This window comes from Rhipicephalus microplus, chromosome 9 (genome assembly GCF_043290135.1).
Source record: "Rhipicephalus microplus isolate Deutch F79 chromosome 9, USDA_Rmic, whole genome shotgun sequence".
Lineage (NCBI taxonomy): Eukaryota > Metazoa > Arthropoda > Arachnida > Ixodida > Ixodidae > Rhipicephalus > Rhipicephalus microplus.
In genome coordinates this window covers 10680435-10752523 of record NC_134708.1, presented here as the reverse complement: position 1 = coordinate 10752523, position 72089 = coordinate 10680435, and the positions used below count along the sequence as shown (strand labels likewise).

Below are 72089 nucleotides of genomic sequence, written 5' to 3'. Positions count from 1 at the left end.
GCCCGGTAGGTTAGCAGCCGAGTACCTTAGCCACTAGACCACCGCGGCGGGAAAATTCTGGAGGCCATGTGCTCATAAAATTAGAGTCACGTTAAAGAACTCCAAGTGGTCTAAATTTCTAGAATCATCCCCTATGGCGCGTATCATAATCATATCGTGATTTTGGAACGTTAAACGCTGACAATTATTCTATAAAATTGAAAAGCTCCAACAGAAGCGCGTGCGCTGTATTTTAGTCAAAAGTATTAGAAAAGTAACAGGGGATATTGGAGTTACTCACTTGAAGTGATTACCAGGCCACGTGACGAGTTTATTACAACAGTCACCACTAGGAAATGTAATATAAACATTGTAACGTCATTAATTCCAATTCTGGCATGAAATGTGGTGTGTTGCACCGATTCAATACGTCCTTGCATTAATATAAGGCTTACATAAGGGGCCCCTGCATTGCTTTTACGTGCCAAGATCCGCAATATGGTTGTGAAGAACGCCGTAGAGAGAGACTCTGGATTAATTTGAACGATCTTTTCACGTACATATAGATGAGAATGCAGTTGCTTTTGTATTTAGCAAGCACCGAAATGCGGCCACTTTGGCCGCAAAGCGAAGCTGCTATCTTTCGAGGCGGCTCCCCCGAAAACGTTCGGGCTTGCAGAACTAACTCGTGCACTAACTGGCACACCGTACAGCAACTTATACATACTTCTTGAGGGGTCATTTGGAGACAGCATCTTCAAAAGAAAGGCGCGAATTAAGCAACCCCGAAAGTTTCCGTAAGGTGCTCGTGTTGTCTCACTTTCGTGGTCTTCAAATTTGGCGCCTTTCCTTTCAACATACTAACGCCAACTACCTGGTCCTTAAAAGGAGCGTTGCAACGCTGGGAGGCTCTTTTCACGGGAAAAGAACTCTCGTTTGTTGGCGCCCGCTTTCACGAAAGACAAGTTTTCTTTCGCGAAATGTGCGTAACATCTCCACGTGGTCACCAAAAAACATAGTCACGCCTATTCTTTGAAGCTCAGGGCGTTACCCGCACGAAAGAACTTGGCTTCTGTCGTAACCGCGTGAAGCAAGAGAAGAACGGGATAATTCTCGATGCCTCGCTGGCGTTAGGCCTCGACAAAAGGGGAATTCTGAATTCCTGTGGCATAGAGGAGCCGCGATTTACCTTTGTTTGCGTTGCGTCAGGCGCGTCGGCGCCCACTCGAAAAACAGACCCACCATCTAGCCAAGAATAGCGTCGCTTTTTCGCCCTCTCTGTTCGTTCGATAACCTTACTCGCACGGTGTGAAGCTTATCGAACGCCGTAGTGAAGTCTTCAAAAAGGCCGGATTCCGGCAAAGAAAAAAAAATATACCAGAAACGAAAACGTTGGCGAGAGAGAAAAACCTATTCAAAAACATTGTGGGGAGCATGCAGACAACGAACTACGGGCGGCGCGACAGACGCGGAGGGCGACGGTTGGCGACGGCCGCGGCGACGCGCATGCGCTGCGTGACGTCACTCCTCGCCTTCGTCCGCCGCGGCGCCATTTTTGTGCCTCGGCCGGCATTGTTTCTCAAGGGTCGCATTGTCCGTCCGCTCAGGCTTGCATGGAAGACGAAGCCGTCAGTAGGGTATAGCCGCTGCGGCGCGAGGTTGGGGACCGTTTCAGAGGGGAGTGTCGGTATTTTCTGAGCTGGGGAGATACGGGGGGTGGGCACAGATGGGGGCAGCGCTTTGGATCGGGGCTCCGACGAGGGGTCCGCGAAGAGGGGCTTGTAGTGCTTTCGTTTGTGCATGTGCCCATTTTTCGCGTTTTTTTCTCTCGCCTTGTTCGTCTTGTATGCGGGCTTCGATATGAGATAGAAAGCCCAGGGGAGACGAATTCTCGCTCGTCGCCCTCGCGGACACCTTTTGCTCGCTTCCGGAACTTTATTTCCGCCTTTCCTTCTTTCCGCTTACACCTCGCCCAATGTGCGGTGTTTAAACATGCTCTTATCTTTCTGTTCCTTTCTTTTGACCCGGAGAGAAGACACGAATGGCCAGCTTTGTTCGGTCATCCAGTGTTATAGTTCAGGGCGCATTGCCGGAACAGAGATTAGAGGGAGGCCAATATCGCCGAATTTCCGGGTAGTGCGGTGGGCGGTCATTGTTCACCGGCCACCGCTGGCCGCGGTAGTCCATCGTTGAAATACACGGTGAAAGCGTGCCGAGAGTCGAAAAAAAATCTTGGTGCAGGAGGCGTGAGTGGATATTGGGGAAAACGAAGGTGTTTGGATGGACGCGGAACGACAGCTTCTCATACCGTTACTTTGGGATCTGCCCTCTCTGTAGGGTATTCGTCTCTCCGAGGTCACCAACCTTGCCTCAATCGCGACCGCTGGCTGCAGTGGCAGCACGCCAAGGTTGATTGCTTGATTTGCATTTGTTTCACTAGTATATTTTAAAACGGTGAAGGCACGCCTTTAACAGCGCCTAAATGATTTTTAAAAAAGAGAGAAAAACAACTGTCAGTTGATTTCTAGTCAATAAAACACAAACCCTTGGTGCATGCGTTGCATTCTTTTTTTTTTCACACTACATCAACGTAATAAACAAACAGAAACGAAACGAGACGAAGAGAACGAGCGCTCATTCTAGTAGTTTCGTTTTACCCTTGTCTATTTGTTGCGCTTAAGTGGTCTATAATTATATACTGACATGCCCAACTCGGCACTTAAATTTTGTGAATTTCGGTCAATAAATGAAACAAATGCCGTTGCTGTCTGGTTTTTTTGATGTGCATTGTTCCAGCCCTCTAATATAACAAATAAAATCGAAGCGTTGCATTAGAATGAAAGAACATTTGAAGAGAATTTATTTTAATTGATTACATGAGATGGGGGAATACTGATGTAATCACGATTTTCGCTGACTACGCATGTGCTCTAGTGAGACAGAAGAAAAACATAAAAGAAAGGACACCTAGCGAAAACTGATGTGACATACGCTTTCGCGATGTCTACGTCGGGTTATTTTCGTACTTATTTTAATTGGACCTTGCTTCGCTATATGTTGGTCTATCAGAGGCACGAAAGATAAGCAGAAATAATGTTCTCTTTGACCGCCCTTCTTCCCTGGTTCCATTCATCCTGCTTATTTGCTTTGTCGGTTGCCTGCTGTTGTGATTTCCGGGCATAGCTAAAAAGATGCCTTAAATTTGTCCCCATCTACTTCGTTTTATTGATAATATTTTAGCTATGGGGAGCATAATATTTGCGCAATCATGAAAGTTCCAAATGTGCGGAAATAACTTTCAACTCGTATGAAGAAATCGACAAAAAGAAGCAAGAAGCTCAATATTTGCTCTCGTATTATGTGCCCTCAAATGGACACTTCTGGCAATCACCTGAAAAAAAAAGGGGGGGGGGGGTGAAGTGTACACTATAGCCGTGTGAAGCTTAAAAAAAAACAGCGAAGCTGATTTATATTAGGAGCTTCATCATGTAGCCTTGTTGGCTAAGGCAAGGTCTTTCCTTGGCGTGGACTAAGTAAGAGTCAAACACCAGCCTGTCACGGACCATGCGAGAGTGTCCAAACTCCAGAGCCAGAACTGACGCGCAAGGCTGGCTGTGGCACCTCCAGTAGAAGCGCCAAATGTCTGTGGACACTATTCCGTCAAGTGCCCGAGATAAGGCATTGCAACAGAAGGCCACAACAAGAACTGTTGAAATTCCTACGCGACACGGACTTGAACAAGCGGCTGTAACAGCAATGTCACACACCGCGAGAGACAAGACAGGACTATGACTGAGTGTGCGCGCGTGTGCTGCCTAATGTGCTGTGTTTATCTCTCTTTCCTCTCTCTGCTCTCTATCTTTCATCTCCCCATCCCATGTGCAGGGTAGAAAACCGGCTGTCCATAGGCTGGTTAACCTCCCTGCAGTTCTCTTCCTGCTATTTTTATTCCTTCCTTCCAGTAGAAGCGCGGGCCTTTCGTCGCTCTCACTCGGCTCGCGCCACGCCGTGAAATCTTACGTTAGTTATGCTCGTACGTGTGTTCCGTACTGAAAGGTTCCGTATGCGAGTTCAATAATTCCATATGTTTCCATAAAGAATACATATGTTTCCCATATATTTTCCATATATTTCCGTAAGATTCTTACGGAAACATACGGAATTATTGGACGTCGCAAACGGAACGTTTCAGTAGGGAATTTTTATATGGGCGTGTATATAGGCAAACAAATGGAATAATTTCGGAAAATTTTGAACCCCCAACGCTCCCCCCCTCCTCCTCCCCTGGCTATATCCCTGACCAAAGTGGCAATGCTTGTACGCAGTTGACTCACTAGAGCGATTAGACGACTCATTAGGCGGCTCAATAAAAGACTGCCAAAACAATACATTTTTAATAGGACACCAATGAAAAAAAACTATTTTTGGAGTATTAGTTAATGACTCCTTTCCAATACCGAAAATGCCCGTGTTGCCACGAGAGGACGCTTGGCAGCCGAAACAGCGCTCAAAAAAAAAAAAAGGGGTGGGTGGCGCTGCCCCATTAAAGTTCCCTCACAAGCCTTCGTGACGTCTTAGAGTTTGATGGGGTGTGCCATGGCCAGCGTAAATAATAATCGGTAAACAAGAAGTATACACTGTTTTATGATGGAGGCAACGCTTAGCCAACCAAGTTTCAGGATATTTAGATTAGCCAGCGTGGCCAAAATACGAATCAAACATTTAACAATGCATGACCGCTCGTGCGGAAGTTTCGGCGCGATATTTAAAAACAAAATTTACGTCTTGGGTTTTCTCTTCTGTTCAAGAGACTGTGGTGATAACATGACGACAGCAGAGTTTCAAGATTACCATTTGTCAGTCTAAAGTGAATCATTCTTTCACCTTACTGTTTTAATAATTGTTATGTAGTATCGCAGTAAAGCTGCTTGAATTTGACATATTTATACACTTTATCTTAATTCCTAGATGAAAGGGATACCACAAAGAAACTGTCGAAGTTTAGACAGAAGGGAAGTCTGTGACCAGTGGCACTAGCGGAAGACACATCGCCGAGATGGAGATGACGAAAGCGTCTCCCATCCATCGTGGAAACAAACGCTTCCACGTGCAACCGACGGTCGGAAGCAAGCAAACAGCCGAAGGTCAGAATTAGGCCGGAACTCGAGCCGCGCGACGAGGGGAGCGCCGGCGCAGGGTGCCGGAAGCCTCAGTCTCGAGACGCCAGGAAAAGAAAGACGGCGCCATTCCGCCGGCTTTCGAATGGAGTGGAACCACTCGTTTTATTCTTCTCGATTACTTAAAGGGCCACTGAATCTGTCAGCGCCATTGAATCTGCCGGCGTCATTAAATCGAAAAGTACAGAAACCACCGCGTACACTGCACTCCCACATAAGGGGCTGAGACATGGAAAGTAACAAAACAACTTGAGAAGAAGCTGGGGACCACGCAGCGTGCAGTGGAACGTAGAATGAAAGGAATAACACTAAGAGATATGATGACGGCAGAATGGGTAATGAAACACACAGGAGTTTCAGATATCTCAGTTGACGACAAGATAGCAATTGTCATTTGCTGGCCACATAATGCCCTAGATCGGACAACCAATGGACAGTAAGGGCAATAGAAAGGTCATCGAGGGATTGAAAGCGTAGTCGGGAAATGGAGAAGGTGAAAGGGAGTGGGGAGACTAAGAAGTTTACCTAGATGAAGTGGAATGAGCTCGCGCAGGAAAGAGCAAACTGAAGATCATTGGGAGAGCCACAGGCTGAGAATGATGACTGTAAGTAACTAACGCGTCTGTCATGGTGGTGTTATTCCCCGGAGCTATTAAGACTAAAGCCTTATGTGCTTCTTCAAACGTGAGGGCTCACCGGCGTTCTGCATCGACGTCCCACGTCGGCGACCTCAACACAAGGGACACACACAAAAAAAAATTCACGTGATGACGTCACGTAGTGTCTTCATGGCGTCACACATCGCCAAGTTCTGTGACTTCCTTAAAATGTCTCACAACGCGGCCTCGTATGACAAGTCACATAACATTGCGTCACATGACGAAAAATGGAGGCTAAGCAAATACATTCGGTGCTGGCAACCTCACATTTAAAGATGTGGAATGGGGTAGAGGATACCGAAATAACAGGTAAACTATAAAAGGCGAAAATTGAAAGGAACCAACAATTCATTCTTCAATGAAAGAGTGACTTGCCACTCTACAGATAGGAGGATTTCATATCTCCCATGCGATTCGGAGAACTTTCAATGGTCTAAAATTTGAAGTCTTAATTAGAAAGTGCAACTTAGTTTGCATGAAATGAATGTGAGTAGGGCTACGCAGGAGGCCGGTCTACTCAGTCTTGCATAGTGTGGCTACCAGACTTGTACAAGTTACAGAAGATAAGTAACCAATTTCGATTACTTTTGTTAAACCGTAACTAAATACAATCAGTCAATTACAGCCACAGAAAAGTATCTGAGTAATCACACAAATTAAATGAGGCAAACATGTTGATCAGATAACTTGTCAAGCTCTAAGGAAACTTGGTTACTTAAAGCGAAGATTGAAAAACTCGACAAAAGATTGTAAGTTAACTGCCTACAAGACACTAGTGAGACCGATGCTCGAGTACGCCTCTGTGGTTTGGTCGCCTCATCTTGAGCAAGATAAAAAACAGGTTAGAATCTGTGCAGTCTAAGGCTATACGATTCGTTTTTAACCGTTATGATCGGGACTTCTCCCCGTCTTCACATGCTCATTTGTTGTCACTTCATTCACTGGAACACCGCCGTACACGTGAGAGTATTATCTTGTTGCACAAGATTGTACACAAAATGACCCGCGTTCATGCGCTCTTATCTTTCGCTGATATACCAGCGCGTACAACACGTAGTACAGACGCTTTGAACCTTGTACCCTTCAGGTCTCGTTTGGATTGTTTCAAATTCTCTTTTTTTTTCCGCGTGTGGTGGAAGTTTGGAACAATCTTGGTGGTGCAATGCGTAGACTGAACACTGTAGAGTTCGGGAAAAATTTTATGTGTTAGTCACATAAATTTGTGCGCACTATTGTTTATTTCTGTGCTTTCGTTGATTTTTCTGTACCCGCTCCTGCAATGTCCCAGGCATGGGACAGCAGTACTTGTAAATAAGTAAATAAATAAATAAATAAATAAATAAATAAATAAATAAATTGATTATTTTGAGTTACTTTCCTTAAAAATTTTATTGCTGTAGCTCAATAAGATAATTTTGCACAAACTTTAACAAACAACTGTCGCTTACATGGTAGAGTAAGGCTGGAAGCTTCCTTGAAGGTTGGAGGGCTAACGGTGGCCCCTGTGATGCGCGTTATTAACTTTCAACAGTTGTATTCTAATGCCGTCGCCGCCGATTCTTCCATATTTTCTTGTTAAGAAAACAGCTGCTACGTTGAACACTCTGTCAATATGTGCGCGGGAGGCAATTGGCGATATTACGTAATTTAACGGTGGGAGAACTTGATCACTGTCCCGTACTTGCGCAATGCTTCGACGCTATAGTGTCCATGTCCTCTATGCAGTGTCGTGCTTCGCTCACTGTTGCTGGTGCCCGCGTGAAGAGTTGCACATGAGGCCAAGGAAAAGGTTAAGAAATAGGCACTGTTACCCCCCCCCCCCCCGCCCCCCCCGTTTTACAAGACGCGAGTCCCATATAAGGCGGTCGCATATTCTTTGGGTCAAGGACAGTCTAAGAAGACTGGTTACAGCTCGATTTTAGAGAAACAAAGCGTCTGATTACCGGCAATCAATTACGAAAAATGTGATTGAACTACTCTGGACACAACAGTTTTCGGGAAAGTAATCGATTGTATCACACAATTACAAGAAAAAGTGATTCATTACAACGTAATGGGTCAAGGACAGTTACAACTTGATTTCAGAGAAACAAAGCGACTGATTACCGGCAATCAATTCCGAAAAATGTGATTGAACTACTCTGGACACAACAGTTTTCGGGAAAGTAATCGATTATATCACACAACTACAAGAAAATCTGATTCATTACAACGTAATCTATTACTTATATCGCATTATGCACAACTGTGGATACGCTTAATTGATTACGCGAGTTATGCAAGCTAGCTTACTCCTTCCAGGCAGTTTGATTCAATCAACGTAATATAAGGAAGGATTTCTTCAGGGATGGAGCTGGGATTTTTTCACTGGCAGGATTGCTTGGCGGACGTCCAGTAAAAGCAAGTTCCTTCGGGGTTAAGCCAGAAACTTATCCGTAAACTTACGTTTTGACAATGCGTAGTTTTTTTTTTTTGGGTGGTGGTTGTGAAGACAAAGGGTAGACGGCAGGCGAAATTGCGAGGGATCGATTGATTGATTTGTGGGGTTTAACGTCCCAAAACCACCATATGATTATGAGAGACGCCGTAGTGGAGAACTCCGGAAATTTTGACCACCTGGGGTTCCTTAACGTGCGCCCAAATCTGAGCACACGGGCCTACAACATTTCCGCCTCCATCGGAAATGGAAATTGCGAGGGAAGTTGCGGCCTTCTATCGTTCACCTTTTTTTCCAAGCTGACGCTGCCTCTGGATTTTCTACGGGTAGAAGTGTTCAAACTTGATCGAGTTTGTCAAGTTACCCATTCACCATATAGAAGCACCGCAGCGCCGCTTCAGCACACAACTCCGAGTTGACTTCTCGAGGTAAGCAACATGTGATGACGGGGTGCATTCTTTTTGTTTTCATTCAACGACGTGTTTCCCGCCTTGAAGACTACAGAACCGGAGCTCGGCGTCTGCAGCCAAGCTGCGATTACGGTGAGCTTGCTCGTTTTTTTTTTTTTGGCAGCGTGACCCGTTTTGGCACGCTTTTGCAGTTCTCGGCGGGAACGCCAAGGCGCCGTCCCTCAACGTCTTGCATTCCGCGAGAGGGCGCGTCAAGTAGGTCAGTGTCTCTGCCTTCTTTCCTCCGTAGCCTCGGCATATGGTTTCTTAGTCCGTGCCAATCAGATGGACGTCGGAAATGGCAGCATTCCCATATAGTTACGGCCGTTTCTGTGACTGCGGCAGCGGCGTGCTGAAAAGTGGCACCTTCTAAGAACAAACAAACAAACAAACAAACAAACAAACAAACAAACAAACAAACAAACAAACAAACGAAAACGTGATCTCCACAACGGCGCCGTAGTTTGTACCACGCTGTCACAGTATGGATGCATTGGCGTGGCTTATGAGTTGATGCTTAGTCGTACTGAGACCCTATTTGGCAGCAATAATGCAGATCGCAGAAGAACGGGCCCTCATGTGTGGCTAAAAAGCAAGAACGGTCTTAGCGCCAGGAACACCTCACTTCATCTCACACTGTACTAGCCCCTTCGCAGGCAAGACAGAGAGATACGATTATGAAAGACGCCGTTGTGGAAGGCTCCAGAAATTTATGCAATCGGGGTTTTTTCAAAGTGGATCTAAATATAAGCAAACGGGCCTTGAGAATTTTCACTTCTATTGCCAATGCGGCCACCGCAGCCGAGATTCGATTATGGGTCAGCAGTCGAGCACAAGACCATCGTTAACCACTGGACCACCGTTGCGGGTTAGAGAGAGGTAGATGAAAGTCAGGAAGGTTAACCAGACTGTGATTTGCTACCCTGTAGTTGAGAAGGGAAAATGAGGTGTACGAAAATGAAACAGAGCATGTGACGACACTACAGCGTCATGACTATGGCACCGTCCAAGTATGGCACACTTACATTGTTTGTGAACAGTTCCAATGTACAGTGTCAATTTTAGGGAAGCTCCTTGAAGCGGCACCCGGTCGTCCCTCACCGTAGTCGTAGTGCGTAACCAGTCTTACGCTTTGACCTGCAAGGTGGTGCCGGTGGGAGATTTCTCCTGTGCGTTGTTGAACAATAGAAAATTCACAGCGTGCGCGTCAACTAAAAGCCGAATTTTCCTGTCTCTCATTCCCAATTAGCAGCCATTGGCATGTACATTGAGCACTACCTGACAAGAAAGGGTTGCTAGGTTATACTCGCTGGGCGTAAGCTCCTTGGTTTTAGAAAGGTTTAGCGAGCGTTGGGCCGCAGTGCCAATCAATACAGTGAACTAGTATATACCATGAACTCGAGGTGGTTATAGGTGGGAAGTATACACGATGCGCAAGCCGTAACAAAGTGTGCGTGTGCCACCTCTCGTTCAGTCTTTGGAATGTCCGCTGGATGGCGGTGCTTCTATAAGAGGAATATAGAATCACCTCGGTAATGAGGGAGATAGGTTAGATTTCAGATTCAGTAAGGAAAAATCAGCAGTCATGACTTTTAATGATAATAAAGGTAGTGAGCTTAGAATACAGGAGGTCACGCTAGAGATAAAAGATAAATACAAATATCTAGGCGTATGGATAAACAATGGGGCCGAGTACCTCAGGGAACACGAAATATACGTGTCGACTAAAGGTAACAGGAATGCAGTGGTAATGAAAAACAGGACACTGTGGAATTACAATAGGTATGATGTTGTGAGAGGAATATGGAAAGGGGTCATGGTTCCTGGTCTGACGTTTGGCAATGCGGTCTTGTGCATGAGATCACGAGTTCAAGCAAGATTAGAAATTAAGCAACGTGGAATAGGTATGCTTGCCTTAGGAGCTCACGGGAATACACCAAATCAGGGAGTACAAGGTGATATGGGATGGACATCAAGATTAGAAATTAAGCAACGTGGAATAGGTATGCTTGCCTTAGGAGCTCACGGGAATACACCAAATCAGGGAGTACAAGGTGATATGGGATGGACATCAAGATTAGAAATTAAGCAACGTGGAATAGGTATGCTTGCCTTAGGAGCTCACGGGAATACACCAAATCAGGGAGTACAAGGTGATATGGGATGGACATCATTTAAGGGCAGGGAAGCTAGCAGCAAGATAAAATTTGAGAAGCGATTGAGAGAAATGGGGGATGAGCGTTGGGCAAGGAAGGTATTCAGGTGCTTGTACATGAAGAATGTCGATGCAAAATGGCGGAAGCGAACCAGAAAATTGACTGGTAAGTACTTGGAAAACAGCAGATGACCAAACCAAAAAGAATAATTGGTTAAGAAGAAGGTTAAGGAAGCTGAGACCGATATGTGGAGCATTGGCATGATTAAGAAGTCCGCACTAGAGATCTATCGAACTTTTAAGCAGGAAATAGCCAAGGAAAGGATCTATGATAATACTCGAGGTAGTTCTCTATTGTTTGAGGCCAGGACGGGAGTATTGCGAACAAAGACATATCGGGCCAAATACGAAGGTGTAGACACAGTATGCAGTGCGTGTGGAGAGGAAGAAGAAACTGCCGAACACTTGATAATGTTCTGTAAAGAGCTTCACCCTGTAGTTCAGGTTGATGGCGCAGTGTTTTTCAAAGCACTGGGGTTTAGGGACAGTGAGGGCAAAACAGACTTTAAGCGGGTAGAATTAACTAGGAGGAGGTTATCTGATTGGTGGCTAAAGTCAAGGCACGACTGAAAATTGAACCCTTCGCTGCAAAGTACGAATCCTCAACCTCACTATTTAAGGGACAAAAATAAATCTAGTTTTTGGATCATTAGGTATTACGGCTTGGTGGCGCTAGCCACCGCCCGGTCTAAAGGGTACAGCCATATCCATCCATCCATCCATCCATCCATCCATCCATCCATCCATCCATCCATCCATCCATCCATCCATCCATCCATCCATCCATCCATCCATCCATCCATCCATCCATCCATCCATCCATCCATTCATTCATTCATTCATTCATTCATTCATTCATTCATTCATTTAATATATCATGAAAAGATGCGAGATGTTGGTACTTGGAGTGTTGACTAGATGGACGAACGGACACACAGACATATGCATGGACGGATGCACAGATGGCTGCACGGACGGATGGACGCATGGACGGACGCATGAATGGACGCAGGGACGGACGCACAGATGGACGTGTGGACGCACGAACAGACGCACGCACGAATGGACGCACATACAGTCACACAGACGGACGCATGGACGGACGGAAGTAAGAACGAATGGACGGACGGATGCTTCGCCCCACTCTCCATCATTCAACCCGTGGATATGCTGCCATTTTTTTTTAATGAAAGAGAACACGCGAACGCGTAGCCCACGAGCTCCGGCGGCTGCTTGTATAGCGCGCTCAAGCGGGAGCGATAGCGACCAAAGCCTCTCTTGCTGTCATCTAGTGGTGAGCACAACAACCAGTCCTTGGTGATATGGAACCGGCGGCAAGATTGCAGCCCTCTCCCCCATTCAAGGCGATTGCGCCCGGCCTCTCACGTATTAGGTGACCGGTAAAATGGGCAATCCTGCCCATTGGAACTGTTGGATGCGTCGGCTTCTGGTTCGACACTCCACACGGGTCAGCAAGTGGCACGAGTGCATTTGTACTGATCCGTTGAAAAAAGCACCTCTCCATGCAATGTCAATGCTTTAGAAGTTGTTTTTTTTTGCGTACCATGACTGTGACAATGACAAGCTATACGAAAGCCATGAACGGCCAGGAAACTCTTTCATCGTTCTAAAATAATCTGCGATGCTTTTATGCTGCTCGGGGATTCTGTCAGTTTGGCTAGCAGATCAGTCGATACAAAAAACAGTTTTCATTGTATGATACGTTACTGCAGATCACCATTTTAAATATCTCAGGGGATGGGGGTGACTGTATCAGCGTGCTAAGAGTTCATTTCGGGATCACTGCTTCAGCCGACATCGTCAGTCGATCGGCATGAAGCGCAGCACTTATTGAGCGCGTTGAGATATTTTTTTTAGCCTTCAGCACGCTATAAGATGCATTTTTTAGTCGAAGCCAGATGCTTATTTGAACGCTGATCTTCGTCAAACTGTGCGGCACGGTGGCACATAAACAATACAGTCAAACATAGACGGCGCCTAATAATCAAAACCCTGCGCTTGTTAAACGCACTTCTTCCTTTGATTGCCGTCCTGGCGCACAGTTTGGCGACGATAAATGCAAATGAATTCGTCCAGCGCTTCGTGTAAACTTACTCCTGAGAAAAGCTCTCGCGTTTTTTGTTATATATATGGGTGCAATGACCAGCGCTAATATCGTATGACAGGTAGATTTCACCCACTCGTTCCCATAGTTTCTTTGATAGGCGCACCAGCGCGACAATTTATTTCTCAATATAATATTCGCAGCAAACTCATGCGTATGCTTTTTTCAGTGTGGAATACACACGTACCTGTGATAAAATGGTTTTCGTACACTCTGGCTTCAAAGTTCCGTACTCAAAGACTACCTGTCGCTGTGGCTCTCTGCACAGTTGCAGCCCGGCTCATTTTTCTGTCTTTATTACATGGGAATTGATACCTCCGTCGGCCTTGCACGCTCGAGTTGTAGCAGCCAACGGCTGAACCACCGACCATGATTTATCAGGACGAAGATAAACGGGCGACCGCGCGCCCGAATCCTGAATAATCTGAGGCTTGCGATGAAGCGGTGGTTCACCGTCGTCTACTCTTCTCGAACCGGAAGCCGGTAGCAGACGGTTCATCCCACAATCCCTGACTCTTTTACTGGTCACCTCTTGCCTTAAAGGGGAGGTGGTTGCAATCTTATCGCTTGTTTCATATCACCATGATCGGTTGTTCTGCTCACCACTAGATGGCGGGAAGAGAGGCTGTGGTTGCTAACGCTCCCGCTTGAACGTGCTACAAGCAGCCGCCGGAGCTCGTGGGCTACGCGTTAGCGTGTTCCCTTTCATAAATGTTGACACTGTACATCTCCAATAAAAAATATACACATAGGCCGCTTGTGCTATGACGTGTATATAATCCTATTGTCGTTTTAACGAGAATGTGTGCTAGTAGACGTAAGAAGACGCCACGTTTTGTGATAAATATGGATGACTCATCTAAGTTTGACAATTGCAACTATGTAGAATCACTTGACCACGTGTCGTGTCACTGTACTGGCTTCGAGCAAGAACGCCGGGCTCTCCAGTGTCTCATGAGGAGATGGAATGATCGCCCATTTACTCGGGAAAATATCCTGGGCGCATGTCCTTCAAGCACATCAGCCCAGAAAGCCACAGGAGACCTTCTACGATTCTTGAAGGCAACATCACGAGTGACCGCCCGTGAAAACCTGCACTGCGCGTGTGGCACGCAATGTGCATCGCCTTTTCTTTTTCACTCTCTTCATCTTTACACCCTTATTCTCCTTTTCGCACGTGTATGGTAGCAAACTGGACGTCGTCTAGTTAACCTCCCTATTTTTCTTATATTCATTCTCTCTCTTCCTTCACCAATTTGTTAATTTTAGATGCGAAGCACCTTTGGAGCGAGCTCAATCCAGTGTGTGGCGTGACTACCCTTACTGCGGATTCGCGTCCACTCCCCCCTCTATTTTCTCCTACGCTCACCCCTCTGTTACCTCGCAATGCCTACGCTCGCTTCCCACTCTCCTTCCTGTAGCATTCCTTCCCGCGGTATTTACACCCTCACTGCGCAAGCAGGTCCCCTCACCCTCTATCTCTACTGCGCTCCTCCCTCTCTCGCCTTGCAACGCCGACGCAGGCAGCTTCTGCTAACGTGTTTCTTGATTAAAAAAAACGGCTGCTCGCGCTTTTTTCTTAATTGAATAACCGTTCACTGGCCACCCCGCATATATTGGCCCTGAATCTTGACCTGCGAGGTAATGACTGCGGGATACTTCTGTGGGTTGTTGAGCGATAAAGTTTCGCAGCGGAGGCGTTAACTAAAAGCGGACTGCGTGTATCTGTGTCCATCGACGTCTTTTGTCTCTTTTTGGCCGTGCGCTATAATCATGCTGCTATGGTATTCATTCTTATGAGTCACAGAAACAATCTCACACGATCATAAGATCATATAGCACCACATAGAAATTGTAAGCTAATATGAAATTTTCGGAAGTATCACCTTAGGCTTTACACGGAGATACTATTCTCTTGGATTAAACAAACACTATGTTGCACCTTAGAAACAATGTCAGCGATACAAATGTTTCACAAACTTGTGATCTTCGTTTATAATTTTTTCGTAAGGTCTCGCAAAATGCTGTGGTGGTCACGTAGCCGGGTACGGTGTCATCACTGTCAGTGCCGCTGTCGGAGCTGTAGCGCTTCCTGGAAGCAACACCCGTGGTCATTCCAGTGTCCGGTAGTCTTGCTTAGCGCTCTATCTCCATCGCACATCAGCAGGAGACCGCGCTTGACAGGCGAAATGAAAACCATTCACAAAAAGAACTATAGAACGACACACTTGAGCTTGTGGGAGACCACAAGGGAAAGAGACGATTTCTGAAAACGTCACCCGACTCGAGCGGCTCCCACCATGAGATCTTCGCGGAATACTGAGGTATTAACCATCCTCTTTATGCCAGTTCTCGCTAGTGACAACATAAGGCACCTTAACCGGCAAGCCGTGTCTGTACAGCTGGAAGCACTGGTGCCAAACGGAGTAAAAAAAAGTCAGAGTGAATAGCCGCAAGAACATCCTAGCGATCGATGTCAATCATGCGACTGTGCTTGACAGATTGCGTGAAGTTGCGGAACTTCATGGGATGAAAGTATGCTATCATATACCGCTGGGCAAAGAAGTGAGCACTGGGGTAATATATGGCGTTGCCGAAGCCATTACCAACTCGGACCTACCAGTCTTGATTAAGCCAACTTCAGAAGACCTTATCATTGCAAGTCTATATCGTATCGGAACATCAAGATGCGTCAGAATTACATTTAAGGGCGAATCACTTCCATCACACGTAAAAGTGGGCCAATTCCGACACGCAGTTCGCCCCCTTTTGTACCGAAGCCACTTCAGTGCTGGAAGTGCATTAAGTTAGGTCACGTAAGTGGTGTGTACACTAACTAACTCTACCGTCTGTTTCCGATCCACTGGCCACCGCAACAAGGACACGTGCCAGGCCACGACTCTTAAGCGCGCAATTAGCAATAAGCCACATGATGCCTCTTTGAAGGAAAGAAGGAAAATACGAGGAAAAGAACGGCAGGGAGGTTAACCAGCCTATAGGCAGCCGGTTTGCTACCCTGCGCATGGGAGGGGGATGAGGGAGATGAAAGATAGAGAGCAGACTGTCCTTTTATTCGAAGGGAGCTGACAATACTGAAGAAAAGGGCTAGAGATGACGTTTCACACCGAGAAGCAGCTGCATCCATTACGCGACTACGACCCCGTCGCCGGCGCTGCACCAAAGCCTCCAAAACCTCATCGCTTCGCGAAGCATGTCCAAAACCACCTCCACCTCTCTCTCCCACTAGGGCCCAGTGCGGTCGGTTCTAAGAACAAATGCGCTTCTGCTATAGCAGTGGAGCGGACGCTTCTACCCAGTCCGAACGCAGCCGTCTCAAAGGACAGTGGCGCCTGTACCAGCAATGCTGGTGACGCTTTGCCCGAACTCCCAAATATACATGCGCCTGATGAGAGGAATTAAACTTCGACAGTAAGGGACACTTCATCGGTACTTTATAACTTGACGTACGAAGGACAAGTTTTCGGCATCGTCAGCACCCTGGTCAGTGCTATGCGCATGCTGCTGAGCATGATGCAGATACCGACAGCTCGGAGCGTGTTGCAACTGCTTGACATCATCACTCCAGTTCTCACAAGCCTCCAGAAGTCTGCTGCTTGAGAACGCAAACGGAGCCATCATGGCTACAGCATTGGCAAGATTTTGAGTGCATGGGACCGCGCATACAAGTTAATGCAACGAATGTGCTCATTTAAGACACAGGTGTAACTCACCGTCTGTGGTGTTAAGCACATAACTGCCGTTTCGTTCACGGCAGGAGTGACATTCATTTCTCTCCTTCTTTGTCTCTTACTTTTATTCTCCTTACCTCCTTTTATTCTTCTTCTATTCTCCTCAGTGCAAGGTAGCCTAACAGGGCAACCATGGTTAACCTCCCTGCCTTTCTTTCATCCTTATTCTCTCGCTCTCTTGTGGTGGTCACCATGATTAGGATCACCATCCTAATCATTAAGGATGGTGACCACCACAAGAGAGCGAGAGAATAAGGATGAAAGAAAGGCAGGGAGGTTAACCATGGTTGAGCCTGTTAGGCTACCTTGCACTGAGGAGAATAAAAGAAGAATAAAAGTAATCACCATCCTCTTTGCGTTCTCTGTATATAAAAATAGAGCGATGTATTTTGCCTTCATTGTAAGTCGTAATAGTAATCGCAACTGTGGTTTGACGTCCCAAAACGATGGTGTGATTACGAGAGATGCCGTAGCGAAGGAAATTGGAAATTTTGGCCACATGGTGTTTTTTCAGCGTGCACTGACACGGCAGAGTACACGGACAAGACTTCGCGTCTATCGAAATGCGACCACGGAAGCGAGAATTGAACCAGCAACCTCCGGATAAGCAAACAAGGACCTTGAAATTCTGCACCGCCGCGACGGACTCGTTGTGAGCCGAATTCTAGCACGTTCCATCACTGTTTTTATCTTGCCATAAATGGGTTATTAGTGATATGAAATCTTTTGAACTTCGCCCCACCATGGTGGTCTAGTGGCTAAGGTACTCGTATGCTGGCCCTGAGGTCGCGGGATCGAAGCCCGGCTGCGGCGGCTTCGATGTAGGCGGAAATGCTCTAGGCTCGTGTGCTCAGATTTGGGTGCACGTTGAAGAACACCAGGTGTTCGAAATTCCTGGAGCCTTCCATTGCGGCGTCTCGCATAATCATATGGCGGTTTTGGGACAATAAACTCCACCTATCAATCTTTTGAACTTGGCCATTAACAGCACAGTTTAAAAAAACTTTTTATGGCAAAACGTGTTGTCCTTTAAGTTTCGTGACCACGTTTAAAAGAGATGGCCGCTAGAAATGACAACTGCTTGAAAAAGACCTCAACTTTTTCCAATAACAAAAAGACAATTGCTACGTTAGCGAATGTAGTAACACCATTGAGTTGGTGCAAGTATTTCATCATTTCAGAACTTCTCCCCCGTTAAGTTGATGTGCTAACTGGGCTGACTGAATGGGAGAGAAGAACATAGAGAGAAGGGTCAATTTCATAATATGGTCGCTCTCTGATTTAATGAATATATGATTCTGCTCTACTGCATTGATAGTTATAATCGCAGTGGCGGATCCAGAAGAAAGAAAGGAAGAGCAGCAAAAAAAAAAAAGACCAGGAGGTTAACCATGCTCATGCCCGGTTTGCTACCCTACGCTGGGGGATGGGAAAGGGTAGTATAAAGATGACACACAGAGAAACAATAACACCACAATAAATCACTAATAACCAGTTTATGAGTAGATAAAACGAATCCAGAAGGAGGAAGTGTGGTATGGGCAATCGCCCTCCCACCATAAAGCTTATGTCAGCCCCCCCCGCCCGCCTTTAAAGCCTAGATTCACCTCCAACCAGCGATTAGAACAAACGAATAGGAATACAAATAAACACTATTTATGCTGAGACGCGGTTCTTTTGGTGATATGGTGGCCACTAAAGCAAAAGCTAGGACCCTCTTCACCCTCTCCGATCTTACTTCAAGTGACCGCCTCCCTTCCCCCCTTCTTAAAATGAGTGACTGGTTACGCCTCTGGTACAGTGTTCCGTTTTCGCACGGTGTTCTTTGTTTCTTAGTTTTAAGTTTGAGTTTGAGTTTGAGTTTATTCAACCACGTGACAAGTACACGAAAATACAATGTATACGTGGTTTGGTGCGAAGGGAAAAAAGCTGCATTTCACAGCTTGGTTGGCGGCCCCTTCACCCAGAAAAAAAATCTAAACTACAAATTTACAAAAAATTACAAACATTACAGGCAGCGGAAAGCGACAATACAAAAAGAAGCACGCATGTGGCCCATGACAGCAAATAATAGAATCACAACTCTAAAATACATACAAAAATATTCATAACAAAGCAATTCATGAAAGAATAAAAACTGAATAACCATTACACAAATCACCCAACATTCATTTACAACACAATCAGCGCATCCGATTTAACATTTCAGTTTTAGACAATATACGCAGATTATCAGTTGTTACATTCCATTTGTTCATCACATTTTGAAGGCGGTAACGTAGTGTTTCAAATCCATAGTTTGTGCGAGGACAAGGTACGTGCCAAGTCTCCGTACAGCGAGTAACGCGACTGGCAGGATTTGGTTGCAAGGTGGCCAAGGTGCGTAAAAAGATACTTTCTCTGCGTATTTCTGATTTAAAAGCTGACAGAAGCTGGTATTCGTAATAACAGGTAATTCTTAAAATTCTATATATTGCAAATATTGAAGCAGTGTTTGCGTTATAGGATACACCTTAAATGCACCGCAAGGCATTTTTTTGTAACACGACCAGGTTCTTCAGAGATGCTTTAGAGCCTGTAGACCAGACCAGATGACAATAGTGTAAAAGTCCGTTCAGGATTTGTTATTCCCGTTCAAATAATCTGGCCGTGCACTGCAAGATTATATTTATTCTTACGTTAAGAATATAGCTGTTTATCGCTGGGCTTCCAAGTCCAGCAGCGAAAAACTTGTCACGATGAGGGCTGATATAACAATGCTGACATAACGGTGGCGTCTTAAGGAAACTCAGGTTCTCTTGCTGAAAAGTGGCAGTGGCTAGGCAAAAAGCTGAACACCACGAAAGAAGATGGCACAAAGAAGTAAACCCATATACGGTTAAAAGCTGTCGGCCTTGTGAGGCCACGTCACCGTTTGTCTGGTGGCAGCCTGCAGAATCGTCTGAAGGCCCCTGGAACAGACTGAAGAAAAAGCGACCACCCTGTCGAGACCTACGAAAAGCGCAGCTGTCAAGATGACGAAGCCATTTTTCAAAGTCACGCCACCGTGCAGCGTGTATAAGGGTGGGGACGTGCGTAAAGGTCTTTGAGGACCATGGTGAACCACGGCTGGTCATCTCGGAGTAGCGCGTCATTCTCAAGAACTGCCGTCAGGAAAATTTTGTGCTTTACATTTAGCATTATTTTTTATGTGCTTGTGTTCTCGTGTAATACGTCACTATGCAAAGCGCCGGCTTTCTCAAAACCCTGAGAGTCCGGTGCCCCGACCATGCGGGTACGATCCCTTGCCCCTTACACGTCGACCGACCACATTGACTTTTGACTTCCCGGACTTTACGGACGTTTCTCCGAGGTCATTCTTCCTTGTCATCTGCTCAACTATGACGTGAAGCGTTGTCGTCGTCCGCAACGCGAACCTCTGCCGCAGACTTCTAAAAGGTCCCTGCGCCCACCCCTCATACTTATTATTTATTTTTTATTTTTTCGCATCTTCAATGACTTTTGAGGAACGGCGTGATTGGAACAGAAAAGGGAGAGGCGGAGCGCGGCGTGGGGGAAGCGAGGACGGAGAGCAGAAAAAGGTCTCCGAAACGTCCAAGTTTCGTCGGCGCTTTATGATATACGATACGCGCTCGATGATGGATGACGTGGCCGGGTCAATGCGATATAAATGATGGTTATGCTTGCGCAATAGTTTGGCCGCAGAGGAAATCATTGTTCTCAAATGCTTTTCTGTCGTCTCTCTTTTTTTTATGTGTGTGTCCCTGTTTTTCGTTTCGGGAAACTTCAACGATGGCTTTCGTGAGAAAAACGCTCGTTTTGAACCACTAGACGGCGCTTTCTGTAGCCCAAAAATTGTTGTGGTGGCGCTTCCAGAATTTTTTACATCCGTTTCGTTAGTGATGCTTTTTTTTGAAGAATAACAAAACAAAATTTCAAAAATAAAGCGGGAATGATGCCACCCGCTGTTCGTGTAGCTGTCGCACTATACCTGCGTTTTTGACGCGCAGCTTTGGCTGGCTGACAGCGGGCACGTTTATGGCGTTAAACTTGGAACCTTTATTAGAGAGTAATTTTTTTTTGGCGCTCTTTATACCATTCACACCACAACCTCCCTTCTCTGCTTTGCCTCTCCCGGCTTTATTTGGTTTCTTTTTTTAGAAAGCTCGACTGCGGTGGGTCAGGACGTGGTGCGTTTTGACGCCAATCTGTTCTAAATTTTTGTTCCGTGGTTTGTTACCTTTTATACAAAAAAAAATCGTTGCTTTCTATCCATTCTGCTCTGGTGCATAGAAAATTAAAAAAAAAAGTTTGACTCTTGCCGATGGCTTCGCAGGTCGACTCGTCTTAGCTGTGCTAGTACGCCGTCCCGTTAAAACGATTGTCCCGTTACTGCGAAGTCAAACGAAACAAGAAAAGAATACAAGAGGGACCTTTCTGTATGTATGCAGGGTGAGGGTGACGGTATGTATTGATGCGGAAAACAGAATGGGCATACGTGAAGCTGTGTACGTACTATTCCATGAGACACGTCCGCTAGCCGGATGTTGTTTTGAATCGCAGTCACTGGTATACATCCTCCGCCCTTTGCGGTAATAGTGCCTCAAGGGGGGGGGGGTGATGGTGACGTGACCTAAGAAGTGGCATGGGCTGAAACTTTCGGCTTAGAACCCTGAACCAACATCGCGGAAGTAGCGCGTGATGGGCCTCTCGTATAATATCATAACTGTACATACTGTTGAGCAGATGTGCTTTGTGCGTAGCCCCAACGCCTCAACGCTACGCGTTGGCTAGGCCTAACAGACGCCGATGGTTTCGATGTTCGACGATCCGATGTCTCTTGAGCTGCGAGAGCTTGTTCTGCCCCGTTTACGCGAATGCGTCTAGCTGCGCTTGCTGATATGGCTTAATACATCCGTCTTTCTAGACAAAGACTACAGACTGCAAGAAACCACGCGGGACTAACTAGACTTCGAATGAGCTTTAATCGAGATTTCAGGGCGCGTCTATACATTTTGTCGCGCGCACGCAGGCGCCTCGTCACAGACAAAGGTTTACAAAATTGCGACAACGTTTACGTCTTCCACCCCCTCACTCGTAGTCTCTGTTCCACACCGAATGCACATGCGTGTCCTGCATTGCCGATTAGGTTATATTCTGCTGACCCGATACCGGTTGACTGCAGACAAGAGCGTAGGCAGGCATCTTTTTCGGGGGGTTGGGGGCACCACCTTGGTCTGTAGGAGCGGCCTGGCTGACAGATGCGGTCGAGTGTCAATTTAGGCTATATATGCCATGGCAAGCACTCTCAAATCATGACAGGTATATTAGCGCTATCCCTCAAGAGGCAGGCATATAACAGCTGCATCTTGCCAGTACTTAGCTATGGAGCAGAAATTTGGAGACTTACAAAGAAGATTAAGCTTAAATAGAGGATGACGCAGCGAGCAATAAAAAAAATGGTATGTGTAACCTTAAGAAATAAGAAGAGAGCAGAGTGGATTAGAGAACAAACGGGGGTTCAGGATGTCATAGTTGAAATCAAGAAGAGGAAATGGACATGGGCCGGGCATGTAGCGCATAGGCAGGATAACCGCTGGTCATTAAGGGTAACTGACTGGATTCCCAGAGAGGGCAAGCGGGTTAGGGGGAGACAGAAGGTTAGGTGGGCAGATGAGATTAAGAAGTTTGCGGGTATAAATTGGCAGCAAGCACAGGACCGAGTTGACTGGTGGAACATGGGTCTCTTGAGGTCATTGTCCTGCAGTGGACGTAGTCAGTCTGATGATGATGATGCCATGGCAGAAATACTTCCCGGGAGGGAGGGAGGGGAAGTACTGCCCCGGTGTGCCCCCCCCCCCTTGCTACACCACTGACCACGGGGAAACCTACCCGCACTGGTAGCTTAGCAATTAATGCGTCGTACGGTTTAAGCTCTGGGTGATGTATTCGATTCCAGTGAAGCAATAGCCACGGTGAAAGAACCCCAGGTCGTTGAAATTAAGCTAGGGTTTAATGCAGTGCTGTTTCTCGTAATCAGGTCGCGATTTTGACATGTAAAACGCCATGATTTGTTACGTTAATACTCACTGAAGGTAAAAATGTTGAGTCCAATTCATCGCGTGCAATAATCGCTGCTTCCCCTAGTTTGGCAGTGTTCCACTACATTGAATACCAACTGTTAATCATATATTTATATTGTGTACTGCCTCGGCCTAATTAGAATACTGGCAACTGGGGAACGATTCACTTTCACGAAAGCTTTCAAAAGAAAAGCATCCAGTTCCGATTATAATATGCAGACGAAAATGCATGCGTACGCACATGAGGTTCTAATATGTACATCTCATTGTGGGCAATTAATTAGCGCATTAAAGGGGTGCAATTGTAATGTCAATTCTAAAGTCTTAAGAAGTATATGTATAAATATATTCTTTTTTTCGTTTTATGAGGCATTCAAAGTTGCAACGCGCTGTAATAAGCAAATTTCTTCGTAGACTACCCGCAGACAGTCGGACTCATGCCTGTCTCGATACAAGCTTACTATTCAGGAAGCTTTTAGTTTATTGCGACCGCGGTTCCACTCGATGTGCCGGCATTCCGTTCAACGTCCTTGAGGGGCAACACCTGCCACTCCTGCCGTGTTCTGGGAATTGGGGCGCAGTTCGCTTCGCAACGGGGCAAGTGCTTGGCGCCCTCAAGATGTTCAGAACGCAGCCTCCCGAGGGACAACACTGCCGTGAAAGTGGCTACGTCCTTCCGTTTCGAGAACGTATAGCAAAACATATGCCCTCTACGGTAAAGCACGCCACGGTGTTCAGACGACAACAAAAAAAAAAAAAAGGCTAAGTAGGCAATGCTGAATACCTGCCTTATGCTGTGAGCGTGGTACGCTGTAAGACAACCCGCAGACTGCAGCGGACACTGGGTGATCCGCTTACCTGTTCGAGGTAGGGGGGGGGGGGGGTGTTCGAACACACCTGCTCGCCCTTCCCCCGTTTTTGGCTGCTTCTTTTCTGAAAAAGGTCGAGGGAGCGCATCCACTGCGCATACACATACACCACCGTTGTGTTCGCGCCCAGGGTCGCTCACGAAATCGCGCGCCGCGTATGGCCCCCGTGTTCCCATCAGAAATATCCCACGATCGCCGACCGAATGGCAGACGCTGCAGGTTTCGGGCTGCCGGTGTTTCGCCTCTCCGCTCCATACTATATATTTCTTTTTTTGTATGCATATTTGTTCCTTTTGCCCTAGATGCAACCTACGCGCATCGGGAGCTCGCTTCTGCTGTGGCCTCCTTGCCCGTTAAGGCGGCTGTCATCTTTGGTCCACATTTTGCGTCTCTGCCGACTTCTTTAGAATTTGTCGCTTTCTCCCTATGCGGAAGGTCACCGTTATAGGGAAGCGATAGAAAAGCTCGACTGCGGTGAAAACACGTTGGCGACCGTTCGGCAGGGACCGTTAATCTTACCCTCCCTCGTGCTGCCCTCTCCCACATCTCTACAGCCCGCCTCGCCTCAGCCGTATTTCTAGAGCTCGTGCGCCGTTGTACGCGCTCCTTCGCCGCCACACCGACGGAACGCGGAGGACGCGAATAAAAGAGCTAAACTGGAGGATTCGCCGCCTTTTCTTTGGAGGTTAGGGGAGGAAGAACAGCGCTCTTCCGTTTTCTTCGCTGACGCGGGGAAAGTCCCCTCCCCCTCCGTAGGTAGGGAGGTGGCGGCGGCTTTCACTGCATTTTATTTACGCTCAAGTCGTATTCTTTTCTTAAATATCGAAGAGCAGAAGAGGCCGTAATGCAGAAAGCAACCCTGGGTTGAGACCAACCAGGGGGAGGGGATGAGGGGGATGGTTCCCGGGTGTAGAAAGGAGGGGTTTGTATATGTCTGGCTTCACATTTTGACCCCCGTCCTCCAACTCTGTTTACTTCTTTTCGAATATATTTTCATGTTCAACGCTGTTCTTGTACTGCGCCATTTTACTTTAAAAAAAAAAGAAATGCTTCCATCATCTCCCGCCCGCTGGAGGAGGCCAAAGGTGATGGAAGGTAGGCTAGTTCCGTCAGGGGGGGGGGGGGGGGGCATGGCGGAAAGGTGAGGGGTGGTGCGAGACGGGGGTATTCTCAAAGGAGACACCACGGAAGCTTGAAATAAGACTTAACAAACAAGGCAGCTCGCAAGATGACACAAGCAAGCGCGAATCTGTGCTAACGGTTCTCCTTTTCTGAAGAACGAAGAAGACAAAGTTTGCGTCGTGGAGTCTGAGGAGGAGGACGAGGCGTCTATTGTGTTAGCCCAAGGCTCCGTTTCTGGTTCAAAACTCGAAGCCTTCGGCTTCTCTCACAGCCTTGAAGTTCTTTTTAAGTATTTTTTTTAGAATATTGTTTAACGTATCGAGCGCACCAAGACTTGACGCGAGGTCCCGCGCCTTTTTTGTCTCCGAAGAGACCGACCAGTGTGGAAGGAACGCCCCTGATTTGTATGGGGTGCGTTGGCTCGCTTGCCTGATGTGACCGTCATTGTGAGTTTTGAGAACCGCATACACAACTCAACCCGGAAGTATACAGAGCTTCCTGCATTAATGAACGGAGCGAAATCTGGCGTCAACATATACGCAAGTTTTTTGATCAGTCTCGGGTAAATTTTGAGCAGCATGAAAGCTAACTTCGAAACCGCGTTTAAGCCATTATGTGCGCTTCGAAATCCGACTCACTGATCTGAAGAAGGATTCTGTAAGCATTGGCATCATGCAGTGCTATTAACGCTTTTGTGCCAGGCAGCTGCGCTTAGCCACTCTTGCCACTGGAAGGTAGCCTTAGTGTCATCTTTTGTATATTGCTCACGACTGTACACTTTGGCAATATCGCAGTGCACGAAAGTGGGCATCAGAGCACCGGCTCACCACGCAAATGGCCTAGGTTTCATCACTTCGACCCGGAAATTTTTAATATTTATTTATTTACACCGTTCTCAATTTTTCGGTCATGATAATTTTTCGCTCATAACCAACTACGCCGGCACAGATAATGACACTGGAATTTCTGCGAAACGAGCTTCTTAACGCTATCGCGTTATTACTGAACGTGCGCTTTAATCTGTCATTATAGTTCCAGCAAGAAAAGCGCTAAATGCTTTGTTCACTTTTGGGCAACTATATAGAAAAACGCGTTTCAGGTGCGAAGCCCGTGCATGGTTCAAACGGGACGGTGAGGGGGGGGGGGCAGCCATGAATACCCTTTGAGTGAACCCCACATAACACTTCGCGTATAAATTTCGACGTTCCCAGGGTCTGGGCCCACCTTGACCCGTCTCCCTTTCTTATTCTACTCCGGCGCATCTGAACAACGTGGCAGGTTGGAAAAGCTTAACCTCGACCCAGATTCCACGCGGCAGGAGTGAAATTTGTTCTCGCGGGAACCGATCCACACGTAATCCGCGCCGCTCTTAAAAGGAAACGTGACAATGCGTTTTTTAACGGTTCCTGGCTGAAAAACCACGTATGAAAAAAACAACTATGTTGCGTCCAAAGCATTCCCGCTGATATAAGTGAATGGGTACATTTATGCAGGTACAAGTGATTAAATGAATATTCATTACATGTCACGATTTCTCGCCCAAATGCCATCGGCACAAGTATGCACTTACAGCAGAGGCCTGTGTACATTTATGAAAGTGACTGGTGCTTGATTAGTGAATTGTCTATTAAGCCTGTAGTGATTGACTTATTAATCGACCTTCTGCGTTTCGCTCAGCCTAATGGGCATTTTTCAGACTCGAACTGTGCTTCCAGCGGAGATGGCCAAAATGGAAACTGGGGGTCAGTGACCTCCGAAGTTGTCAAGAGAAAAATTTCGGCCCCCAGGTATTTTTCGTAATAATTTACAAATCTAGCCACCTAGTGACCCTTGAAAACATCGCGAGCGTGACGTAGCCTCCTTTGCGCATGCGCAGGCTAGTCTCTAGAAAAAATCCCTTTGTACCTCATCTTTTAATCCGTTCTTTTTCTACAATTGTGTCGTGACGCATCCATGGTAGCGGCATTTTTAAATTCTTAGTTCAATACATCAATTTTATACAACAACGAACACGAATAATGAGACGCAGAAGAAGGTCCGCTGCCATATTTCAGTGGGTACACGGTGATCAATCGCTGACACAAAGGTAGCGGGTTCGAGCCCAGCAGCGGTGGTCGCGTTTCCGGGTGGAAGCGAAACGGTCAAGAAATGGTACAGCGTGGTGCCAGTGCAAGTTTAAGAACACCAGATGGTCGAAATTTCCGGAGCCCTCCAAGACAGCGTTCTTCACAATCATATGGCGGTTTTGGGGCGAAAAGCACAGGTAATCAGATAACATTAGACGCAACAAACAAAATCGTCTTGAGTTTACTAGGCGCCACCATGCCTAAATAGTTTCAACACCGCGGAGTTGCGCAGGTCACAGAGTGATACTTTTAGACTTTGTGCGACTTCACACTACAATGCTTAAAGAGGTCGCAACGGCGGGTTGCAGTGTGAGGCTTGAAGCGGCACGACGACCTGCAGAAAACAAACTTACGATTGCCTATTTATACGTCCAGTAGACGTGTCTCTTCCAGAATGGCTTTACGTATGACTCTGCGCATGAGTCAACGTGTGAGTCGTTCGTATCGCTTCCTCGCTGACGCGCACTATGCCCGTGTCAGACTATAGCAGCTTGTACGCTACATTGGTGCCCTCGGCTCTTGAATTGAAAGCAGTTCCATCTTTTCATACAGAGAATGGGCTTAAGCGAGGCCTATAGCAAGACCTAAGCAAGTACGGGATCAGGTATGTACGTACAGTCTTTGTAGAGCCCGCGTTCAACCGGTTTTCGCTCTGCGGGGTGAAACCTTGAGGCAGTATCGGGCTCTCACGTGGTCATCGTGATTACTATAGTCACGCATACTCCTGATACACCACTTCAGAGCCCGAAACTGCCTCAAGGTTTCACCCCGCAGAGCGAAACCCGGCTGCTCGCGCGTTGTACACTGACGTGGTGACGGCTGCACTTTCGCTTGAGCAAGATAATGGTTCATGTGGACACGCGCAGTGGTGCAACAATGAACGTCTTAAGCTGAAGTCAAGGCTTTGACATAGCATTTCTTGGAATGCGAGTGACCGCAGAAGGTTTGATCGAAGGCTGAGTTGAAGAACAAGCTGAATTGATGCCAGAAGTATACACGAAGACTACGTCCATTGGGTAAAGGACAGTAATGCTGTAGAGTCACCGGCCCATATCCAGTGCGATCAAGAAAGCCTGATATTTTGGAAGATATGTAGGTTTACATCAACATGCCAGCGTTAAGGCTGCAATAAGGTATATTGGTTACGTGAGCTAAGGTGAAGTGCGATGCATTTCGTCGAGAAATAACGTAACAGAACTGCGTACAAGGAACACCGCAAGACAACATCGTGGAGATGCGAAAAGTGATTGTTGAGCCGGCTGCCTAAGGCACAGAACAATTTTATTCTCACTGTCGCTTAGGGCAACACAAGCTACACTGAAAGAAAGCTGCAGTTGACATAAGTAAATGTATACATAACAAGATCGCTTGAGAAAATTGTGAATAGAATGGGTTCGATTAACACTGCAATCAGTAATTAGAAGTCACCGAAACATACTTTCACTTCTTTTACGCTACTTCATGATGAACTTCACCCTTCATTGGGTATGACACCGCCTCTGCGCAAAGATGAACTTCACCTTCTGCTGGCATCTTTATGGCTGATGGCGATTACAATGAGTTTAGCGCTTGCCAAAAGGTAGCAAAATCAAATAAAATGAAATGCGTGGAACAAGTTCGTGTGTTTAGAAAAAGTGGTTAACGGTTTAGAGTACACGTGATACGACGCAAGGGAACGGGCGCTAGCTAAGGCAGTAACTGGGTGTCACTACGACGGCTTGCAGAGAGAGACAACCACTAAAGGGCCCCTAATTTCAAGAGACATTTCCGAAGAGACGTCCCCATGGCAAGCAGCCAGAGGAAGCGATCGCATGACGGCATCGCGCGAAACGAGCAGGCCGCTCTGTTGTTATGCTAAATACTTCACGTCCCACACTGCGCGCTCGAATGCACGCAGATATTTAGAACAGATGCCGACCGAGTCGCTTACGCACGCATGCGCATATCGTATTCCGGATGCAGGTTCCATTCTTTGTATACTACCCGGGTCTCGCCTCGCATAACGGCGTCTACGGTAAACGTCGGCGGCGTCTCCCAAGGAGCCCGCTCACAGCGCCGTCTGACGACGCAACAATGCACGAGACGCGGGACAGTTATAGATGGCGGTGCCCGTGGATGAAAGATTTCACACAGCGTAAGGCACAGACAAGGGGAGGCTGCCGAGCCGAAGGCCTACATATCCCTAAACGGCTCCACCGTCGAGCGTGCATAAAATACTGACAATTGAGAGGAGGATCAAAATAAAAAAAATGATAATAAAATTAAAGGAACTGCTGCATACATGGTAGTGTTCCTCAAAGGCGACGTGAATGAAATAAGCTAAGCAAACAAAGAAAGCACACGCAGAAAAGTTGCAGGGAGAGGCGACGACCTAAACTGGGCGGATGCGGGAGTTTTTTGGGTCCGATTTCCGGTGTCCTTTGTGATGTCCGCTGGGGTAAGCAGCGGGAAGCGCGTAGCGGAGGGCAAGAGAGAGCGAGGGTAGAGATTAGTGACCTGTAGCTATGCGGCCGTCCAGCCGGGGTCAGATACGACGCGTCGTTTCACTGCAGCGGCAGTGCGAGGTTCCGTTTTGCTTTTTCTAATACGCTCTACATGTGCTGCACACTTTTTGGGAGTCTACACCGTCCCGGTTGATGTTGAACGAAAAGCGCGGTGCTTGCTTAGCTTGTAGTTCGTTGATCGCCTTCCTTAACAAAAGCACTCATTTACATACTTGACAAGCTTCCATAATTAAAAAAAAAGCTTTATGCCGGACAAGTAAAAGAATGATACGCTTTAATGTTAGTTCGGAAAACCCAAAAACGAGAACACTACACGGCATTTTGTATAACGTGCGCGTCCAAATAATTGGACTGCTTACATATGCTGCACCGTGCAGTATAACGAAACTATTTGGCAAATAGTTTCGTTGTCCAGTTAACGAGCGAAGTCACAGATGTCTGCAGATTCTTTCCTGGACTCAAGACATACTTTGTTCTCACATATGAACGAAACATGTTCAGTTACGTTGCAGAGGAATAGACTAGATTGGTCTAATGAAATAGTGAGAAAAAAGTTTGAAAATGATTCTTGGCATAATAAAACATTATTCTTCATGTGAATGTATGCTACCTTGAGTCCGATGACTGTCGCCTTACCTGCCGTGTTTTTTTTTTTTTTTTGGTTCCAGAATTATGACAATTATGTATGGTAACATAAATAATTAAAAAAAGGCACTCGACACAAGAACGGTGAGAATAAGCAGAAAAAAAAAAAGAAAAGGAAACGACTGTCTGTTTCCATCGGTAATGTTTGGCCGTAGTCCTGCTAATGAGTCCGCGAACTAAAAACGTTATATGGGGGTTGTGTAAGCACAACCGTACGAGGCAAACGGATCGCGTCAGCCGTCCCAATTGAATTGAAACGAATGACACAGTGGCCGCCGCGGAGCACCGAAACGGAACCAACTCCGCTCCAGTGCTTGAACCATACATGTACATCCTCTCCGAGCTCCGTGTCGTTGCGGAGCTAAGTGACCAAGTCAAACAGAGGCGCGCAGGCCGTGTACACCCCTGTGGTCATTGCAGGTCCGAGCACACGGGTGTGGTTACCACCTACTCAGTGACCGGACCCCCCGCCGGACACGCTGACCCTCCCATTCTTCTCACCCTCCCCAGAAGTCAAAAGGACCGCCACGCCACGCGCCCAGCCTTTGCGAGCGATGCAAACGGGCCGATTTGGAGGTAGCGAATTTTTTATTTCATTTCAAAGCGTTGTGGACACAGTACCACTGTGCTGTTCTTGACCGGGTCCAGCCATGGTGCTATCGCAAGAAGGAAGCTGTTTGACCCCACGTTGCTGGAAATTGTGCAGGGGACTTTCGATGTGCGCGCGACGAAGAATGGAGGGGAGTTGTTGGCGACACAAGTAGGGGCTGCAAGTGAAACGGAAAACGATTTGGCGGAGATTTTCGCTTTCGATTTCGCGTGTAGGGGCGGGTCTGTTGTGGTTAGGTCCGGCTAGCGGACTGCCCAGTCCGGCGGGTCCGAACTGTGGCACCTGTGCGATAGGGACCGCTTACTTTCTCAAAATACAGAGCGACCACTGCGTGAAGGGGACACATCGAGGTTCTTTTGTGGGTTAGATAACTTGCTTGTACGTATTCAAGTGGTTTATGAAAAAAGACACAAATGAATTTCACAGAACTTGGTATTATTTAAGGTTCTATTCAGTTTGCAATCGTATCCGTATGCGAACAAAGGATTTTGAATACAGCTGAGCATTTGGAATGAATGGTCCAGGCACTGTGCTAGGCTCTAAATATTTCATGTACATCATTACACCGTATCGTGAAATACATCGAATAGAGTTGTATCATAGTGATAAAGTAATGAGACCACGCTGCACGAGCGTGACAACTTTAACGGCAAAGAAAGCCCTGCTGGTTGAGCGAAGCATTTACGCGATGTTGAAATGTGTCTGACAAATGAGCCACTCACGAAGTGCAGTGAATTGAACTTCTATCGGTTGATTCGCATTGTACTTATTTTATGCAGCAACAACATGATTGCAATTGTATCAAGTAAAAATCAAAATTCTATTTTAAACTTCTTATGTGGGTGCGTTAGTGTGACGTCGAAAGTTTAATACACCTTCACAGGTACATGCTACCTTGGTGCACTAGGAAGGAAAGGAAACAGAAGAGAGAAAAAAAGCGTGGAAGTTATAACCATGCCTGACCGGTGTGCTATCCTGCACAGAAGACAGTGATGGGGGATTGAAACAAGAATAAGGAATGAAAGAAAGAAAGGGGGAACACACTCAAGCCGCCACAAAGCAGAGCAGCATTCTTAGGCAGTATATGACATCACTGCATGCGTCTACAGCCGCTCTTGGTGATTTGCTGCCCTTATGAATTTCAACGAATGTGATCCTACTTCCCTTGGACTGTCCTCCTGTTTTTGTGGATGCGGTGAGGCATAAATAGTGTTAGTATATAAACTAAGAAAAAGAACAATGCTATGGCAAAACCCAACGTCACGGGTGAGACAACAGGGTGAAAACTTTGACTGCCACCTCCATCCGCATTTTGTTTCTGCGTCTTCGCCTGGCCCGCAAAGAACTTTTTTGCAATTCCAGAGGAAGAAAAAGTAACGAAATAGCCGTAACAACGTTTGTCCTGTATTCTTTTGCCGTTCTTTTTGTCTGACAGTACGCGCTGTTCCAGTACATTCAGTAGTTTACTTGATGTAAGTGAAATACTGATGTTAATGAAATACTGTAGTAGAGACACTTGATAAAAAAACCAATGTTCGTGAAACAGCTGTTGTAGTTGTCCACCAATGCGCGCGAATTTCGTTGTAATTGCTAGGTGAGATTTTGGTGCAGCTTGCTATCCTGCTAGCTCTTATGCCGTAGACGTAGTCGCAACTTGAATTCGATTGTCATTGCTGGAGCCAGAACTACAGCGGCACCTTATGAGCTGCTGGACGAGACCGACCCATCAGTGTATATCGCTTTACAGTACCTCGTTTAAGAGCTTATAGGAAAGTGGGTCCTATTCGAAAATTCAAAGGTGTACAGCAGGTCAGAGTTAGCAGTTTGCCATGCCTAAAAGGAATCATGAGTGATTGGTGCATGAAATAAGACATTGTCACCATCAAGCTCTAGCAAGAGGGCATGATATTATATATCAGTGGCTACCCGGACACATCGATATTACTGAAATCAATTACCCGATGATGCAGCCCGCTGAGTCAATAATGTAACGAGTGTGGTTCCGATTCCTCTATAGAGTACTGATGTGGCAAGACAACTTCACTTGCTGGCTTGAGATCGTACCCATTTTGGTCGTCTACTAGCTTCCAAAGGTGTAACTTATGTGAACTTGATATTTCGCTCAAGCTATAGCTACCATCGCAACTTTCCCTCTCCGATGCGACACTGTTATGCCGCCTATGGTTCGATGTTGCATTCACAAAGGCCTATGTATACTCGTTTCGCATCGGTGTGGCAGACACTTCTACATGAGACTCCTGCGAAGCTGAAGAAACCATTGAACATGTCCTTTGCAGCTGCGCTTGCTACGACACCCAGCGATGCCAGCTCCGGATGGTTGTTTAACCAACTGGACTCTAGACCACTTTCTGCGCAGAAGATTCTGGGACCATGGACGCGTGCTTCTACAGCGCAAAAAGCGACTGAAGTGCTACTGCAGTATTTATTTATTTATTTATTTATTTATTTATTTATTTATTTATTATTTATTTATTTATTTATTTATTAACGAATACTGTCAGCCCTTACATAGGGCTACCACAGGTATGGAAAAAAGTACATGAAAAAAAATAGCGATTGTTCTAAGAACAGAACATAGTTAACAAATGTAATCAGATGTAACAAATTAAAGGACAAGATTGAAGGTATCAGAGAACGCAACCAATAACGCAACCAAAAACTTAATAATTGAATGCACTAGAGCATGCAGATACAAATATAGTATTATTAATTAATAACGAGGATATGTGCTAGGTGTTTTATTAACATATATATGGAACACAACAAATTTTCGCGACCACTTTTAGACTACGTGTGCTCCTCCGAATGTGCTCGTGATTTTGTGTATCTTTCTTCCCTCTCTGCTATCTATTTCCTCCCCTTCATCCGTCCCCCAGTACAGGGAAGCAAACTGGTCGTGCGTCTGGTAAACCTCTCTGCATTTTTTGCATCTCTTTTTTTTCTTTCTACCCCGCACTAGAGCGATCAATTTAAAAATGCGAGGAGTTCTGATCAATCAAATTGAATCAGGCAGGTCAAGGCCAAACACTTAAGTTTGTCGTCTCCAGGTGCTACATAAAAGAGGACGTGTGGTCTTCTGAGAAGATGGACAGTAGAGTGATGGCGTAAGCGCCTGTAAGAGGACGGTCGGCCGGGGATTCTGCTTAAGACACAGCGGAAATTCTGGATTTTCTTGAAGCTCTACTACCTGTTAGGGCTTATTTTCTTGTTTCGACAACACTGCAGCAACCTATAGAAGCTTGTGTTCCTTCCGTTTCTCTTCACAAGTTTTGAGCAGAATCAGGGCGATAATTAATCTCCCCGCATTTTCCTTCGTTACCCCACACTCCCTTGTCTACGCTCAAATATACAAAAAAGGAAGACGTATTTAGACACCAGGCACGGCCTCACGGTATATACGGAGGAACGAGGCGTGCAATCCACTCGCCATACGATCAAACGCGTGCATCCTCAGCGGCATGCTGCTCGTCAGCGGATACGAAGTGATGACGCCCAGGACATCCGCCGATGTCGGGACGGGCAGTTTCCTCAATATCTGCGGCCGCTCCTTCGCAGACATCGGTGTGCTTCCTCTCCCAGCGACGATGGCTCAGATTACCTCCGCACGAGAAACGACCGACGTGTCCTCCTCCAGGCAGTGCATCGTGCGAAGCTACTCTCTGATCAGGTGAGGTGCTCCATATGCTTTGCTTGTAGCCTTGCACGTTTTCTAAATAGTGTCCTATAGTTAATCAGATTTAACAGCATTTCATAATGAGAAATTTCATACGTTGTCCCAACTGTTCGTTTTGATGATTCCTTTGACCAGTGTAGAGAGCCAGATTTCAGTTTCCAAGGGACATGGTAGTGAGTATTCAAGTGTTGTCATTCTCAGAGTTTATAGGCATAGAAACACTGATCTTTTCAGCAAGAAATCGTGAAAGCTGAACGATGACGTTCTCACTCACTGCAAATACAGCGCAAAAAACACACAGGCAGAGGTAGTGGAAGCCATAACGAGTGCATGAGGCAAAGAACAAAGGTCTGTTCCAATCTTTGCACTTTAGTAGGCAAGTGTATAAGGTCAAGCATTTCTTGCAGTATGTCATACCATTGCTTCTTTGATTCGCATTTAATTAAGACGCGTGATAATCTGCCAATCGGTTGGTTTTAAATGCACTGCGATTGAGGCCCTGTAGAAGACCAAACCATACCGTATTCAGTTTCTTATAACTTTAAAAAAAGTTTTCTAATCAATACGATTACTACCATAATACGAAATATGCAAGTTTTATCATTATAGCTGGCTAACTTCCTTCCAGCTTTACTTTTGTGGGAAAATGAAACGCATGCATCCAACCTAGAAGTTTCTTCCGTAAGGACCGAATACAGTGGGCTTTCATCCGTGTCTATATCCATGTACAGTGACAGCGGTCTTATAAGAATATTTATTGAAGTTGGACCAACTATTTTTGCTATACATTCGCATACATGACCACCTCAACAGCCGTTTTGTTTTGTTTTTTTTTCTTCTGTACTTGCGTAGGTTGTTTACGCGAGGCGCGAGAGATGCGTAACAAGGACCATATAGAGTTTCCTAAAATTAACTAAAGGGGACTCTGGCGCTACGATCGTTCAGCGACCATGGGAATGATGGGTAATACACACATTTGCCTAGTCTTCGTACTTGCGGACGGCGAATCGTACTTGCGGCTTCGTTTACTGCTGTGTTTCCGTTTTGTTTTGAAAGAAAGATTCAACCCTTTGTGACCCAATTTGGAAAGGTAAGTCAAAAAAAAAAAAATGGGTGGTGAAGCGCAATCGCTGAACATTTGCTGTTTTTTTTTTCGTGAGAAAACAGCTTCAAGCCACACGAACACACACAAAAGCAGGCCAAAAGTACGAAGTTTAGACAAATGTGTGTACTAACCATCATTCCCAAGCTCACTGAAGCGCCGTGCGTTGCAGCTCCCATAGACACTAGCGCCAGAGTTCCCTCTACTGCATATTAGGAAATTCTATGACAAGGACGAAAAACGCAGGACAAGTGAAGCTTTCAACTGACATTTCAGTGGGTGGTAACACCAAATATATATAGCTGTTGTCAAGAGAAAGACAGGAAAGGCATGAAAGATAGGCACCATAAAAAAACTAATCGATCTAGAAAGACACACTTTTGCGCTGACAAAAGCTATGAATCGGTACCAACTAGCCCTTTCTCAGTGTTTCATTAGTGTATTGATTGATTATTATGTGAGGTTTAACGTCCCAAAACCACCATATGATTATAAGAGACGCCGTAGTGGAAAGCTCCAAAAATTTTGACCACCTGGGGTTCTTTAACGTGCGCCCCAATCTGAGCACACGGGCCTACAACATTTCCGCCTCCATCAGAAATGCAGCCACCGCAGCCGGGATTCGATCCCTCGACCTGCGGGTCAGCAGCCGGGTTCCTTAGCCAGAGTAGACCACCATGGTGGGGCAATTTTTGTGTATTGCCTTGTCGTGCATTTTGTAGCATATAAAGTACGCTTTAGTGTATTTGACTGTTAATTTTTTATTCTTGCAAGTTCGAAGCGGCTGATTCTTTGTTTCTCTGAACACGAAATTTACTAAAAGCGAGAGACTAAGTCACAAACATTATTACACGAGCTATTAGGTTAAAAGATTACCTGCATGTATTTACATATAGTCTCTTTTTTTTAAGAAAAATAGATCTTCTAGGCTATATTAGTGCATATCGCGGCCTGTTTCTCTACCCTGATGAAACACAATCTTTGGGAATACTATCAATCTTTTTTGGCGGCTAAACAAGTTTCGGCCAAAGCTTCTTATGATATAACCCTTCTCTTTCGGAATTTCGGCTAAGATTATTCCAAGGACGCCTTCTTGTTTAATCCTTTTCCATGTCTTTTATTAGCAGAGTAAATCTGTCAGGAACAGCAAAAATATTTAAAGTGATTTAGAAGGAGCCAGCCTTCGAATGCCGAATAAAAATATTCTGCTGAAACATTTGTCTCTAAGGTATTAGCATGATATAGCGGAAATATCGCGCACTATGAATGTATTGGCACGAGTGTTTCAGCCGCCGCAAGGTCTGTTCGAAGTCGCAGCTTGTTTCTCTGGCAGTCAAAGTGAACTGACCGGAAATAAGGCCGATTTTTGAAAGAGCAGTGTAGAGTTTTTTTAGAGACGCACTTTATATAATGGTTAAAGCGTACTTGGAAATGAAGGACGCATGAAGTGTTTTGTTGTCCGCTTCCCAAGCCTACTGCTTCAAATCACTCGTAAATAACTGAATACACTTCTGGTACTGATTAAGCAAATATACTTCCACGTGTTTGTGTCCGATTGTCGTCATCTTATACTGTGCCAGTATAAGATGACGTGCCACAGGAAGCGCATGCGTCTTATTAGCTCGGCGGGCGAGTTCATGTTTCTGTTTTATTATCCAGTAACTAACTGGTAATGCTTTTATAGATGTGACCGTCCCCCGTTTACGTCATACACACGTGGTGCTTCATGATTTAATTTAAGACAGTGCAACGCAATAATTTTTCATCCCCGATTTGACGCGGCAGGTAGTTTGAGCAAATAAAATAAGTAAGCTATATCCTTTATTACGAATCATTGCTTGTGTCGTTCTGTGCCGTATTACTTCTGTCGCGCTATTTACAAAAAAAAAAAAAATCTGCACACAATCGACATAGGACTACGTTCGGGCTCTGTTGTTTCTTAGATAAGGAAGTTATCACTTCAGTTTGATTTGACTGATATACAGGGTTTAACGTCCCAAAACCACCATATGATTATAAGAGACGCTTCACTTCAGTTTGAACAGTTTTCTTCTTTTAAGGTGAAGTCTCAAACAGATTGTAACTGATGGAAAGCGACCCAGTGTTTTGTGCCCCGGAAATAAACTCTCCTGTAATGAAAGACATAGCAGAAAGAGAACCGGAATCCAGCAGACGAGCAGCTCGTCTTGGAAGGCAATACGTTGAGAAAAAACAAAAAAACCCTCTGTTCGAGTGCGAGCATTTCCCAGAATTAGGCCACGACGTGCTCCACAGACACATTTTCATTTTCCTTTCTGTCTCAAGACACGCATTCTCTCTGCAACGTTTCCCCCTCCGATTTCTTTCTTTTCATAGTCGCATGGCACTCTTTTGCGGAGATTTTTGAAAACGAAGAATGTCGGCTGCAGCAAAGGAAACGCGGAAAGGGAGTGGGGTGCATCAAGAAGAGGTGGAGGAGAGAAGCAGTCAAAGTTAACAAGAACAAGAAATGTTGGTGATAAGAAAGCGGTCAAAACAAACGAACTTATAGAGCACGCTTTCGAGCAGAGTTTAGCGGAAGCGTAACGTCAGTCTGGCCACATATTCTTTTACGCATTTTTTTTTTTTTTTCATCAAATGCTCACTGCGAATTCAACGTGTGCACGCCTGACGAACCCGTGGCGTTCATGAGGGGGGCACAAAAAACGAGGGAAAGGAGGCGGACATTAAACTCCTCCCTATTTTTTCGCGCAACCATCTGACCCCACCCCCCAGAAAACACGTCTCCAAAAGATTTGAGAAGAGAGAGCGTACAAAACGGGAAAGGAGGTTCGGGGAAGAGCAAAAGCGATGCGCATCTTACCTCCTCGCAGGGCGCATCACCTTCTTGGCTCGTCGCGAGTGCTCTCCCGATCGCGCCGAAACGTCCCAGGCCGCGTCGGGATCCCCCTCCTCGCTTCGCCATCGCAACGTGCAAAATCACAACTGAAACAGGGCACGTACGAAACACGCAACCGCTGCTTTGATGCTGAGGACGTTATTTGGCGTGGGAGAGGGTGAAACTGCGAAGCGGAGGAAACAAAGATGATGCCTTCGAACCCTCCCCTCAAATAAGAGAGAGATGGAAAGAATGAAAAATGGGAGAGGGAATAACTGCCGCGCACGCTCGCATCAAAACTCCGGGGCTGTAGGGTGTTGGGGGGGTGTCACGTGGTCGTACAGGGGGAAACTGAAATAAACGATCATCCCTCTCCTCCTCTCCCCTTCTTGTTTCCATCTGCGCAAGCACGAAGTTCAAAAGAAAAAGAACACACGGTCAAAAGCAACCAAATCGGGGCGCTGTAGAATTACGCCAAGTGAAGGATACGAGCGAAGGAAAAAAAAAAGTTTTCTAAACAGAGGAGCTCAAACTCCGTGGCGTCTCCCGGTTGGTCGCCATCCGAATCGGGGCTGGATCTCTACCCAAGGCCCGAATCTGGCATTCCATTTTGAACCTGGGATTGGTACGGACGGGAGTTAGCTTCGACCGGAGGCTTAGGTTCGACTCCCTTGGGTGCTGGGTCCCACCGGCGTTTGTGTTCTACGTCCGGCAGCTTCCCGGTTCCGGGTTTGAGGTGTCGTCATCGAAAAGCCAGTGTCTACGTCGCTGAAGAATACGACTACATCTGAAGATTCCGTTCCGATAAAGTTACCGAAGACACAACTTCGCGCGTCAAGCGAGCATCTCTGACACAGAAGTTCAGACACATCGGAATATTTTCCCAGGTCTATAGAAGCGAAAGACGACACAGCTTCGCCAAGCCGTTGCTTTGTGCTTACAAACACTGGACGTTTCATATCTTGCGTAGGTGCCAAGCGAAATGAAGATTTTGAACTGCGCATCACGCTATCCTACGTAGGATTGATAGAGTCACAGGACATGTGCTAACTATTGCCACGCCCATGTTGTAAGGACACTGAAACGTGTGTGGACACAACTTTGTGAAGAAGATGAGCGGCTCCTTCTGCACACGTCACAGTTATATGAGGTAAGCCTCACTATTACTAGATTCTGAAGTCTGGGCGTTGCTTCAGTTGTTCGATGACAAACGTACGTTTGCTTCACACGCGACTTATCAGTGTTATCTTCCTTAGCTTGCTGCTTTACCTCTGCTCAGAACTTGAGATCATTTCCCTTTTCAGTCAGTGGCTCTAATATCAAGCTCACTTCCAATCTAAACTTCACGCTTTCAATCAGAAGTCGCACTGTAGATACGCACATTGTACTTATGTCGCAGCCGTATGTGACAACTGCACGCATCATTCCATATATGTTGCGCACTATATTTAGATCACTTGGAAACAAGTGAGAACAATTAGGTTAACAAGAGAATTCACTTATCTAAAACATTTCCAATGAATAAACGCACAAAATAAAACGATATGGTCAACGAGCACAACGAATTTCTTGCACTTCAAAAGAAAATTCAATACCTCCATTTGCCAATGGGGTCAGTTCTAAGTTGATCAATAGTGCTCTCAGAATTGTGCGGCGGCTTTGTAGTGTTAAATATGCTATGTTTTTTTTTTATAAACAAAGAGCTACGTACACTTAACGCGCCGTTTCGAGCCCTTTTACAACTTACCGCATCCCGCCGCGTTGGTCTAGTGGCTAAGGTATTCGGCTACTGACCCGCTGGTCGCGGGATCGAATACCAGCTGTGGTGGCTGCATTTTTGATGTAGACGAAAATGCTGTCCGCCCGTGTACTTAGATTTGGGTGCACGTGAAAGAACCCCAGCTGGTCGAAATTTCTGGAGCCCTCCACTACGACATCTCTCATAATCATATGGTGGTTTTGGAACGTTAAACCCCACATATCAATAAATCACCATAACGAGTTTTAACCACACATGTCAGCTACATGCAGTGATGCCCGTGAAGGCAATAGTAAGAAAACTATTGAAAATATGTAAATTTAATTTTAATTTTGTTGCTACACTGTTTAGTCCTGCTAATACCCTCAATGTCTCTTACAAGCTTCGCCGAGCCCAGCTGGTGCATAATAAAGTGCCCGACTCGGCTAGTTGGTTCTGCATACTTGTACCGTCTGCTTCCTGTCTATGGCCATGGTTTTTTTTTTTTGCACTGTTACCCTTAATTAACCAGCTGGTGCAGTCACTTCACAACCTTTTACCGCAAACGTGCGGGATGTGTAGTAGGCGTGGCTTTCGAAGCAGGCTTTTTTTTTAATTAAGAAACGCGAGAAGCTTTGGTATTGAGCCGTGACTTCGAACTTGGAGCTTACGAAATGTTTAGCCGACAAGAAAGAAGACATAGGAAAGCTTATACTATATCCAATCAGAGTCGAGTCACGCACGGGGCATCAATTTCGGAGCTGCCGCCGCAAGTCATGCCAGGAAAAGGAAGTGAAAGAGATTGTGTGATGCCCCGCCTTCCTCGCCGAGCAAACGGTGTGGGTCTTCTTTCAGGCGTGAAACTAAGTGAACAGGTGTTGAAGCTACGATTGCACCAGGGAAACGTCTGTGGGCCACGCAAACTAAACTGAAGGGACGAGAATGAAATTGGCATCTAGCGCTCTGAGGGTGAACAATGCGCTGGATGTTCCTAATGTTCGTATATATATATATATATATATATATATATATATATATATATATATATATATATATATATATATATATATATATATATATATATATATATATATATATATATATATATATATATATATATATATATATAAGATTTTTAATTTGAACTCGAAGAGGACTATGAAATTGTTGGAACTAAGCGCTGTTCGAATTATCAGGCGGGAGCTATAGAAGGAACCGACATCGCGCCCCAGCGCGCGTATAGAACGCTGAAGGAGCCACCTCTACACTTGTTTTAGCACAAGTTTGTGGAATGCCAAATGTACAATAAATTTGCACTCCCGCTTTATCTGGGAATGTAATTTCAAATTAAATGTTCCATACTGCACTTTGCATTCGAATCTATACAATCTCCAGCTGTATTACAAGCATTAAGCACTGATACATCAGAAATTCGCATTTGTTTAGGATCCAACGTCCCGTAAACTTTTGCTGTTGACAGTACAGCAATCAAAAATGCTACGGACGTCACACTGTGCTCATACCCAAGCCAGTGTGATACGGACGCTTCACGTATCGAAAAAAAAAATCAGCAACGAAAGAACAACAGAAAAACTTCTTTTCGGTAACCGAAAATCATTCTAGTCACGAAAAAAAAAGTGCCGGTGGTTTTTCTCTTTTAGCAAAACGCCAGTTTTGCCGTTTTGTTTTCTTCATCCAGGGGCTTACATAAGAATCGCATATTCTATAAAAAGAGCACCAATATACGATGACCTATAGGCCACAGCTTGAGTAAACGATGACCTATAGGTCACAGCTTGAGTATTTCAAGAGTGCTTCATGCGTGTCTCCTCATGCTTTAAGTTATTTCAGTAACGGAACGAAGTTACTCAAGGAGCGCTAGAAAATAAAGGAGTAAGACAGTTTTCAAGTATAAGCAATAATGTATAGAACGAAATCGTTGTCACCATTCTCGTCCTGTTTTAGTCCACTGCAGTTCGACGACCTTTCCGAATGATCTCTAATTTATCCTATTCCATGTTAACTGGTTGCATTTTATGCCTAAAAACTTTCACAGCGTACAACCCAGCGCAATTCCCGACTATGTCTAAAAGTTGAACCGCGGTGGACTTGGGGTTGTCGCGTTCGGCTGCTGACCCGCAGGTTGCGGGATCGAATTCTGTCCACGGCGACCGTATTTTGGAGGCAGGCGAAATCAATTGAGGCCCGTGTATTTCCATTTAAATGCACGTTGAGGAACGCCAGCTGGCCGAAATTTTCGGAGCCCTTCCCTACGGTATCTTTCATAATCATTATCGTGGATTCGGGGCGTTAGACCTCAACAGTTATAACTATGATCATTACATTTTATGGCTCAAATTTTACTGGTGTCGCCAGAGCGTGTAACGCTTCGCCATCCACGGCTAAAGTCTAAACGACTCACGGGTCACCGTCAATGGGCCTTCCATACGTACAAGCTAACCTTAACTAAGCCACGAACTGAAAAAAAAAAGTTTCAGTTGTTGGTAAGCCATTCAGAAGCGCTTGTCCGGTTTCCTCGATTCGCCCTTGTTTGTTCGTCCTTTAAGTTATAATAAACAATCAAACAACCCAGTTTGTCACATCCTATAAAAAAAAAAGGGGGGGGGGGGTGTACGATTTTCCGTAGAGAAAAAGAGGAGCTTTTTTTTTCAGTCGGCGAAAGCCCTGCTGATTATGAAGAACTTAACGAACCGCCCCCAGATTTTTATGAGGTTTACTTGAGCTGTTTGCTCGAAACTGCACCCAAGATACGTTACAGTTATAACTGCTTTTATAACAATGGTAAGTTTCGAATTCCGTGAGTAAGCGGCGACACTACCGCGAGACTCGCCGAGTACTACGCGATCCTCGGCGCTTCGGTTCTCCTGTTGCAATGTAGCAGTTGGGTTACTAAAGCTTGTGGTTACTAAAAAAGCATCACGCTTTTCAGCCGGGTTGCGTGTTCTTATAGTTGCCATGATTTCACTGTGATTCACTATGCGAATAATACATCTACAGTACTGTAGGTTATGAGGGTTAGATATCAGGAATTCTCATCATAAATTATAGCGTCAACGAAGGCATGCACGCGCTGAAACGGGCATAGTTACAAGGGTTGACGCAGGTTCATATCTCAGTTGCTGTAGTTTGGCATATGTAAGACTGTCTGCTGTTTTAAAGTAAGCTTCTTGAGAACAGCCGGATGATCCAGGTCTGTAAGTTGGGTGATGCAATCTCGATGTATAGCTCACACTCATAGAGACACACATGAAGGGCATCGCCTAAAATTTAGGTCGATCAATCAGTTACACGGGTATGCTGATTGCCGGCTGTGTAAACAGGGCCATCAAAAAGAAGAAAAAAACTCGGGAGGAGTGACGCATGTACAAAAGGCTGTTCTAGCTGATCTAACGTCATCGGATATTTATTGAACTGACTGCTTATTTCTTAATTTTTAGTACTGGTGCCGAGTAGTGAAATTTACCAATTTTTTGTGGCGCGCAACCTTTTTTGACGGACCACGACAACATGACTTAAGGTGAGGACATAAGATGCCGAAAAGCCGATACTCTAAATACTTGGCACCTAAAATAACAAACTTGGCAAAGAAGCTTGCGTGATGAATCAAACCACTAAAACGCAGGAACACTTACCAAAGTGCTAATATGGATTGGACGCGCCAGATATCAGTGCACATGACAAAAGCACGAATGAGACTTTGCGTGTGTACACCAAGAAATCGGGGAAACAGTGCACCGATCTGCTCACGAAAAACAAAAAGAAAAGAAAAAAGACGCGCCATGTTCACTTATGCAGAACATAGTAAGAAGTGCGCATGCGCGCGCGCGCACACACACACACACACACACACACACACACACACACACGCACACGCACACGCACACGCACACGCACACGCACACGCACACGCACACACACACACACACACACACACACACACACACACACACACACACACACAGCCAGCCTGTCTCGACGTTTAGGTTTTCCGCGCAAAGTTTTCTCATTTCTTTCCCACTGTAAGTAAACACGTATTTAGTTCGGACTCGCCCCACTAGAAACGGTTCTTCAAAACAAACGGGCGCGCGAATCGAGAGAGACAGATGGTTTGTGAGGAGGGGTAACCACGACCGGTTGTAGACGCGCTGATCCGGAAGGCGTGACGGGAACCAGTCCATCTTCCCAATTGTGTTTGAGAGCAGTTAATGCTCGCACACTGTTTCGGCCAAGCGGCCGCTGCGGAGAGTGTTTCGAAATTCTGTTAAGGAAGTGGGTGGGATTTGTTTCCGGCTGTCATTATGCATCGGGGTGTCGGTTTTTCGTCCGATTGCCGCCTCGAACGTCTGTTTGTACGCGGGCGTTTTTATGTGCTCGTTTCGTTAACACTTTGGTGTGATTGTTTAACAGTTGCAGACCGGCTGTTTCTAGGTGAACACAGTGGACGATCAGCTGAGTTCCGTCAGAGAAGATGTGTGATTATACAACGCTTAAGAGAACTAGAGTTCATATACTTGGATTCTCTGCTTAGCTGTGATATCAGAAGAGGTCTTCCTCAGAGGAAGGAAAAGAAGGGAGAATTGACTGACTGGTGTGCGCGAAAGACGTTTGACGGAGAAGCTCTGCAGAGGCGCTATAGCGCGTCCTCCACGGTAGAGCACGGATTATGGTGCTTAGCTGCTGACCCGAAGGTCATGGGTTCGATAGCGGCCACGTTGGTCACATTTCAATAGATGTGGGAAGGCCAAAAGCCGATGTACTGTTTCAAGTTAGTGCGCGTTAAAAAGAACACTAGATGGTCGAAATTCTCGAAGCCCTTTACTTCTCTTATAATCACATCGTTGTTTTGCCACGTAAAACCCCAGATGTGAGGGAGTTTTCGAATGGGGGCCCCAAAACATTCAGGCCTCAAGGGCATTTGCGTATGCACGCTTGCGTCATGCCGGAGGGAATAGTTTTCGACTAGGGTCTACGGAACTTTGGACACTCCCTTCATTCTGGCTCACTATAATACTGGGCGACAGCCGCCACTTCAGTGGGTTCCGTCACGTTTGTCTGACGTAAACTTTTTGGGGCGCGCTTTGGGGCTCCCGCTAAATTCGAGAAACAGCGTCCGCAACGCCAAACTCTGTTTGAGTCTCGCGCACGCGCAGTGACCTCGACGCTATTTCTTTGCAGCAGCAAAACGTTTAGGGCCCCTATTCAAATTCATGATAATATTTTAAGCGTTACTGCAAGATACATTGATATTATCCTATTCAAATTATTAATAATATTTGAGGCGTTAGTGCAAAACACATTGATATTACTCTCTTCCTTGAACATTTGCGCTACGTGGAATGGTTAAAATGACAAAATATGTTTGTACTTTGACAGACAAAATGTGCGTTGCGATTAAATAAATAATTGTTCTATAGTGTGCATATGTCCAAATCTAACTTTTACTGTTTAAAACACGTTGAAAGCGTCCTCAACAAGAAGGAAACGCTGTATGCGCAGATTATTTACTCACTCAGTTATTACGAGCACAACAATATATTTTATTCTTTTACACTATGTGCAATATTCACAAATAAGAGGAGCAATTTGCATCACCTAACGCTTTTCCCGGTTCTTATTGCCGAAAGAATTGTGCATGCGGTTTCGGAGGCAACAGCTGACGAGTAATTTACCGCCTGTCTTTTCCCACAGCATATCGTCCTTATTAAATTTGAGTTGATTTGTACAAGTTTTCAGTGTTTAAGATAAAAAGCTGGTGCATGACATTGCTGTTCTCGAAGTTATTTTGTATCAATGAATATCAGGATATTCAAACATACCAGTAAGAAAAGAAAACTAGATCAAGCATATAGATGTCGCGCAAGTCGCAGTCACTGTATCGGAGTTGGAATGAAACGATGATATACAACTTAATAGGCTGCCTTGAGGAGGCCAAGTTCACTTAGGAAACTTCGGGTCCAGCGAAACGGCGTGTTTCAAGAGTTTTAGATGCGGAGCATCTAATACTCGAGGCTTGTAGTGCGGCGCCGTCCGCAAGCTTCCTCCTCCTTCTTCCACCATCTGTGCATCCCTTCCTCCTCTACACACCGCGCGCGCTTCACTCCTCCACCATCTGTGCACCCTTCCTCCTCTACACACCGCGTGCGCTCCTCCTCTTCACGAACATTCGCTAGCTGTATAATGTAGCGCGCATGCGCCGTCACGCTTCGAGAACATCGGCAGCTGACGCGCGCGCATGCGCCGTCGCGCTTCGAGAACATCGGCAGCTGACGCGTGCGCATGCGCCGTTGCGCTTCTCCCCCTTCTCGAACATTCGACAGCTGACAGTGCATGCGCCGTCGCGCTGTATATATACTCAAGGTCGGCGCTCGCTCGCTCAGTTGCCGCTCGTCGGTTGGTTTGTACGGCGCGTCGACGTCCAAGGTCGCGGTGAAATGAATTCCAACGAATCCACAAACACAATGATCGACGTCCCTTCAACCAGCGCCGCCCTTTCGCATACGTGTGTACGTGTTCACTCATTTAACACCCCCTCCTACAACCACGTTAACCAATTTAGCCATCGACCCAAGTAAGTCGCAATTTAACACCCCATTTCACAACCACGTTAACCAATTTAGCCATCGACCCAAGTAAGTCGCACTTTAACACCCCGTTAACCAATTATATGCTCCGCATCCTCCTCAGTGTTCCCCCGAGGGAAGCTGCGGGCAATTTTTTTTGCTTCAATTCAAGCAACCATGTTCCTTTGCACTTCCACCTAACTTATCACAAGCAGTGTAAAACTTCATGCGATGTTTGTTTAATCGTCACAAATGTTTATTATCGCAATTCCTAAGCTGCCCACCGTGTTGGCCAAGTGGTTAGTAATAATATATGGGGTTTAGAGAGATGCCGTGGTGGACGGCTCCAGAAATATCGACCACCTGGAGTTCTTTATTGTGCACCCAAGTCTGAGCACACGGGCTTACGGCATTTTCGCCTCAATCGCGAATGCAGCCGCCGCTGCCAAAATTCGAACCTGCGACCTTCGGGTTGGCAGTCAAGCGCCATAACTACGAGACCACCGGGATGAGGCTCGGCCAAATGGTTATGGTGCTTGGTTGCTGACCTTTAAGTCGGGGGTTCGATTCGAACCTGGGTGATCGCATTTTGGATGTAAGTCAAATGCTATAGCTGCTATAGTGACTGTGCGATGTCACTGCACATTTATGGACACAAAGTGGTCTAAGTTATGCGGTGTTGTCAACTGCGGCGTCTGCTACAGGTTGAGTCACTTACGATGATTTTACTTGATTGATCGATATGTGGAGTTTAACGTCCCAAAACCACCATTTCATTATGAGAGACGTCGTAGTGAATGGCTCCGGAAATTTCGACCACCTGGTGTTCTTTAACGTGCACCCAAATCTGAGCACACGGGCCTACAACATTTCAGCCTCCATCGGAAATGCAGCCGCTTACGATAATTTTAAACTTATTCCGAAATGCGAACCACAAATTAAGCGTTTGCGAAGCTTGGGATATGTCTGTGCAGTGATGTAAGATGACGAAGACACTGTGCGATTCTTGTCGAAAAAAAAAAAACACGAATAGCGATGACGTGCGCTTCAACACATACGTAATAATGCATAATATCTAGATACATTCCGCCTCATTGGAATTTTAATATGAGCCACCCTAATTAGCACCACGCATATCATAAGCTTGTTGCGCAAAAGATAACATTATCTCGGGCACTTCGAGCAATGTGGTGCGGACGCAAGCATGACGCATAGGGTTTGAAAAATGTCCGATACGTTTACGCGAACCTTGCTACTGCTCTTAACACGCAGCTAAAGAGAAATGATTCTGGCGTTATGCGAGCTAAAACCACGAGATCGTTGAAGCCCGCCGCGGCGGAGGACAGTGCATTGCTAATGTTTAAGAAAGATGGTTTTCATCTCTTGTAGAACTGAGATCAAGTCTTATTAGTGGCATTGAAGACCGAAGATATATAATGTGGAATGCCCACAAAAAAGAAAACAAAAGCATTGGGAGATCATCGATTCATATGCACACACTGTTCAAAAATATTCGCAGGCCGACTACGACACCCCCTTTATATTGTAACCTTCAGCGACTGGTGGATGCGTGAACACAGCATGTTTTTGGCGAGAACGTTTTTTGCTGACGCTCTCGTTTGCTGATCCAAAAACGTTCTTAACTCAAATATCTTTTCCGTTACCAAAAAAAAAAAGAACACCAGGCCTGCGTGGAATTCGCAGCACAGTCGCAGCGAAAGCTAGAAGAGCGGCCTTTCAGAGCCTTTTCAAAACACTCATTGGGTAACTACTGCGAGAACACTTGCTTGATACCCGGGTATTAATAATAAACTTTTGGGTAATAGGCAGGCATTCGCTATGCCATTTTTCGTCATTCTTCTGAGAAGCGCGATATCCGCTAAACACTTGCAAGTGATTCCGTGCCAATTGTTTATGCAGTGGCTGACCACGATGAAGAATTATGGCTGAAGAGGGTATGCGCCACAGTTTATCAAGCAAAAAGAACAAGATTTTGTAATGTGTGAGCATTGGACGCCCCAATCGTTACGCTACTCGCATTTTGCGACGACCTCATGGTTGTTCTTTTGCTGTTTTAACACGCTTTATAAACTTTTACTATTAGCGTGATTTCTTTCTCGACATCAAGACTGCCTAAGGCAAGTTTGTCAACAAGTCACAAGCATCAGCGTAGCCCAGTGGTAGAATACGGGGCAGGCACCCAGCGGACTCTGGTTCGAGTCCCACTGTATCTTTGGTGCTAGGTTTGCCGACGAGTCACAATCACCGGCGTAGCTCAGTCGTGGAATACTGGGCTGGCACCCAGAAGACCCGGGTTTCGAGCCCCACTGTGTCTTTCGTGCTAAGTTTTTTTTTTTCAATTTCGCGCGAAGTGGTTACGGACACCGGCGCTGGCGGACAACTGCGCGTGACCCGAGTTGTGATCTCATAACAGCTTTCCCTGTAAACGACGGTGCTATAATACCGCCTTGAGGTAGTTTTATCTATTGCGGGCCTTTAGTAACAAATATAAAATAACAATTACGAAGAATATCTGCATAATGTATGCTGACGTTTTGTATTTATCCCGATAATTTTTGTTTAATGAGACGCTAGGCATGATCGGGAACGTTTTAAACCTCTTATAGTGGTCACGTGGTCATAAACTATATTCTAATAGGTGGTGGAGTATAGAGAATAGAAAAAAAAGCCCTTTCACACACTGCACTTTGGAAATAGCATGGACGTTGTAACATATCACCATTTGCGATGAATCTTGCTTGAACAAGAGCAGTGTTGGGAACAAACAAATGGACACCAAGTTCTCTCGTAGGAACATGCACTATCACATACCTTTCTAATTATATAGTGATTTTCAAACGTTAAACCCCACATGTCAATAAGCCTCACTGCTAGGGCGCACATACCTTTCTAATCATATAGTGATTTTCAAACGCTAAACCACACATGCCAATGAGCCCCACTGCTAGGGCGATGTGGTTATGAACACCGGCGGCGGTGGACAACTGTGCGTGACCTGAGTTGTGATCTCATAACAGATTTCGCTGTAAAACACGGCTAAAGGACGTCTTAGTCAATTCCCAGTGTCTTTCTGCATGCTTACAACATTTGCAGTAACAAAAATTGTAACCGGTTTTGTCAGCACAATGGTCTTACTTACCGTTATTACGAAGTACGGTGTCATTGCTTCAATGAGCAAAGGAAAAGTACATGTTCAACAGCGTCAAAAGAAGCTAAGTCATTGCCTACTGCTTCTGTCATGTTCACTTTCATGGCCTGTTTCTTTGCTTGCCTGTTTACTTTGTTTGCCCTTGTTTTCACCGCAAGTAAGGCATGGTCATACTTACTTTATTGTGATGCTGTCACAGTACGATTTTAACGACATTCCAAATGGAAAGCAACGTTCTCATTGGCTCTGCATGATGAACGGCGCAGACGACGAGGTAAGACAAACGTTGCATGAGTTCTTTTTATAATCTAAGTGCTTTTTGTTGCGATGTCATATTCATATGTTGCAGGGACGTAATACGGCAGTGAAACAATCAAATAGACTACCCTTCAGCATGTTGTGAGTTCAACAAGCGGATGGTTCTTCATAATCTTTACACATCATAATCACGTCTACATCTTCGTCATCTGTAAATATCATCACTTTGGTTTCACTCAAGCCAGGCTGAATAAACCAGTGGGCTGCAATGTTGACCTTCACGACATTCACTTATAACATGGCTGCTCAACGCACTATACCGGCTTTTCTCCATTTTTTTTTTCACGTCCGTATGGTCGCTTGCCGAGTTTCACTCTGGAGGTCTATTTCCTTTCGGCCCCTGCACCCTCAACAGCTCCTATCTCGGACCAATTTTCATCTCGTCTCGCACACTGCCGTCACTTGGCCTGCTTTAACATTGGTCTCTCTCTAGAAACTCGGAAGTCTCGCTACGACTCGTCTCATCGTGCTGTGACTTTTTATCCTGGTGACGAAGTTCTTCCATGGACTCCGCTGCGCGTCTCCGGCTTATGCGATAAGTTCATCAGTCACTTTTTTTGGGAATCGTTCACAGGGGTCAAACAGACATCTCCTGTCAATTACAGCGTTTCTCTCCACCGCAGTAATCCTGATCACCATTGCCGAGGGACAGAGATGGTGCATGTATCTCGTTTAAAGCCTTATGCGCGACGCATTTCATACTACTCTCAGGCGACCAGGCGGCCACTTCACTTGCGCGGAGGAATTAGTGTGAGCGAGACAAGTGAATGACCCTTCATTCTGTTTACATATCGTCATCACGTGTGTATCTTCGTCATCTGTAAATATCATCATCAATGTTAGTCAGCACAAGCCTGGTTGAATGGACCGGTTCCTCGTAGTATTGTGTTTCTTTCGTAGTAATGTGGTATGTTACTAACAAACAAAACCAATATATGACAACATTCTGTTTTTCTTGTATGCACGGTCGTCCGTCTGATGACCGTACTAAACGCACATTGAATAGTCCAGATTTTCATTCGCCTTCTTTGCAGACCCCAACAGAGTGGTTATAGAACAGGTGAATGACTGATCGTTCCGCAGTGGGATCCGCCTACGCATGTTATACTCCAATCAAAAAGCGTGCTTCTAACCCGGCGCAGTAAGCCAAAAATAACATAAGAAAGAAAATCTAGCGCCGTACTTGACCACTAGCCAGCCTCCGTTGAGTTTCCCTTCACCCCCGTTCTATAGCCTAAGCACACCTCCCCCGCAGATCTATCTCCACATGAAAGAAAAAAAAAAATGTGAATCTGTATAGGGCAGGTCGACAAGGGGGCCATTTGGATGTCCTGTCAACTCCTGCCTTTCAGCTTCCGTCATCCCGTTTAGTTTAGTTTATAGTTCTTTTTTTTGTACTTCATCTGAGAGCATATCTGATCTCCGTGGACAGGGCATTTAGCAGTCCACTCCTCCCTTTTGCTCCGCGCAGCGAGTCAAACTGCTCATGCGTGACAAGGTGTCCATTCTCCACGCGGCTTTAGCCGAAACGTCCGTCAGATTACGTCCAGGGTGCGGACGTCTTTCTCTCGCTGTCGCGCATCTGGTCCCGAAAGCATTCAGGCGCGAATTAGCGGGCCTCTTAGCAGCGATCCCTATCGTACGCTCTCCTGACGTTACGTTGATGTATTAGTGTCGCTGAGTGCGGACTTTGCCGGTGAGACGTCTGCACGCAAAACTGGCGTAGCACAGATGTCGTCTCCGATGGACGCACTGGCAATTGGATGTTAAAAAAAAGATCAATTTCACAATGACCGGTCGTTGCCCTTTAGGTCAATCACCTGGAACAAAGTTTCCGTGAATGCGCGAGTATACGTGGCTTTTCGCAAAATAATATTTCACAATTGTCTGTACCATAACACGCGTTACAATATCATTTATTCGGCATAGACAACTTACCATCGAATCGAGCGATTTCAGCTTTATTCTTGGCCTGTATCGACACTGCTTCTGTACACGCTACGAGTTTTACGCGAGGTAACTTCATCTCTAACGCAGTGGTTTGCTTGTTGGCATGTCGTGCCAGGATAACCTTTAGTCATTTTCTCGGCAAAACATCTTATCTTATCTTGACAGTGGAACAAGGGCTGCGGAGGTGGGCGTACAAATATTGGCGTTGTTCCGCACGCCAACTGGCGGTTGATTTTGGTTTTGCTATAGTTCACAATGTTACTGCGTTCAAAAAATTATATACATAAAAGTGTGAATGAAAAAAACATTAAAATATTGCGTTAATATTTAGTGTACATAATACATATCAAGAATATATATATACTCCCCCACTATACGTCTGGACGCCAAATTTCATTGGTAAACAGGCGTGCTGAGAAGGAGCGCTGCCGAAGAAATGAAAAGAAAGTGACTATATTTCTGCCAAGTAAACATAAACACATTACCTGTATTTCACCTACGACGTCTTTAACTCTCCGAGACTTAAATAAATAAACCGGCATTTATTTAAGAAAAGAAAATCGAGAAATTATTTGGTAAAATATTTCTTGACGTGGTAGCACTAATGCGCTCCGGTTTCGTAGCTTCGGCAGTGCTGTAAAAACAAATGAAAAAAAAGACTTGTCGCCGAGTGCAGTGTAGCTATCGTAATTGCGCTGCACTACACTAAGTGTGCTCGTGGTTATAAGTTGAGTATGCAGCATTCATTTTTTGTGCCGCATTCATTGAGTGCTGCATTCAAAAGTTGAGTGCCGCATTCAAAAGCAGCATTCATTTTTTTGTGCCGCACGCAGTGCCAAACATGAAGCTCCACTTTTGAGACAATGAAAAGAAATGAGAGACGCCGTAGTGGAGGGCTCCGGAATACACAGTGGGGCTCGAAGCCCGGGTCTACTGGGGGTCAGCCCAGTATTTAACCACTGAGCTGCGCTGGCGCTTGTGACTTGTTGGCAAACTTGCCTTTGGCAGTCGCGATGTCGAGAAAGCAATCACGTCAATACGACTTATAGAACGTTTTGAAATAGCGAAAGAAGAACAAGTCGTAGCACAATTCGAATAGCGTAACGAGTGGGCCGTCCAATGCTCGAACACTTTACAAAAGCTTGTTCTTGTTGCCTGATAAACTGTGGTGCATACCAACTTCAGCCACAATTCCTCATCGTCGTCAGTCACTGCATGAACATTTGGCACAAAATTCCTTGCAAGTGTTTGGCGGATACCAGGCTTCTCAGAAGAATGACGAAAAATAGCATATTGAATGCCGGCCTACTACCCAGAAGTTCATTATTAATGCGCTACTGGATATCAAGAAAGTGTGCTTGCAGCATAGTTAACCAATGAGTGTTTTGAAAAGGCCCTGGAAAGGCTGCTGTTCTAGCTTTCGCTGTGACTGTGGGGCGCCTTCCATGAACGCCTGGCGTTTTTCGAAAGACTTTCTAGATCGAGACGAATTGTAAAGAAATTCAATACATGATTGCTGTTTGTTCGTTATGGCACACACCAAATACAATTCAAGTCACCGGATTGCTTGAGCGACTACAACAGCCAGCCCGAAAGCGTGCTGTTGCTGCATCGAAGACCTACCTGGCTTTCTCACGCGATCAGTCACACGTTTTTCTGCGATTTAACCTTGAAATCACCGATACAAACCAAGAAGGATGGTGCCTTCTCTCGAATTCACAACCGCGGCCTTGGAAGAAAAGCCTGCGCACTGCCTGCGTAGGTCGAGCAAAAACGCCCAAAAATTCGTCGAGGCGTCAAGCCTGGAAGCCGCAGCACTGTTGGATCGACCGCGCTTGCCGAAACGGACGCATCCGTATACTGTACAGAGACGGCAGTCTCCGCAGAGTGATCCATAAGCGCGCCACAAAGCGACGCAAGCGACAAGCCGCGAACGAAGTCATCCATCATTTTCCTTACCGCTCGGGCGTTGCCTTTTATACATCTTCCCCCGCCGACCCCTTATTGGGCTGGGCCCGCGGTGTTGAGCGAGATTACGTCGGCGTCACCACCACTGAACTTATACGGCACAGTGTACAACAGCGGTTCTGCCAGCGGCCATCCTGACAAGTCGGCCATTTTGTTCATTCCCTTGTCCGGTATGCCGTCGGACTGAAGCGAGCCTAAATTTGGTTATGTAGCGCGGCGAGTGACCCAGAAATGTCTGCCAGGCGCAGACAACGCCACCCCGTCACACGTCGTCGACGCTGTGGTTCCACGGCTGTGCCACCCGCCGTGGCTTGGCTTGGCCAGGCTTCGGGCGGCTCGGTGCGCTTCATTACGTCTACCTTCTTGCCTGTCCTGTACGCTCCTACGGTTCTCTTCCTTGTTACTTTATACCGTATTTGAACGAGAGGGGTTGAGTTCAAGGACGGGAAAAAAGGGCAGCCGACTGGTGCGTACCATTTTAAACTCGCGCTGGCCTTTTCGTAGCTGAAGCTGTGGTAGACAGCTGTTGGAAAAATAGCGGTTAGGTGTCGACGCAGCCGATGCAAGTTCTGGATCAGGAAGCGCCGTCTGACAACATAGTGATAGCATTAAACGGGCGAGAGTGTTGAAACAAATTTTGAGCCAGGTATTGAGAGAAAGAAAAAAAGCGAAACACCGAGCAACGACGCGAAATAAAGGACGAGAACGAGAAGGGAATGTTCAAAGGGCGTGCACACAAAGGCAGCGAGAAATTCGCAAAAAGAAATGTGAACCTGAAGAGGCACAGCCTTGCTTAGATACATGTAGCACTCTCTTGTTTTGTTTTGTTTTGTTTTTTTTTAGTAAACGCTGGCCTTAGTCCGGAAATGTTCAGGGCATGGCGTTGATAGCTTGGCTATTTCTGGACGAAATCTGGAGTTGCATTTTGCGTGAGTTATATAGCGTGAATGAAAATTAATATTGCTGGAGTGTTAATTTTTCCTTCTTTTGAATAACTGTATTGCCCAGTGACAGATTTCACTTCAGTGCATCTGCGAATGATATCCTGTAACAGCCCGTATGTGCTTACAGTATTATAAATAAATAAGCAAGTAAATTAAGGTGTGGCCTATTACTTTGTGACCCGGTAAATCCGTGTTTCTGAAAAGGCCAGAATGAGCTTCTATTATTCAACTACGGCGTATTTAAAACGTACTAGAATGCTTAACTGGGCGACTCGTTTTATTGTCATAACATGAAAGGAGAGCCAAGCCTGGAGAAAGTGCGCAGCTAGGCAGACTACCTTGTTTCTCTTATGTTTTCTCTTTCTTTCCTCTTCTCTCATACTTGTTCTTTTCCCGGCTTTTCTGTCTTTTTTCCATTTATTTCGACTTATCACTAATATAATCGAGGCGCTTGAAGAATAAGAGGAAAAAGACGTCTCTTGGTGTGCGAATGCGCACTCTCACGGTTGATCCTGTACGCGATTTTGTGTGCTTGATGCCAAGCTTGACATGACGACGACAGGATACGGAAGCATACAATAGTGTGTGCCTCTTGAGTGATTCGCACCTAAATGACGGAACACGGAAAGACTATGAAAACGGGATAGGCGCTAGAGTGCTAGCAATGGGTGCGCTGCGCTGCATTTGCTAGTCCCGGGCACAGTAACAACTGTTTGGAACATAAAGTTTATTCCATACAACTTCCCCCCTCAAAAAAAAAATTGTTAAGCAGAACTACACTCGGTTTGTAGCATTATAGGAGATTTTCGTGGTGGTTTACATGCCGAAATAAATATTGCTATAGCATCGTAATCAGCATTTTGTTTTGAGAAGCACGGGTTGCTTTCCGGTTAGAATCGGAGGTTCACGTTTGTGATCTCGTTAAGGCGCCCTTGTTTTGCAAAGTGCTGCAGGAGCTTGACTCGAGGTAAAGCTGAATAAGTTCGTCGCACAACTTGTACGTTATTTCAGTAGAGCTGCATTGAGGAGTCAAACTGTACTGGTGAACGCCCGTTAACTCTGCCATAAAGAGAAACGGATAGGCTGACATTATACTGCAGCATTCGAACAATGATATTGAAAAGAATAAATTCTGCTTATTTTCAGAAAAGGCAACGGTAATTATTAAGCGCGGCCGTGACAGCAAGCTCACCGACCTATCGTGATAACTCAGCGACTGCCTTAATCAGATCTATCCTGGTTATGGCTTGAAAAAGCGTACGACGTTTAATCAGGCATTGAACCAGTACGCCTTTATCACATGTGCAACTCCGTGGGTCAAAAAACGAACACTGTTCTGCGGGCACAACTGCGGTGCATAGAAACGCCAATAAGTGGTATGCATATTGTTCTCATTGATTTGCGCGTAATGCTTTGTACATTTTGCAGTGAAACTGACGGCTTCTTTTGATCGTTGGAACGTTCCTTAACCTTGTATCAAGCTGTGTGCCATTTTTCTTGATGTTGTGTCACGAGGAGAGCGTTTGTTGTGTCACGAGGAGAGCGTTGTGTCACGAGGAGAGTCACCCCTTATGTAATACCCCCTACATGGGGGTCTTTAAGGTATTAAAGTGATGTGATGTGATGTGATGTTTAACAGTGACATATTTAGTTGTTTGAGTTATTGAAGAGGTGATAACGATTATTGAATAGCTGGTAAAGTGATAGCATAAAGAGCATGAGTCTGTCATTGCCTCTCACCTACCATTGTCTCTTCAGCAATAAACAGTCATCGCTAAGGCGCTCACTAAAAAAATTGTCTCTACTCAATTAAAAAGTCAACAATGGAATTAGCTCATTACAATATAATGATTACGATGAATTTGAAACTGTACCACGTGTGATAACGCATTGCTCGGACGGGCAAATGCTGATAATTTTAAGGGATAATAAATGCGCCTGCAACAAACACTCCTCCTCCAATCTTACTCTTTCTCCTTGCCCTGAAACAGCATACGCGCATACCTAAAGCTCATAACATCATTTGATTTGTATCTGTGTCCGTCCGCAGGGTAGGTGCAAAGGAAATTGCACCAGACTGTTTTTCGAGCACGAGGTTATTCCACCGGAAAGCGGCACATTCATCCGGAACTTCCCTGCAGCATGTCCTCAGCTAGAGCCTCAGCCCAAGGTTGTGCATGCCTTTCCTAACAAAGGGAAGCGCCGTTTCATTGACTACTTTCATGAGGTGTCACCACGCCATTAAGAGGAGCCGTGAGTTTTCCTCAGGTTAACAAACCCACTAATCAGTGAAGCGACCAAGGTTCTTAGTCCAATATCCTGGCTGTTCTAACGGTCCCTTGGTTTTTTTTTTACTTCTTTTAGACATAAAGCAACTCAAAAGGAGGAACAGAAACGGAACGAAACACAAACAGACAAGACACAACAGTGTGTGAGTCCTTATTGCACGTATGCGTCTCGTGGTTTACGCTGCGCTGTATTTTTCTATCGCATGTTTTTAACAGTGATCCGACTACACGCGTAGGCTGAATGCTCTGACAAGTCTTCGTTTGTATAGTTTGTATTGCTTATTGCCTCGAAGTGGGCGACAATATTGCGTACAGCTACTGTAAAAATCGTGCCGAATCAATGAAGTTTGCGTTTTTCAAAGTAGTAATAATATTTAGAGTTTCACGTCCTAAAACCACGGTACTGAATTGAATTGAAGTTTATTTGTCCTGAAATTCTTACAGGATCGGGAGCAGAGGCTAAAGGCTATATAGCCTGACATAATTGATTGATATGTGGGGTTTAACGTCCCAAAACCACTATATGATTATGAGAGACGCCGTAGTGGAGGGCTCCGGAAATTTCGACCACCTGGGGTTCTTTAACGTGCACCCAAATCTGAGCACACGGGCCTACAACATTTCCGCCTCCATCGGAAATGCAGCCGCCGCAGCCGGGATTCGAACCCGCGCCCTGCGGGTCAGCAGCCGAGTACCTTAGCCACTAGACCACCGCGGCGGGGCATAGCCTGACATAGGGCCTCTGCTCCTAAATAATTTATAAGTCCCAAAATCACACAGTAGCGGAGGATTCTGTAAGTTTTGACCATCTGGGATTCTTTAACGTGCACTAACATCACACTGTACCCTGGCCTCTACCATTTCACCCTCGCAGAAATACGACTGCCACGCGTGGGCGGCGATCGAACCCACGACCTTCGGGTAAGCAGCCGAGAAACACTGTTTGCACTGAGGCGGGCGTTTTTCAGAGCAGCGAAAACCTACCTCGTGTTATTCATTGCTTATTCTTACAGGAACTCCCCAAAGGAATGAGGAGACCACACAGCCTGGCCGCTGATTCATCGATGGAGTGCTCTTCTGGACTTCCTTCCACCTTCTCAGCTTTTGATTGTTGCTCAGAAGGCGTGGTCTTTGGCAAGCCTTCGAGTAACTATCAAATCTTGGGAAGTCGCTAACACTTCTAGCTACGAAGTCCAAGTGCTCACGGCATCTGCTCGAACTTGGCCCTTATCTGGCACTGAAAGGCTACGCTGTCGGGAAGAGAATAATGGTGAGTATCTTTCAACTGCTCAGTCTACAAGTGTTACACGAGGATGAGGAGCTCCTGTTTTGTGGGCATATTAGTACACAGCAAGCTCATTGAACACAGCTGCAGTAGGTAGATTTGACGCTACTTCGTATTTGAGTCGCTATACACGAAGTGAATCTGATCAGACTACTGGGACTGCTCAAGTGATAGACGATCACGAAAGAATTTTGCGCTGAGTATGATGCCGTTGTAAAGTCGCAAAAGCTCTCAACAACATTCTGGCAAGCTTTAACTATAGTTTCTTCTGTGTAGCAGTGGAGAAGCGAAATGCCCATATTTAACGAAAGAAGGAAAAGGGCAGGATGCCGGAAAGATGTTCTTGTTGTTAAGCGCTATCGACTCGATATGAACTGCCCGTGACGTCATTGGTGTACGAAATCCAATTTTACACAAGGTCGATACTAATGCTCTTGCCTGTGGCCCGAACTCTGAAGAATTCCGTATGAACATCGTATGCAGTGCATGAGAAAGATTAAGAAAAGGGATTTCCTCTGAAAACCTCGGGTGAGTGCGTGCGAGTGATTGTATGTGTGACTGTTATGCATGTATGTAACTGTGCATATTGTTTGCTTATCATTGTATATATCATGGTCATCACCCGGCACTTGGAGTAGCCTGTCAGTTGAAAAACCAGGAAAACGTCTCCAGCTTCCCATTAAAATAATAAACATATACCTCTGTCTAAATATTCCCGCGTCCCCCATTTCCCCCGATTTTCCTAAGGGAGTATAACTGATGTCCGAAGAGCCACTAGCGTGTACCGTCAAGAATAGTTCTGCACGTGAAAAGACATGACTTATAAAAAAATGGGGGAGGGGTTTAACAAGTAAACGTATAGTTTTCCAGAGCAGAGTGCAAACGAATACCTTCGGCCTTGCTGACTTCCTACTTTGGCTAGGATTGCGTTACGTTTTGTTGAACGGAAAGCTTGCGTGACACGACATAAGTGAGAAGCTTAATGTCCATACCATCGCTTTGAAAGAACTTTGTCAATTAACCTCTTCCTTATGACCGAAAGACCGTTAAGTTTGGAAATGAAAGCGGTTCAAGAGAGCGTGACGAAGCGGATAGAACGAACAAATATAGACACGAAAGGACAGACGGGAAACGGTGCCGAGACGTCCGAAGGAAAGCTGCGAAGGAGGGATGCAAGAGAAGGAAGCAGCCGGTGGTACAATCGAGGCCGGGAATATGAGATCCGCTGACGGCAGGGGAAGCGAGAGGGCGCAGGGGTCGTAGGTCACCGAGGTTCAAGATGCGGCCTGACTTCGGCCGTGTTCTCTCCCGCTCCCCCTTTCCCTTCTTCGTCGACCCCACCCTACCGTGGGCTCCCCTCCTGTTCGTTTACGCGACCCAACAAACAGGCACCGGGCGAACACAAAAAGAAGAAAAATTAGCACGAGGAGGTGGTGGTGGTGGTAGTGGCTGGTAGAGGGCGCGCCTTACATCGTCAGGACTGAAAGGAAACTCTTCTAATGTTTTTGCGCTTTCGTTAAAGCACGCAACCGTACTAGAAGTTCTCTCCTGTAGTTTATTGAACATTTTCTAGCGTGTTTCTTCCTCGCTGCCAATCCTGTTTATGTATTCGCACATAAAAGAAACAGGAATCAAAAGAAAAGAGAGTGGTTCGAGGGGATGTGAACGCTTCTTGGGTTCTTTATTCAGCGGGATTTTGATCGGTGGCTGAAGCTAAGATGAAGGAACGTTAGGGGGACCGTCTACGTGACGTAAGAAGGAGTGGGCACCAGCGGCTGAGGAGGGGGGTTATTCAGGAAGAATATGCGATGGCCCCTGCGTGGGGCGTCTTTTCTGTGGTGCTTAACGTTTTGTAAGTAGGGCACTAATGTTGATTCCGATTTAGGCACCCCCCTCCCCGATCCCCCGTTTTACGCAACGATGCTGGCGCCGCGATGGGGAGAGGGAGGGAATATGGCAGCCATCTTGTTGGCCCGCGTTCCCCACACGTTACGTGGTTGACGGTCTTGAAAAGAAAAGAGAGAGACGCCGAGGGAGGAGGAGGAAAGCGGCGTTTGCCACCTGAAGACGTTCTTGCGGGGACGCAAAGTATGAAAAGCGAGAGTTCGTTCTTCGGCCCGCTGTGCAGGGAGGGTGTGCTATACGCATGCGCAACAAAAAAAAAAGAAAAAAAGTAATGAAAATGCTTTTAAGATTGGGAGCGTGGGAAAGATGTGGAACTGTAGCGGTACTTTTGCTCCCATTCGCCCCACCCTCCGCTTCTTCTCCTTGTAGTTATCTTTTATTAATCTCCCACCTCGGCGTTTCGGCTGCCTTTCGTGTACCAACATCTGACCTTTCACATACCATATTTTCTTTACGAATTCTTTCCGATCCCAAGATGACGAAACCTACCAAGAATAGAGAAAGCGTTACTTGGCGCCACGTCCCGTTTCTCGGGTGGTGCTCTAAGCGTTCGCTGCGTAAATGCTCGTGATTTTTTTCGCACTTTTGTCTCTTTTTGTAGGAATCGGACGGAGGCGACTGATTTTCATTCGCCCCCTCCCTGGTTCCACGTTGACGCTGAAAAAACGGGAGGTGTGGTGGTGCTCGGCCATTGTGCCGCGGGCGACAACGGTGTCGCGTTCGTAAGCGACGCTTTCTATCGCGTAAGCGCTGAAAATCCATCCATCACGGGGACGTCAACCACGACGCGGCATATGGATGATCTTCAGCCGCCAAACTTCGGTTTCTTATTTATTTCTTATTTCGATAAAGCGCGCCCGACGCGGATTCGGGCGAGCACCGGCAGGCAAGCAGAAGCGGCCACAGGGGTCACGGAGGTCATGCAAAATGGAAGTGAATCGCTCCCCAACACATCATGGTGGGATGGTCGCCCCGATGATCATACTTCAAGAAAGCGTCGCGGTCAACCAGTGTTGAACCTTGACTAGCAAAACATCTAATGTCAGCACACCTATAGGTGTATAAATTATTCCTCCGGAATTCTGTACCCTTTAATAACCAATCAAATACGCGTAGCGATACAGCTCTTTCATTCATTTTTATTACACTAAAAAAGAAAGGAGAGGGGGGGACTCAGTTGAGGTTTTAGGTAGAACTTACGCAGTAACAAGGTCTTATCCTAGGAATATTCCCACATTGCCGGTACCTTTGGTGCGGTGAAATTGTAACCGGTGCCTAAAAGAAATAAAGTATGTCATGAGTAATAAAGATGAGAACACGAAAAAGCAATGAGCTTAACCTTATCGCTATAGTACGCTGCTGAAGGAGAAAAAAAGAAGATTGAGGATAAAAAGTGCAAAGAAGGGAGTGCAAAACCATACGAAAGGCACAACGCATGAGTGAAATCGAGACAGTGAAGTGCTGTCATTCGTCCAAGCAGTTACCTGAAGTTACCGCACAGAATTTTGTTCGGTCAATCAGTAGAACTCATCTGAATTTTTCCAACATAAATTGATGGTACCTTGGGAAAAATTCTTCAAATAAAGTGATGACAGTATTGTAATTTCTTGCCGAGTATGTTTCTCTAAGGGAGCCGAAGGTCACTTCGGAAAGCCGGCAATAAAGCTGAATTTCGTAGTGAAAGAAGTAGCAAAGTTGACGTTAAAGATCTCGTAGGAAGGATTTATGAAAACATTCCCAAAGTGCGATCACGAATTCAACACGAGCTTGTCACATTATGCGATGATTCAAATGTAAACCTATGTCATGTACCTGTAAATGGAGTTAGGCAATTTATACGTTGCTGCATGAGAGGACGTTATACGTAGGGTCATTTACAGCACGTAAAATGTTCGCGTGGCTTAATTTTATGTAAACTGCGATGTTATGCGACTGGACCGTGTTATGTGCCGTGTTTCGTATTGCTGCGTGAGTGGCTTTAATGAATACGCGATAATTTTTATGGCTTGACTGACTTTCGTGGACTCTTCTTAGGTCATCTTTTATGCAATTTGTTTTTGATTAGTGTGATTCTCACGTATCGAATTATCTGGAAAGAGGTGTAGTTGGTGCTATAAAAGCGCTAACATCTCCTAAGCAGCATGTACCGTATTTACTCACATGTAACACATTATTCCCCCCCCCCCTTTTTTTTTACTTATCACTTTTGCGTTGCAATTGAATAAAAAAAATAACTAGCCCCGCCACGGTGGTCTAGTGGCTAAGGTACTCGGCTGCTAACCTGCAGGTCACGGGATCAAATCCTGGCTGTGGCGGCTGCATTTCCGGTGGAGGCGGAAATGTTGTAGGCCCGTGTGCTCAGATTTGGGTGCACGTTAAAGAACCCCAGGTGGTCGAAATTTCCGGAGCCCTCCACTACGGCGTCTCTCATAATCATATGGTGGTTTTGGGACGTTAAACCCCAAAAATCAATCAATCAAAAATAACTATATTTTTCTTCCTGGAAAATGAAAAGTTATCTCTCGCGTCACAGCTGTGGTCATACTACAATTGCGTAAATACGGTAGTTAAAAAGAACAACGTACGGACTGCAAGGACAATGGCGAAAACGACTAAATGAGCTTCATTTGCCATGGACAGGAGACGGAAGACTTGTTGAAGGTACGTATACTTTTCTACACAGACGAGATTTTCGTCCAACGAAAGATCAATGACAAACGCAACGGCAAAACCTGCATCGTATACGGCGGTCAATAGGGAGTTTTAGAATAGCGCACCGCGAGCCCTTGCGGTGCGGTTTCTGCCACTGCGCATGCGTCGTAACGCGAGTCGGCGTTCGCGGACCGCACGCAGAAAATCCAAAATTGCGTGCGCTGATGGCGGCCCGCATGTGGACCGCAAGCGCTGGTTTCGAGTCTACGGTGTCGCTGCGACCGTGTGTTGCGGTTCGCAGCAGGGCAGGCAAGCGCTATTCTAAAGCTCTTATGGCTTCGCCCGAGATTACGCTGGTGATGATATTGATAACACGCCGGACGCATCCAGCTAGACCAGACAATGAGCGATTACTTTTTGCGAAGACATACCGCAGAAATTGGCGCGAAAGCGTGGATAGATATTTAGGGTAAACACGACACATCCTCTGGAAGTCGGCGCCTGGTGTCATGTGTATTGTACGCCCACTTTGCGGGCAATCTGCAGCCGAGTGTTTCGTTCAAAGAAGAATGACTATAACCAACATTTCGAGATAATTTTACTAGGTTTTTCTGCTGCACTTGCTGGTCACCTATTTTTATTTATTTACTACTACTACTACTACTACTACTACTACTACTACTACTACTACTACTACTACTACTACTACTACTACTACTAATAATAATAATAATAATAATAATAATAATATAAAAATAATAATTTTGAATTATTCTTATTATTATTATTAAAACGGTAAAGACAGAACAGTTGGAAAGTGAAATAGCTAACTAAAAAGATAAATTTGTTAACCAGGAATTTTAGAAATGTGGGGAATCGAATACGTTGCGGAGAAAAATGCTCTGGCTTGTAGATATTGCTGTATATCAACCATTATGTATCCTTTGCACCTCACCACAGCTGGATGGCACAATATAGAATGCTATCACTGTGAAAATATCTTGCGATACTACTTAAAAATGTCCTTACACTGCGAAATCGTTGAAGTCGCAGGTCAGTGTAGTGTATGACCTGTGTATTTTTGTCTGGATTATGCGGGCGCAATCTGGTGCAACTCGCCAGACCAATCCGGCTGAATGGGTCAATGAACGATGTCTCTAGCATACGAAACCAGTGTGGTAAAAAAATTACCGACGTTTCCGATAATGCCTAATGCGAATTCTTAGCCCAGCTTTGAGTTGGGGCAAAGCCCGTTGTGTTTAAAGTTTGGATATACGCAGTGATGGAAATGCATTATTCGTTACATATTGCCACAGAAACTGCCTGCGCTGCAGTGCTACGTGAACCACTCTGCACATTGCAGGCACCAAGAACCAAGCTAAACGCATACAGCCCCGCTTCGACAGGCGAAGTCAGCCGCAGTGAACCTGTCAGCCCTGCATGGGCAAGAGGTCAGACCGAAGGGCCAGCGCGTGTGACGCAGGAAGAAGGCGAGTTTAGAGGCCCGTGGCCCGTCGACAGACTTTGCGTTCGCTCTCTTTCGTCCTCGTTTGCTCCATCAATTGCACCGCGATCTGCAACGGCGTCGGCGCTCAACGCGGGAATGGGCGCCTAAGAAAGGCATTCGTTGCGTCGAATGACCTTCGAACCAAATGATATTAACTACTCCAGTGTAGCAGGGTAGGAAGGTATAGGGAAGTCGTAATAAACGAAGTGCGGCTAACTTTCATCAGATGTTCCATTGATCGTGGGCTTGTCGGTGATCAGCGGTTTCCGATATGGCACCCTGATCTGTTATCGAGGCCACTTGTCGTTTGGCGTTGGCACATTTTATTGTTGCCCGGATATGAGCCGCGCGGTCGACGTTGTTGCCCGTGGAAACGGAAGTATTGCGCGTCGAAGCACGCACGTGGACGATTATATAGAATAAATGGTAGAGAAGGAAAGGTAGGGAGGAAAACCAGTGCGAGGGTTCGTTTCAAGGAAAGAAACAGGTAGGAGAAAGCACGGCTTAGTGAGAAACAAAGAAAAAAAGAAGCAGGAAAGGAAAGAAAAAAGAAAGAAGGCAATGAAAGAAAGAAAAGAGAGAAAGAAACAAAGAAGCAAGAAAGGAAAGAAAAAAAAAGAAAAAAGGCAAGGAAAGAAAGAAAAGAGAGAAAGAAAGAAAGAGATAGGAAGAAATAAAATTAGCTCTAACTCTGTGGTGAAAACTAACCCACTAAGCTTCGCTTGCCCGAACTTTCTTGATTGCCGGGTGGCTGTTTATTTCTTTCTTTCTGTAAACAGATCGAAAACATTACAGAAAGAGAAGGCAGCAGGTTTCTGTGATTCCTTTAACTTATTCACTTATAGACAGCACCATTTTATCCCGCGGATAACACAGTTCCATGAACGCTTGTGATAATGTACATAAAGAAGAAATTAATCCATAAATACAGAGATAATGATTAAGCCAAGGTATTTTGTGATTTAGTCACTGATGAGAGGAACGTACGGACAATGGCCTGCATGACTACTCAGTCGTGTTCGGAATAGACTTGGAAAGTAATTTTTTGCAATACCACGTTGGAAAATGGATGTGCCTCATTGAAGCTACTTTCGAATCACGGATGATAATGGCCTGGCCTGTATGCGTTAATATGTTATGGGAAAATGTATTGATCGGGTGAAGTTTTTGGCGACGCGTGCAGACTTCGAATCAGGAATGTTCCCGCTGTGCACGCCGCGCATCTATAATCACTGCTTTTCGTAATAGCAGATCATACAGTGTAGCAGGAGTAACAGGTGACCTACAATCAAAACGCCGACACCCGAATTATATATGCACACTCCATTATACCGTGACAAGAGCTGAAGCTTTTGTTGGAAGTTGATATGCCAGGTTATTATGTACAGCCAATCTTGGATGCAATAAGCAAATCCATTTAACAGCAGTTAAATGTATAAAAATTATGTATGAAACGGCATGAAAATGTTCCTGTCACTAAGTGACATTTGCTAAAATGTGATGCCGTTTAACAGCAGTTAACCGCATAAAAATGATTAATGAAACTATATAAAAATGTTCCTGTCACTAGGTAACGTTTACTAAAACGCGAGACTTCTCGTTAATTTCTTGTACTGTATCACTTGAAATGTTATTCTGTTGGCTATATTTACGAATAACTCGCTGGATTTTTAAAAAATAAGGCTGCTTTTCTGTTTTGTTTTGCATTTTTTTCTTTTGCACTGTCTTAATTTATCACGTCGATTTGCAGGAGGTTTCACGTGGATTCCCATACAGCGAAACGTTGAAGATATGCGTCATCGTAATAAGCGTACCATAAAAATGACCCGCGTGTAAGTTACAAATGCTGTAAACGTGCACTAATACTGAATGACATGAAAGACCAGACTGCCCTAGTAGAGAGTAAATGCTCACATGTAGTAGCTAAGAGAGCAGTAATGCTTACAGCTTCCGTTTACGACGCAATCTGACTTCTTGGATTCAGAGGGTCCGGCAATTTGGATCATTATAAATGCTGGATGGCTTCCCGGAAGCTTCATGTTTTTTGGCTTTGTTTTGTTTTTTTCGCACAGCTACCTAGATAAGCATGTAATGTGATACAATAGCTGTATGAGTGCCGGGGGCAACGCTCGAGTGACTGGAAGTCAATCTCTCTTTGTTTGAAACGCGAGCCGGATATGAGTCCGTTGTGTTCGACATGTGCACCACTCGTGCTCAGCGTTGCACACTTTTCATGTTCAGTTTCATGCCCATGGGGCGGCTTTTAAAGACGATAGTCTTTTTTGGAGACCTTCGGCGCAAAAACTTTGGTCTGCGTGTCTGTACGTTTGTCTGTTTGTCCACCCTTAACGCCAACCGGGTACTCTAAACAGCACCAGCCGATACCCCGAACGGCCCACCCCATCCGCAGCGCCCACCAATGTTGCTCAAAGATCAGCGTTCATACGTGTGCGATTGTCAATTAAAAAGCAATTATTGCGCATATCTGAGATACCATAACAACACGTATATATTCTGCATGTGCGTCTTTTTCGAAGGCAAACTATGATCGGCGAAATCACGAAGAGCGTTGTAAACAATTATTAAGCATTCCGTGTTAAAAGGGCATTTTCGTGCGTAAATGTTACGATGCGCTACTGTTGTTCGTCAGTTCGTTACAGAAATTAGAATGTAAAAGGAGAGGGGTAGCCGGAGCGATGTAAAAAGCACCAATCTCTCGTTAAGTGCATTTATTAAGAAAAAAAATTTTACGCCTCTGCGAATCGACTGATACCAGGGGCGGATCCAACCACTCAGTTTAGTTGAAGGGAGGGAGGGGCGGTCACTCTAAGTAACACCAAAGAGAGGGGCAGGATTATGACTGTTTTTACTAGCAGAAAATCCTCTTCATAGCATAAATGTTGTTAATACGTGCTAACAGTGGTTTCACTCATTTGTTCTAATTGGATATAGGAGATGGACTACAAGTACTGAAGTGAGGGGGCTTACTGACACAGACTTAGGGGAGGAGGGCGATTGCCCGTACCGCTCCCCCTCTGGATCCGCCACTGACTGATACCAGCCTGTGATGTAATTGCAGAATGATAGGCGCAAATTTAAATGATACGAAGGCTGCAAGGTTTATTAGAGAACAAATGTAAATTTACGCAATATCCTGCGGCTGGCATTAAAAGAAAAAAAAAGATTAGCCTTGACGGGTCATGTTGAACAAGTTACACGTTGTTGCATGTTACACGTTGTACGAGTGCCATATGGTCGATTAGAGTGATGAATACAAAAAGATGGAAAACACGGTCACGGGTGGGTGAGGGTTATGGAATGGGGCAACGTAATTATAAAATTGGCAGGTAATGGCCAGCGAACGCCAGGGTTGATTGGAGATCACTAGTTGTGAGTGGGCGTCATCTAGCAATGAACATGAAAAAAAAACTGATCATGATTACAACGAAAACGATTAATTTAGTGGAGACAAAACAATGTGTGCTTATTCCTACATGTGTCCTGGCGTTCGACGCTGTTCTCGTTCTGCATGTTGCGTTTCCTCGTTTGATTATGGTACATGTTTGAGCCCCACCACATTGTCTCGCGAATCCCCAGAATACACCGGGGCTGAAAGAAACTGGAAAAGGAAGAGATGGAGCGAGAGATGTATAGGAAATGCAAGTAGGTCAACGTGATACTCTTGACCAGTTTGCACAAGGGTTGGTAAACTTGCGTTGTAAATAATACCAGTAGAAAGAAATGAAATTAAAAACAAGGAAAAGGCGTAAAAGCAACGCACACACAGGTAAGGCGCTTTAGGCACGGCCCCTAACTTTTTCAGGTGCACGAGCATGCGCTTAAGGAAATTCTAATATGTGCGATTATCGTGCTTTGGATGAAGATTCATGACAAAAAACCGAACCTGTAGCTCGATATTGCGGCACGTAGGCTTTGTGGTGCGAGCACCGTGGACGGTGATATGGCTGTGTTTACGGCAACCAGCGTCGTTTGAATCACTGTCCTGCCCCGCCGCGGTGGTCTAGTGGCTAAGGTACTCGGCTGCGGACCCGCAGGTCACGGGATCGAATCCAGGCTGCAGCGGCTGTATTTACGATGGAGGCGGAAATGTCGTAGGCCCATGTGCTCATATTTGGGTGCACGTTAAAGAACCCCGTGTGGTCGACATTTCCGGAGTCCTCCACTGCGGCGTCTCTCATGATCATATGCTAGCTTTCGGACGTTAAACTCCCATATCAATCAATGAATTACTGTCCTCCCATCAGTGATGTGACGCGGCTCTCAATGGCCACCTAATGCTGTCCTTCAATAGAAAGCGCCCATCTATCGTTAGGGCTCACGGCCAAACTGTGCTGATGGTCAGTTTGAGCAGTTTCACGCTTCACGTATATCACGGCTTAGGATTTTTCGTTCTTCAAGCGTAGTTTCACCGCTACTCTCCCTCCCTCCCCTGCAGCTTTTTTGCAGACTGTCTACGACTGAGGCCTTCAAACCCTAACCACACGGGCGCGTTGCAACGCATCAGCGCGTGGCCTTCAGACTCGGCGCCGTGCCCTTTCCTTACAGAGAGAGGGCGCATGGCTACACGAGGCTGCGCATCCTCTCTTTTTATCGAGGGAGAGGGCTTGGCGCCGAGTCTACACGCCCTGAGTGGTCGGGCCTTAACCACATGTACGCGTGACGCACTGTAACGCGTACGTGTGGTTAAGGCCTCGCGTGTGCGTCGCAGTCTTTGCCACGCCCTCTCCCTAAAAGAGAGAGAGAGAGAGTGGGCGCGCACCTAGCGTAGCTATGCGCCCTCTTTCTCTATAGGGAAAGGGCGTGGTACCGACTCAGTAAGCCACGCACTGACACATCGAAACGGGTACGTGTGGTTAAGGCCTTTAGAGCTTTATGGTCAGAACGCAGTGCGAATACGAAGTATACTCAGAGGGGAAGAAGGGATGATTTTGAAGACGATAGTCTTTCCTGGGGACCTTCGACGGAAAAATTTTGGTCTGTCTGTCTATCTGTACATTTGTCTGCTTGTCTACTCTTAACAGCACTAGGTACTTGAAATGGCCGACCCCATCCGCAGCGCCCACCTATATTTCTCAAGTTTCAGCGTTCATACTTGTGCAATTGTCGATTAAAAAGCAATTATTGCGCATGTCTGGAGCACCCTAACAACACATATATTCTGCACGTGCGTCTTTTACTAGAAAAGGCATGCACAATTAATTTTAGGACCGTCGCGCTTATCACGCTGCGCTGACCGTACAACGCTTGCTCGAAAAGGAGTGTGTTTCCAACGTTTTGCTAAAACGAGACAGTGGTGGCACCTACCCGTCGCCTTGCGTTCTATATACACCTTATCACATCTGAGACGGGCGTGTACACCCATCTCAGAGCCACGCGCCTTGTTTTTGAACAAAACTGCCAGATGGCGCTCATGTCGCACGTGTGACGTGACTTGATGCGCTCGTTCGCCTCCGCCGCACGCTTGATGCACTCTGACGCAGTGACTCCAGAATACCATTCAGCGATTTTCTTGCGCAGAACATTAAATGTTTTGTTCACTCTCTCCACACGCAAGACTATCGTCTTTCAACGACAGTTGCAGATTACATGCAGATACGGGGCAATTTTTTTTTCTTTGTCCGCACCTACGGACGAAGCCGCACGTAAGCTGTACGCTATGGCACTGAATTTAACCTATGTAAATTTGTAGCGTATGTAAATTTGTATGTAAATTGTTGTTTAAATGTAAATTTACATTTGTATGTAAATTTGTTGGCTCATAGCGTGCCATTAGAGTGAATTTATAGGTTAGTCATAGCACGCCATGAGAGTGAATGATGTAGCAGCCACATTAAAACACGAAATTTCTAAAACCGAAGAATAGCTGCTCATGTACTGCATTTATAAAGCCTCGCCAGCCGCGATAAATAACCTTAAAGGTCACAGCGATTCACGATAAAACAAACGAGAGTCTTCACAACAGCGCCCTAATCTTATCTTATAGCGCCCAGAACAAGGCCAAAAAGAAAGTAGCCAGTAATAGCCTTGGTATGCGGCCAACTGAGATAAGTTAAAAGTACTACGATATTTGCACGTGATACACGTCAAAAAGTGTATTTGCGTAGTGGCTTTATTGGAGCTGTCCTACGGCGTGATTAGGCGATGCACCTCAGATTGGCCCGAAATCAAATGACAACCTCCGTATGCTTCGTCTAATGGCCGCGAAAACGTGTTAGCGAGAGTGAGATCTTTCCCCGCCGCGCCAAGCCCTTAGTCGGGGTTTCCTCACTCGGAGGCCCTTACGGTCAGAATGCAGTGCGAAGGTGATGTAATAGGGTGGAGGGCTCACCCCCTTACCGCCCCACTTGGCCAGCTGTATGCACCACTATGGTGATGCTCTCGAATAAGGGCAGAGGCGTATGTAGATATTTTTTTCGGTGGAGGGGGAACACTTTGACTTGAAGTGAGGACTGCACAATCAAATGGTCTTTTGGCGCTATGTATCCCATGGCAAAAAATTTCGGAGTGAGAGGATATCACTGTGCGCTCTCTATTCTTTTTAGAGGTACCACACTGCAAGCTTGGCAAGTCTGCTTCATGAGCAGTCATTATAAACGTTACAATATGAGTAAGCAAGAAAGACAGACAGTGAAAAAAAAAGAGGTGTTACAGAGTTTGTTAGACACACATGTCTTACTTAAGCGTAGGGTCAATACCAAAAACAGCAGTAACTTTCTAAATTGAGATCTTACACGTGGAACTCGCTCACTTCACTGTATGACGTTATTTCGAAAGAAATGGCACTAAAGAAATAAGTGGTTTACAGAAAACGGGCTACCTGTAAATGCTGAGAAACTCAATAAGTCTTTTTTGGGTGAAGCAGGAAAACAAACTGCAGCAGCCATAAAATTTCTCTGGCCAACCAAACTCTGAATAGGGTCGACACAGTCAAGTATTTAGTTCTTTTCGACCATCATGCACTTCCACAGGAGAGACCAGATCAATGTTGTGTGCAGAAAACTAGCTTTTAGCAGTTATGCACCGGTCTGTTCCTGCCAATATTTTCCTCGTTGTCTACTTAGTTGGATATACTTTTCCCTGGTTCATTGACACTTCGGCGATTGCTGTGAGGCTTGGGGTTTAGCATACAGAACTCATTTAAGACCTAAACTGGAGTGACGAATACGTGCTTCAAGAACAGTAACATTCTCCCCATTCTTTACACCAATAGCCTGTTCATTACCTTCTATTCAATGATCTTCATAGTCTCCATTTAGGGAGCTAAGAAACTATAAGGTAACTTGTTTAGTTCACAAAGTACTGTACGCGAATTTTCCACTACCCAACATCATATTCAACTTCCCGCGTGCAAGCACCAGGCG

The 72089-nt window shown here is 45.7% G+C and overlaps 1 protein-coding gene across 3 annotated transcripts; it reads left to right on the top strand.

Annotated features, from left to right (window-relative positions):
- The first annotated feature begins 33511 nt into the window (after positions 1-33511).
- Positions 33512-62723, top strand: LOC142771534 (uncharacterized). 3 transcript variants are annotated; one of them, XR_012885975.1, is made up of 5 exons: positions 33512-34437; positions 57121-57240; positions 57435-57501; positions 58233-58279; positions 58372-62723. XR_012885975.1 is itself a non-coding variant. In XM_075873127.1 (4 exons), exons 1-4 carry the CDS (start codon positions 57213-57215, stop codon positions 58413-58415), a joined length of 186 nt encoding a protein of 61 aa, XP_075729242.1. In that variant the 5' UTR covers positions 41287-57212; the 3' UTR covers positions 58416-62723. The 3 variants fall into 3 exon arrangements, 2 of the variants coding, with proteins under 2 accessions (XP_075729241.1, XP_075729242.1); XM_075873127.1 differs by lacking the exon at positions 33512-34437 and having other exon boundaries at positions 41287-57240; XM_075873126.1 differs by having other exon boundaries at positions 57435-62723.
- The last annotated feature ends 9366 nt before the right edge of the window (positions 62724-72089 follow it).

Coding starts and splice junctions, on each gene's coding strand:
- LOC142771534 (XM_075873126.1), top strand. CDS start 34,229: ATGCTGCTCGTCAGCGGATACGAAGTGATGACGCCCAGGACATCCGCC. Junction 34,438..57,120: donor CGAAGCTACTCTCTGATCAG/GTGAGGTGCTCC, acceptor GTCCGTCCGCAG/GGTAGGTGCAAAGGAAATTG.